This window comes from Uloborus diversus, chromosome 5, assembly GCF_026930045.1.
Source record: "Uloborus diversus isolate 005 chromosome 5, Udiv.v.3.1, whole genome shotgun sequence".
In the NCBI taxonomy this organism is placed as follows: domain Eukaryota; kingdom Metazoa; phylum Arthropoda; class Arachnida; order Araneae; family Uloboridae; genus Uloborus; species Uloborus diversus.
Window position 1 is genome coordinate 114,734,095 of NC_072735.1, and position 72,089 is coordinate 114,806,183.

The 72,089-nt window shown below is 34.0% G+C and overlaps 3 protein-coding genes across 3 annotated transcripts; 2 read left to right on the forward strand and 1 right to left on the reverse strand.

Annotated features, from left to right (window-relative positions):
* Positions 1-8,727: 8,727 nt before the first annotated feature.
* Positions 8,728-17,787, forward strand: LOC129223091 (basic proline-rich protein-like; the record flags this gene model as incomplete). The annotated part of the gene is made up of 3 exons (XM_054857657.1): positions 8,728-9,893; positions 12,675-12,929; positions 15,850-17,787. Coding segments are annotated over 3 exons (1,629 nt in total), but the record flags the coding sequence as incomplete, so codon positions are not given.
* A 9,565-nt stretch (positions 17,788-27,352) lies between these two features.
* On the forward strand, positions 27,353-36,368 carry LOC129222820 (zinc metalloproteinase nas-4-like). Its single transcript, XM_054857370.1, has 6 exons — positions 27,353-27,482; positions 30,476-30,522; positions 31,183-31,261; positions 33,961-34,078; positions 35,146-35,327; positions 36,055-36,368. The coding sequence occupies exons 1-6, from the start codon at positions 27,398-27,400 to the stop codon at positions 36,297-36,299; spliced, it is 756 nt and encodes a 251-aa protein (XP_054713345.1). The 5' UTR covers positions 27,353-27,397; the 3' UTR covers positions 36,300-36,368.
* A 1,258-nt stretch (positions 36,369-37,626) lies between these two features.
* LOC129222821 (zinc metalloproteinase nas-14-like) lies at positions 37,627-54,985 on the reverse strand. Its single transcript, XM_054857372.1, has 6 exons — positions 54,863-54,985; positions 47,075-47,130; positions 46,293-46,368; positions 44,473-44,590; positions 41,208-41,386; positions 37,627-37,878 (listed from the first exon to the last, which is right to left on the reverse strand). The coding sequence occupies exons 1-6, from the start codon at positions 54,954-54,956 to the stop codon at positions 37,661-37,663; spliced, it is 741 nt and encodes a 246-aa protein (XP_054713347.1). The 5' UTR covers positions 54,957-54,985; the 3' UTR covers positions 37,627-37,660.
* Between the last annotated feature and the right edge of the window lie 17,104 nt (positions 54,986-72,089).

The following is a 72,089-nucleotide window of genomic DNA, read 5'->3' on the forward strand; positions in this document are numbered from 1 at the left end:
GTGGAATACGCACATAAAACGTTTATTTTTCCCCTCATTCAGATGGAATCGCCTTAACTGGATGTTTGCCAATTCCATACAATCCGTGGTCAAACAGTATCCATGAAGCATCAAATTTCTAAAATGTTTCCTTGTATTTACAAAACAATGATTTGTACTTGTTGCAGGCGTGATCATATGGTCGACTGCTAATCGAGAAACACTGTTATAAATATGAATAAAGATAGTGACAACAACATATTAAAAAATATGATTTTTTTTTATATGACTTCGCTCATTCTTAGATGAGTAACCTTGGACATTTATTTAGTTTGATTTTTCATATTTTACCACAAGTAAGTTTTTTTGTTTTATGAAATTTCCACTGCTCCAAAAAAACCCAGTTAAACAATGACTCTCGTAACGAATAAATACCTTTGTGCTGAAAATTCAAAAAATCAGTAATCCAACGTCAGAAAGCACAAATATTGCAAAATATTGCAGACACGTGTTTCGGTGTTACAAGGAACACCTTTTTCAATGCAAAGAAATGTGAGCTTCTGGATGAAAAGTCATCCGAGAAAAGCCTCTTTTCTCGGATGACTTTTCATCCAGAAGCTCACATTTCTTTGCATTGAAAAAGGTGTTCCTTGTAACACCGAAACACGTGTCTGCAATATTTTGCAATATTTGTGCTTTCTGACGTTGGATTACTGATTTTTTGAATGACTCTCGTGTAAAATAAATTTAAAAAAGAAAAGAGTCTGATGTTTAATTTTTGAAAGTTTAACTGAACAGTCAACTATTTATTTTTCTATTAATTCCAACTTTTTTCAAAAAGTTTTTAAATTTGCGCAGCGAGCGCATGAAAAGAATTATTCGTTGAAATCCTCAAACTCTGTGCATGTGAAGAAGTAAAGAGAAAAAATCATGCGCATCCATTTATGTAAATGATTTAGATATTTAGGTATACTTTACTTAGGTGACGTAAATAGATACTTAGATTTAAGCTTGATATTTATGAAAGGCCTTGCCCTCTTTGCAATAATATTCTAAAGTTTCGTGAGACGATCATCGCATTCCAAAAAAGAAAACTATTTGCCTTGATGATACCTAAGATAAAACCAGTTAGATCCAGGTGCGCTGTGTAGGTAGATTCCCTCACATGATCTTTTTTCATTTTTTTCACCTTGACTTATAACCTACCGCTTTATTTTAAAGGCAACTTAACCCTTTGTGGAAGTAACTGTAAAAAATGCGATCATCCACAGAATAGAAATAACGGTACTTGTTTTTCTTAATGATGCTGAGTAGATAAATCATTCGTTTACATTGAACAAGAAAGTCCGCCTTTTGCAAGGATTCTTCGAGCAATCAGAAAAAAATACACGAAATCAAAATCAGATGAAATAATTACAGGATTGTATCATTAATGTACTTATCAGAAACTTAAATGGATTTTGTGTAAACAATTTTAAAAAAAGTTTACCCCTAATACCGTCGCACTGTACGCGGGGCCTGCTCCGGATTTCCTTCGCGCTTGGCAGTGAGAGCGTTACCGTTCACTCTACATAGATTTAAACAAGAAGTTTCTTCCAGTACTAAACGAGACTACTTTCCCGTATACTAATATCGACTTTCTAGTATCTAATCAATACTCTCAAAAATAGCTAAAATCGCAAATTATTTCAAACATATTTTTAAAATATTTTAAGCTGATGTCTTGAAATAAAAATATGCTTTGCTCATCTAAAGAATTAGATGCGTAAAAAGTAAATAAGCGAACAAATAAAGTAGCAGCACATTTTCAACAATGCAGCTAATGCTTTTCTTTCCTTTAAAAAAAATCTTTAACCACTTTCAAAAAGAGAATTAAAATTAATAATCTCATGAAAGTAAATACATCATGCCAAAAAAAAAAGTCGTTTGTTTTTTTCCCCTGTTGCCAAAAAAATAAATTTAAAAATAAATTAATGTTCTTTCAAAAAAAGGGGGGGGGGGAGAAACACAATAAAATGTGAATTTAAGGAAACAATTTTCATTGTCGATAAAAAAAAATGCCTGCGCATATCCTCATATAAATGATAGCCGATGATAAAGTAACCCGCGTGTTTCAACAATGAAACTCGCGCCACGGCATGATAATTTGATTATACGTTTTGGTAATGTTTAACATGCATAGAAAAGCTTTATTGTGACAAGTCTCAGCTTGTTTTACTGGTAAGACTGTCATTTTAGGAAAACGAAGGAACCAAAACAATTCGCAACTCCAATAAACTATAGGGAGCGCTGCAGCCACTGTCTAATGGCGGATGAAAAAGGTCTATTAAGCAAAATTATTCGTTCACCGAAAGTTTCTTTCAATAAATCAATTGTGACACGCGCTGTGTGGCGTGTTGCACCGTCCTGTTGTCTATTCATGATGAAATGGCAAATCAAACTAAACACAAAACAAGTGACAACTATCAAAATGGCTCACAGATCAAACAGTGTTCCCGACTTAAAGTTCTATACCTCTAAAAAAACACCCTTTATAACGAATAAGGTCATTCGTTTGTTCTATCTCTTCCTCGTTAGTTTCCATCCATGAAGCCCATATTGCTGCCTTTACTTCGCATCAGGAAACTAGAACAGAAATTCATTGCTAGTAAACTTTCTTCATTCCGTTTTGTGACAGACGCTGTTGATAAACTTCAGTAACAATCATTCGCAGACAAGCATCATAAATTCAGAGATTATATATATTTTTTTATAGGTGATGAATCGTTAAGATCAATAATTAGGATCAATACAGCAAGACTAAAACAAGATATAAGCGTCTTTCAAATCAAAAGAATATTTTCTGAGGTAATTTATACGGACTTATTCGTAACACGTCAACTGCCGCTTAAATTCTTATACGCTGGACTATTTTTTGTGGAGCTGTGTGAAGTCTTAGGTCTGCACCGATAAGCCACAGACGATTGACGCCTTGGACAAGAACATTCGCCACATATCACTAACATACGGCCCCCATTGCTACAAAAAGTGATAGAAAATTGGACTTCCCGATTAGACGTTCTCCAAGCCAACCGAAGTAGCCATATACCAGAAATCACATTTAAATGAAAATGGCAAAGAATCATCTTTCGAATAAAGCCAAATTCATGGCGATTTATATCATTTAAAGTTGTTTTATTTGAACCTAAAGTTCTGTACCTCTAAAAAAACACCCTTTAGAAAATCACTTACTGAACATACTAGTATCATGGCAGTTACTGTTTAAAATGTTGCCGTTATAACTTACTTTAATGGGTGTTTCTGTTCAAAACGTTGCCATTATAACTTGCTATAATGGCAGTTACTGTTCAAAATATTGCCTACTAACCTGATATCAGGTGTCTCTTCAGCTCTTAGTGAAAGCTCTAGAAGCAATCAAGATGGTTTTGAAAAGTAAGCAAGACAAAAGTGGTCATATTCAAAAGCCTTGATAATATTTCATACTTTTCCCGTTAAAGATGCTCGGGTGAATTTTTTAATGTAGAATTTTACTTAGAAGCTGTTCACAAATAATGTCATGCTTTGAGAGGGGGAAGGGGGTTCGCGAGATTGCAATGAGAGGAAGGGAGGGGGTAACAAGAAATGTGTCATCACGCTTTTTTTTTTTTGTGGAATAGCTTAATAAACAAGTTCTGACTAGAACTATACGAGCCTACTTTCCCGTATACCCATACTACTTTCTAGTGCCTGATCAATACTCTCAAAAATAGCTAAAATCGCAAATTGTTTCAAACATATTTTTTAAATATTTTAAGTTAATTTCTAGGAATAAAATATTCCTCACTCATCTAAAAAATTAGTTGCGTAAAAAATAAAATTAAAAAAAAATGAAAAAAAATAAATAAAATAAAACGAACAAATAAAATAGCAGCACTTTTTTTACAAAGCAGCTAGTACACTTTTTTCCATTAAAAAAAATCCTTAACAGTTTTCAAAACGAAAAAATAATAATTAAAATTAATAAGCTCATTAAAATAAATACATCATATTAAAAAAAAATCGTTTCTTTTCCCCTGTTGCCAAAAATAATTTTTTAAATGAGTTAATGCACTTACCAAAATAAATGAAAGCAAAAAAATGTCAACTTAAAGAAATACTTTCACTGTCAAAAAAAAAAAAAAAAAAAAATCGTCTGCCCATATCTTTATGTAGAAACATAAATCACTTCGAGTTTATTCCCCGAAAACTAAATACCTAAATTAAAACTTTAGCGTGAAAATAAAAAAAATCATATCAACAATAATTATTTCGCAGTTAAAACCGAAGCTGCAGAGTCGGAGTCGGAGTCAATCTCATTTTGATATTAAGGAGTCGGAGTCGAATCTCCGAGAATCGGAGTCAGTCACTTGTCCTCCGTGTATAATTTTTTGCCAAAGCTACAAAGTCAGAGTCGAAGTCGGGGAGTCGGAGTTCAATTAATTGTCGGGAACATGAGTCGGAGTCGGAGTCAGAGGCACCAAAATTATTGGAGTCGGGAGTAGGTCGTCAAGAGCTATTTCCAACAAAGTTTGTTTGAAGTAAATCCGCCTTTAAGTTCGGAATCTATATTGACTTTCAGTTTCCCCGTAGGCGCTAATGTTAAGAGATTTGAACTGTTCAAAATTGAGCGAAAACTTGTTCAAATAAAAAAGATATTTTCGATACATGTTTTTCATCAAAAGCTTTTCCCTACAAAGTTTATTTGGAGCCACTTCGTCTCTATGTTCAAGATTTATTTTTGCCTTGAATTTCCCCGTAGGCGCTAATGTTAAGTTTTTTTGAACTGTTCAAAATTGAACGAAAAATCGTTCAAATCAAAAAATGAAATATGGGAATGAGATGTACTCGCCGAGATCTTTCGAACAAAAAAAAGTTTGTTCGAATCGGACTATTCATTCAAAAGTTATTAGGGGGGGGGGACAGACAGACAGACCGACAGACCGACGGACCGACAGACCGACAGACATTTTTCCCCATCTCAATACCTTACTTTCCAATTTTTAATTTTTCGATACTTATTTAATTATTTTATTTCTTTTTGACTTTTTTTTGTTTTTCGCGATATTTTTAAGATGCATTAAGCCTTTTTTCATGCTTTTTTCTTCTTTTTCTGACTTTTACTGGGAAAGTAGGCTAAATATTGCGTGACGTGGGACAAAGGGAACGAGGGAGTGTGGTGAGGTATGTCACTTTTACAAGGGGAGGGGAGGGAGTGGGGAGGGGGGTTAAGAAAGATAAAAAAAAGTGTGACATCATTAATGGATAGCCCCTTATCTGTAATAAATATCAAGTGCATTTGTTTTGTAAAATAAAACTCAACGATTTTTAAAATAAAATTTCAAAATTGCAGCTTGTTGTGCCACCTTTGGAGCTTACTATTACAAAAGTGGCCCACATGCTAAAATCACTTTTAGAATGTGAATTAAAATATCGCAAACAGTGTTTTTTTCCTTGCAGAATAATACAATATTCAATTTTAACAAGAAGTTCTGTCTAGAACTAGACGAGCCTACTTTCCCGTATACCCATACCCAATATTCTCAAAAATAGCTAAAATCGCAAATTTTTTCAAACATATTTTTAAAATACTTTAAGCTGATTTCTACGAATAAAATATATTCCTCACTCATCTAAAAAAATTAAATGCTTAACAAAAAAAAAAAAGCAGCAACTTTTAAACAAAGCAGCTAATACACTTTTTTACATTAAAAAAAAATCTTCAACAGCTTTCAAAACGAAAAAATAATATTTAAAATTAATAAGCTCATTAAAATAAATACATCATATCAAAAAAAAAAAAAAAATCGTTTCTTTTTCCCCTGTTGCCAAAAACAATTTTTTAAATGAATTAATGTACTTACCAAAATAAATAAAAACAATAAAATTTCAACTTAAAGAAATAATTTTCATTGTCAAAAAAAAAAAAAAAAAAAAAAAAAAAATCGTCTGCGCATATCTTTATGTAGAAACATAAATGACTTCGAGTTTATTCGCCGAAAACTGAATACCTAAATTAAAACTTTAGCGTAAAAATAAAAACAAGTCAAATCAACAATAATTATTTCACAGTCAAAACCATAGCTGTGGAATCGGAGTCAATCTCATTTTAGGGTAAAGGAGTCGGAGTCGAATATCTAAGAATCGGAGTCAGTCATTTGTCCTCCGTGTATAAATTTTTGCCAAAGCTACGACGTCAGAGTCTAGTCGGGGAGTCGGAGTCCGATTAATTGTCGGGCATAGGAGTCGGAGTCGGAGTCAAGTGCCCCTAAATTCTCGGAGTCGAAGTCTGGAGTTTGGCGTCAAGAGCTATTTCCAACAAAAATTGTTTGAAAAAAATCCGCCTTCAAGTACGGAATCTACATTGACTTTCAGTTTCCCCGTAGGCGCTAATGTAAAAGGATTTGAACTGTTCAAAATTGAACGGAAAATTGTTCAAATCAAAAAGATATTTTATATACAAGTTTTTCATCAAAAGCTTTTTCCTACAAAGTTTGTTTGAAGCAAATTCGCCTCACAGATCGGAATTGCCTTGAATTTCCCCGTAGACGCTAATGTTAATTTTTTTTGAACTGTTCAAAATTGAACAAAAAATAGTTCAAATCAAAAAGTGAAATATGGGAATGAGGTGTCCTCGCCGAGATTTTTCGAACAAAAAAAAGTTTGTTCGAATCGGACTATTCATTCAAAAGTTATGAGGGAGGGACAGACAGACCGATCCTACAATATCATGGCTTTACTTTAAAAAACAAATTTCAAGAAAATAATAGCATAACACTGTATTATGGTAAAAAACTGTAAAATACAGTAGAGCTCCGAAAATTACCCTAGGTACTACAACATTTTACAGATTTTTTCCCGAGGTTTTCTTTGGAAACATACATATGGTCACCATTTGAATGATGTAAAATTATTAAACTGTAAAGTTTATAAGAATTGAAGTGAATGTGATAAAGAAGGAAAATAAAATCTTTCGATCTGAATCTATAATAGCTAAAAAATTGAAGAATTTACGCACATGTATACAAATGCACATGAATAAAAAAAAAAAATCTTACTTGGAAATTATAACTACTTTCCCTCAAAAGAAAAATTAATGCAAGCAATGGTGACTAATGAAAAGGATCTCTTCAAGTTCAACTATACCTGCACTGCACACACGTTTTTGAATACAGTACGGTCATTTTGTGGTAAAAAATAAAATGAACTATATTTTTTAGAGTGATCTACCTAAAGAACACTGACCACGTTTGACTTATCTACTACCTTATTTCCGTGTCAGGTGCTAAAACTGGTGACGCGGCTTTACTAAAACGTCCATGTCCCTTTATTCTTTCTAACATTAAATTTATGCGCGTGATTTTATTCTTCAAATACAGGCAGATAGCATAAATGAGAATTGTTCTTTGGGGCAGTTATACAGCCATTTCTGAAATTTATTCGGCAGCGTCTCTACTTTTTTCAAACTCCCTCTTTTAGAGTATGGTCTAAAGGCTGTACCAAAGAGAGAATCCACAAGGGGGCTCTTCGCACGGTGGTGTTTAAGTTTTCTTTTTTAAGTGAAGTACATAACTGATATTTAACATTCTTGTCACATTCCAGCAATCTTAAATATCACTTTAGCTCCTTCTGATTTGAAGCTGGGACACGTAAAAGTCTACTTGTTGCTCCGAAGCAAAATATTTTTGAAATCTATATAAATCATTTAAGTACTAACAGTTGATGCTTGTTTTTTTTTCAATTAACTGCAGAATCAATAAAAAATGATTAATTGTTGGTAATTATTAAAATTGTTTTTAAAAATATAAAATGTGTGACAAAAAAAATACTAAGTGTTGGACATAATTTGTACTATTTTCGCGAGAATGACTCCTTTAAGTCTTACATTTACCCATTTCTGCTTTGCAATTCAAATTGAACTCGAAATGCCTTCACAAGAGCCTCGTGTTGTGCTTAAATAATTTTAAGATTAAAACTGCATTAATGGGTTAGTATAAATTAGATAGCATATGCTTGTTGCAATGTTATTAATTTTGTTTATCTTGTCTTTTTTCTGGACTCGTTTAGAAATGGGCTGCGGTGTTCCTGCTGATCTCTTGTGTGGCGCTGGTCACTGGGGCCGAGGTCGACAGAGAGAAGCGCGCAGTCAAGGGCGGTAGGAAGACGCCCGCCGGAACTACGAATGAAGGACATTTTCATACAGGCGAATGGTGGAAGGTCTGGTGGCAAAGATACATAGGTGAGGTAACAGACCCAACAGTTCGCCCATTAATATTTCCTACAGATGAATATGGCAATCGGGTGCCTTGTCCGTGTCTTTTACCGGGGGGTAGCACAACGCCAAGTCCCCCACAGACACGACCCCCACCACCCCCACCAACGCGACCACCAGTGCGGCCGCCACCTCCCCCACCCCCTCCGCCTCCCACGAGGCCACCAGTAAGGCCCCCGCCTCCACCACCCCCTCCGCCTCCCACGAGGCCTCCTGTTAGGCCCCCACCTCCGCCACCACCAACGAGACCTCCAGTAAGGCCTCCACCCCCACCTCCACCTCCTCCTCCAACTAGGCCTCCTGTTCGGCCACCACCACCTCCACCACCCACAAGACCACCTGTCAGACCCCCTCCACCGCCCCCACCTCCTCCCCCAACACAACCTCCAGTTAGACCACCTCCTACAAGACCACCTGTTAGACCTAGGCCCCCTCCTCCTCCTCCGACGCGACCACCAGTGAGGCCACCCCCACCACCTCCTCCGACGAGGCCGCCCCCTCCTCCACCACCACCTCCTACTAGACCACCCCCAACTAGGCCTCCAGTCAGGCCGCCACCAACAAGACCCCCAGTTAGACCACCACCACCTCCGCCCCCTCCACCGCCAACAAGGCCACCGCCAACAAAAGCACCTCCTACTAGGCCTCCTGTGAGACCACCACCACCACCAACCAGACCACCTCCACCTCCTCCTCCACCACCTACAAGGCCACCACCAACAAGACCGCCGGTTAGACCACCACCACCTCCCCCACCAACCAGGCCACCACCTCCACCACCAACACGGCCACCTGCAACACGGCCACCTGCAACACGACCACCAGTTAGACCACCTCCTCCACCCCCACCTCCACCACCCACTAGACCTCCACCTCCTCCTCCAACAAGGCCTCCAACTAGGCCTCCAGTTAGACCGCGGCCTCCACCTCCACCACCGACTCGTCCTCCAGTTAGACCGCCTCCACCACCTCCACCGCCGCCAACAAGACCACCAGTCAGACCACCACCACCACCGCCGCCAACAAGACCACCTGTCAGACCACCACCACCACCGCCAACAAGACCACCTGTCAGGCCTCCGCCACCACCACCGCCAACGAGACCACCCGTTCGACCACCACCGCCACCTCCACCAACTAGACCACCAGTTAGACCGCCACCACCTCCTCCACCTCCACCTCCAACAAGACCACCTGTAAGACCTCCACCACCTCCTCCACCTCCACCTCCAACAAGACCACCTGTAAGACCTCCACCACCTCCTCCTCCAACAAGACCACCAGTTAGACCACCACCACCTCCACCACCTACAAGACCTCCAGTTCGACCACCTCCACCTCCACCACCGCCTCCCCCAACGAGACCACCAACAAGACCACCTCCAACAAGACAACCACCAACAAGACCACCAGTCAGACCACCCCCGCCACCACCACCAACTAGACCGCCGGTCAGACCACCACCAACAAGACCTCCAGTTAGGCCACCACCAGTAGAGGAAGATTGTGTATCTGAAGGACCTCCTCAGAAGGTTCCCAGGCCTGATCGACCTCAACCAGACGGATCTATGCCACCATGTGCATTAAGTGGAAAGAACTTCTGCATACTCACAGACGACTATCCTGAGTGAGTACTCGATTTGTTACTTTCAATTCCCATTGCATCCTTGAGTGTGATGTTAGTTTTGCCTCGTTTTTACTCTTTCTCCTCCATACAAAATAAAAGGGCTGTCCGAAAAGTAAATATAACGATTTGAAAGAATGCCCCCTTTTTTTTCAAAACAAAGTTTTGTTTTGCATGAAAAAGCATTTCATAAACTATTTTAATACACATATACAATTGTTCAGTTATTTTTCTTAGCCTTAAAGCAGGAATTAGTAAACGGAGGGAGCGAGTCCGATCATTGGCTTAGCAAAAGCTGAGGTAAAGACGCCAAGTCATGAGACTCAACAACGACGAATGGTTGACATGTTTTGCGTGAAACTAGCGAAAGAAATCTGATTTTTTTCAATGCTTTGCTTTAAATCTATCACGTGACTTGGGATCTTAGTTTCATGACAGAAAGTCTTCTCTTTCTCGATTTTATCTCTTCTGAATAGTCTTTGCGTGAGACCATTTTTTCTGTGCCAGAGCTCGTATTATTTCAAAAGGATTTTCTTTGCATACTGTGTAGTCAACGAAATTATCATCGATGTGTTTGTCTTTTTAAAAAAATCTCTAAATACAAGAGCCGTAAGTGATAATAACAGCAATATTGAGGACTCATCTATGTTTTCATGCTGAATTAATTTTATCAAAGGAGGAAAAATAAAATCAAAGAAAACATACTAAAATGAATTTTTTCTTTAATAATTTAAAATTTAACGGAAAAATGCATGCGAAAAATCTCCATGTCCCGTAAGTTAGAATTCATGCAGCTGAGGAAAAACAAAAATTAATTTTAGTTTCAAAGGGACCATTTGTTGCATTTATCAACGTGACTTGAGAAATAGACATACAGTATGATCAGTAGAGTGGTTTAAAAAAACTTTTTTTTTCCACTAGAGTTCAGGACACCCCCTATTTTTACTTTCTTCTATATCTAATATATAGAAGAAAGTATTGGATTCGTGCAAATTTTCGAATTTCGAATTTTGACGGATTCGAACGTTTTGAGGTGTTCTGAGTCCATTTCGACTATTTTTGGAAAATGTCTGTCTGTCTGTGTGTGTGTGTATGTATGTATGTGTGTGTGTGTCACGTCTGTGTGTGACCAGTTTTTTGTGGCCGCTCTACAGCAAAAACTACCGCACGAAATCGAACGAAATTTGGTACACATATGTGCCCCTATGTGAACTTGTGCCCATTGGTTTTTGGCGCGAATTCCTCCAAGGGGGGTGGAGCAATGGGACGTTTTTTGAGTTACGCGTGCTTGCTATTCCTCAGGAAGTAACTGGCGGAATCAAACAAAATTTAGACCATAGGTTGCCATTAACAGGAACAGGTGCTGATTCAATTTTGGTGGCAATAACTCAAACGGGGGTTGAGCTATAGAACGTTTTTTGTCGTCAATTGTGACTGCTGTATCTCAAGAAATAGTGAACGGAATGAAAGAAAAATTTATCGGCAAGTAGACCTTAGTGGGTATAAGAGCTGATTTTATTTTGGTGTCAAAAGCTGAAAAGGGGGTGGCGCAATCGAATGTTCTTTTTTTTCATTGTGAGTGCCATTTCTCAAGAAGTAATGCTACGTTCTGGATGAAATTTGGAATAAATGTGAATCTATTTGTAAATAGGCGTTGTTTCAATTTTGGCGCCAATCGCTCCATGGGGGTCTGATTTTTTTTTGTGTTAATAAAAATAGTTTTATAAATGCAATAATAAGAAAGATAAATTACAATACTCTCGTCTGCTTATTTCACGTGATTTTAATTTTCGGGAGATAATCGGAAATGTTATCGCAATGATTTAAAATTAATAACCGTTGCCATTTTATGTTTGTTAACAAATAAAACATCTAATTAATTCAAGCAAGGCTTTTAAAATAACTTTCAAATCGTTCTTTGCTTTGCTTTTGCGGGAATTCAGGAATTCGGACGGTCGTCAAGTTTTTTTTTTTTTTTTGCTGGGAATATTGCATTCTTTTCAAGCATAGGGATCGATCAGAATTCAAAAGAAAGATATAGAAGAAAGTTTCGTGATGGCCACAACATACTAGTTTAGACTTACTATAGTATTATGCTGTAAAAGTTTTAGCTTCTTACTCAAATTTTAGAAAGGTGCTCAATGGCCCCTTAATTTAACATCATTAGCCGTAGCATAAAAATGCCACAAATTTAGAAACATTTAATTTCCCCAGCTTTTTTTTTGTAAATAATTATTTTATTGCAATATATATGCATATTACTAGTGTATACGATAATGTGTAGCATTGTGTTTTCAATTCAATGTATTTTGTAAACCCCCATCCCCATACTAATGAAGTTTGGGGCAGGGGGTTGAGCACTCTCTTTCAATTGAAATAAGAAGCTAATATTCTTCCAGTATAGTACTATCCACAAGTCTAAAAATATTGAGGTTGTCCTGTTATCTAGGAGAAACTTTTTTTTTTTACATGTGTTTTTGAACCACCCTAATGATCAGTGGTATTTGTATTCCGTACATCTTTTGCTATTTCTTCTCGAGAAATGAGCGATTAATTTTTTAAACGGCTCCGTCCAATTTTTTTCGTCTGGACACAGTAAAGATTTCACCTTTTTATAGCAGTTTAAAAGCTGCATACAAGCTATAAATCTGCGCACCGATTAAAATGATTTTTTAAAAATAGATAGTACAGGCTCTTAATAGCAAAATCTTCATTTTTCTTGCCTCAGTACTTACGAAAAAATGCTTGCCTCGTTTGTTTTACATGTTTGAAATTTCTTCTCAGGGACTTCGTAAACCGAGTGGTGGACAAAAGTATGACCAAAGTTCGCATCATGTACGAAGAACTGCAAACCGTTGGTGATCCAGAACTGTTCAAACATCAATTTGGTGACAGTCCCGCGGCTCGAGGAAGCTTCGCTTGCGAGACAGAGGCCAACATCATGCGACCCGGCTGGGCACAAGAAAGCATCTCCGGCGATTGGATGGTCATCATCAACACAGACCTGTTCCCACAGAAAGTCAGGACAGAGAGCTGCTCGTGAGTATTTGTTTGATTATTATGAAGCTGCGTATTGGTTTAATAAAAATTTCAGAAACTAGTTGCATTTCCCAAGAACTAAGATCTATTCGTTCATGTGGCACCTCTATTGCGAAAGAAATTCGACTACCAGTTTCGCCAGAAGAGGAATGCACCTACGCTCTATCCGTTACGAAACCGTACTAGGAATTTAATTTCGCCGAGAGTATTGTATTCGACGCCAAATGAATGCTCAAGGGATCCTTTACATGCCGCAAAAACGACATAGACTTTTACAATTTTCTGCAAATTGAAAATCTACAGACTGGATCCCAGCTTTAACCTGCGTCTTTGAGTATACAAAACAAACGCCTAACCAATACGCTACTCTGCCGGCACGCAACGTTAACCTTAGTATTAATCTTAGATCAGACTCCACTAGAGATAGCTCAGGATTGCTCCTCTGCCACCAACATGAAACATGTTTGCATTTTATAGTTACATGACAATCCGTTACTCCGCTGAAGATGAATGGAGTCACTCTTGCTATTACTATTTAAGAAGCTAAACAGCTTCACATATATCAGAGGACTTTGAACGATGCCTCTTGCCTCTGGACGTAGTAAAATAGCAACATTACTAAGAAAAGGAAACGACCCTCAGTCACCAGCAAGAATAGTGCCCACGACCTCCTTAACTGTGCTAAGACAGCTGTCAGAGCAAACATTTTCAGCTATTCGGACACGGAGGTCCCTAAGAGGGGTTAAAATGCTTCTTATCGTTTTTTTGACCAGGATTTTACACAATTGAAATTAACTAGCATAATTAAAACATATTATAATCAATGATCGCCAAGAAGTTATCGCGCCAAAGGGAATACATGTGACAATGAAGAAAGTGAACTATCTTCACGGGGCTGTTATGCATTAAAGAGAGCATATGGTCGTTTTCCAACCCCTAAGATGAAACAGGTTTTTGTGTGGTTGTCACATGATAATACATAGCGTTATTGAATTTAAATACAGTTAAAAAACCTTTTTACTCGTTTCTAGGAGAAGTCTTATGTATAATTTAATTTATCATAATAAATCCGATAATAACCAATAATCGTCAAGGAAGTGTCATGCCCCAGGAATGCGATGACTTGTCACGTGACAAGGAAGAACATAACTGATGGTTTTCTCACGGGGCTTTTTTCTAGAATACTTTCTCCGAAGTATTAAAGTTTCAATGGCAACGTTTATAATAGACGCGGTATGCTTTATTTTTTATTTTATTTTATTAAATGAAGAATGTTCCATATGAATATGATAAAATTCCGTATGAGAAATGAAAGAATATTACACATATATTCACTATATGATAAATTTCCACTGATTTTGAACCTGGACGCTAACTACAATTTAATAGTATTGAACTACAAACAATTGCTTCATAATTTTGTGACTGAAAAAAATTACTTCCGGCCAAAATTAAAGACGCCTTTAAGGAATATAACTGGTTAGCAGGAATATAACTGGTTAGAAATAGCATCGTTCTTGTCCACAACTTTTGTACTACGTTGAGTGACAGTTAGTGATAGAGCTAATACTCAATGAAAAATCTACAGTAACACACCATCAAAGACAGTAGCCCCACATACAACGATGAATGTGCAGACAATGTGTTATCTTTGACATAAATTAAAATAAATCGTGATTTATCTGGCGGGGTAACTCCTTTCCGTGAATTAACAATACTCTTATGACCTCTTTGGGGGTGTAAATTATGTTAACGTGGAATTAGCTCAAACGCGTGCAACAGTTGTTACTAGAAGATGTGTAAGAAACAATTGTGCAGCCATCTGCAATCGGGGGCGGGTATAGACTACTAGAGCAAGAGCCCATGAGTGCCAGACCTAAGTCGTAGTACAAAGACCCAAAATTTTTCTGCGTAAGGACATTACAGCTTTATGAAGTGAATTGTCATGTTTAGCGCGATTCCTTCCTCTATTGTAGGCCATTTTGGAACCCACTTTTTTTTTTTTTTTTTTTTTTGAGGTGAGGTTCTAGAGCATCATGATTTGTGCCTTGGAAACTGAAACTGCATAGGTTAGTTTCAAAGGCATATCTGCACCTCTCTAAAACGTCCTCCAAATCGGAGATAGTTGGATGGAGACCACCAGGTGACGTGGCATGATATGAATCTATGATGTTTAGTTTTAGCGGCAATTTTACGCACCTTTGCTACCTTTTTCCTGACAAAGCGTGCGTGACTTAGCTTAAATAATAGCGAACCTTTCTAAACTGCTGTGATGTCCTCACGTAGAAAAATTTTGGTTCTTTATACTATGACGTAGGTGTAGCACTCATGGGCTCTTAGACTATACCATTTTAAGAGGGAGATCATGCTGAAGAATGATCCTCTTCCTTAGACGAACCTACGGATTTGGTTAGGAAAAATTTCTGAAATTGCTTTGGAGTCAAAAAAAAAAAAAAAAAAAAAGGACTAAATCAGCCAGGATTAAGGCATCTAATAGGGCATAAACGTGATAAATTAATTTCATAAGCAATAAAAAGAAGCAATATCTCAAATATTTGCTTTCAAAAAAAAAAAAAAAAATAATAATAATGAATTGAAAAGACTATTGAAATTGCTATATTTTATTCTAAAAGTGCTTGAACACAATGGGGACGGATACTATTTTTTACGGTTTAGAAGGGTCCTGACCCCCATGATCCCCTCCTTGTATCCGTCTCTGTCTGCATTATGACCAGTTGTTGGTTAAGTTACAAATTGCTGACTGATACTTTGAATAAAAATTAGGCTAGGAGAGATTTTCGTTTTTCTTCAAAAAGTGATTTGTAATTGCCCAAACATCCATGGGCTTGTTTTTCCGATAATTGTTTTGTTAAGTTTGGAACGTAACGTACAAGTAACGAATGCCATTTTGCTTTTACAGGCGTCCAAATGAAGCTTGCTCTTTCATATCACCTTTCTACGATTCAACGTGCCAACAGCGATACAGTTTGCATCGGTTGCTAGCTGTTTATCCTCATGACCCCAACCGCAGTCCTGTGGTGGCTCTCTTCAAATTCCCTGCTGGATGTGCTTGCAGGGTCGATCCCATAAGGAAGAACGACATAGAACAAAGGAAAATTAAGAAATGAATCTGATCGTTGGTTGATTCCGAGCTATGGAAAACTCCTAGTGGAATTATCAGAAATCAGTTAGATCATTTAAATAAATCGGAGATCTCTATGTAACGGACAAACCAGTATTCGAAATATTCGTATGTCACTTATACAGAGACTCCGTTGACAGTGTTTTTTTGTGTTCCATTAGTGATTTGTGGGTTTTTTTGTGTAGTTTTGTTCATAATTGGAGGAGACTTTAATGTCTAATATTTGTGATTTTCTTTTGGAACTTTGATAATGATTGTTGATAATGTTGATGAAGTTGCCAAATCCGGGCCAGAAGATCAAGTCATAAATGTTTGTATCACTTAATATGACATGTTAGCATCAAATGTTTTTGCCAATAATTTCTACAAAAGAAAAAAAAATGTTTGTGTCTGTTATATGTATTTTCAGGTAAATCTTGTTGTGAAGCTTTCTTCCTCGGAATAATTATAAGATATAGTAGTAGAATCTTTAATAATACCTTTTGGACAAATATGTTTTTGTACCACAAAATAAATTTTTTGCAAAAAACATTTTACTTAAAATATTTTTCGAAACTTTAATCTTTTATCGACTGTCTTCTTAAAAATCATTTGAAGCACTTTTTATGCATAACATAAAAAGTTCGCTTTTTATTGATCCAAAATATTTGAATAAATATTTAACTAAAAAAAGCTTATATTTAGGAAGCACTACATCATGTACATAAATGTGATATTCAGTATTTCTACATTGTTCAAATATATCTTTATTTTTTGAAATGCGTTTTGTACAGCGGAATTGAGAGTTATTAATAGCATATAAAATATTCTTGTACTGCGAAATGTTTTACAAAAAGATCAGCATTTTAATATTTTTACATTTTCCTAGAAAGTGTATTTTACTAGATAAAGTAATGTATTTTATAATGTGTTTATTAAAGATAAAATTTGATATTTAAATGTTCCAAAAAATCATGTGATACATTATCTTAATATATGAAATCTTCATAATGTAGGTCATTGCATTGTGTAAAGATAACTTTTCCAAACGATCTTTTTAAATTGCTGTTGTAATGCGTCTTAATAGAGCAGAAACTAGGCAATCTTAGTAATTATACAGACAAAAAAAGAACATAGCCTATTGTCTAAGTTTGATCAATTGCTGTTCATTAAATCACCTGAATTCTTTCTTGAATCATTCATAAACGCTTTTAACGAATAAGGCGTGGTTGGAAAAATTTCGCACATATCATTAATTACTTGTTATTGAGTGTTTTGACTCGTTCAACTTTAAATGTTTCATTGTAAAAGCGTGTATTACTTTTAATTTTACCGAAATTAGCTTCAAAAGCTCTATAAGAAAAATAGAACATTGTGATTTTCACTTTGATTACTTTTTTTTGCCGTGTGTTCTTAGGTTTGCATACAGCGAGTATCCACACAACTATCCACCACGACACACAAATTAGAACCTAAATACAATAAGTTACAACATAATTTTAACAAGTAAACTTTTTTATGGTTTGATCCTTCATATCGCAGCTAATTGGGGGTATTTTATAATTTATTGTAAAAAATAAAACGCGAAAATGTCCTAATCATACATGCCTTATAATGATTTCTCAAATCGCAGTTAAAGTATAGTTATTTTATATAAAGCCTGTTCCGAGTGTTTTAACTACTGTAAAAGAATCATATTTTAAAATTCTTCTAAAGAATTATTCTTGATAAAAGTTATTGACGTTTTTATATTCGTATTTTTTCATTCAATGTGTTTTTTAACAAAAAAAAAAAAAAATTGTTGATGTTGTATTTGTGGTTTAATAAAAAGTTCTGTTGTTACAGTTAGTCCATTTATTTTTTTTAATTCAATCTTCAAAAAAGGCTTTTAGTTTTATTTTATGCATTTGTTTTTTTGTATAAAGAGCAAAATAAAATTCTTTACCCGAAACCGGTTACTACAGAGAGAAATTAAATTTATTCAACCAATAAATGTTAAGGGGAAAAAATCGAAGTACGGGATTACGGAAGAAGAAAACCATTCATAGATTTTAATTCATCGTTAATTGCCGATTAGAAAGAGGAGTTCAAGTTTTTGGATTTCCTAAGAAAAGCTATTTTTATAAATCGGAAGAATTAGAAATTTAAGCACAGTATTGGATCTCCGTGTGTTGAAATTGCCAGTTTCACTAGAACCAATGAATAGAGGATTCGATTGATAGTGTGACTCAATTTTATTCATGCATCAAATAGGTAGGAGAAACTAGGGAGATTTGACTCATTGTTTACAAATACCCCTTTTGTATTTTTTTTTCTGACCGTTAGAAAACTTTCAAACCGACCTTATGTGCTTCCTTATAATGTCTGGTATGTTTTACAGAATCATTTTGATCTAAATAATGTATTAACATTTTTACTGGTAAATTTTCAAGAATGAACAAACTATGTCCTTCCCACTTGAGGGAGGTTTAGCCCATCATAAGGGATATTTGACCGACATAGATTAAAAGTTGAAAAAATGATGCTGAAATTATTTCATGTCTTTTCATTAAACTGCACAAGGTACCGGCAATAATTACATCTAAGGCTATGCCTCGAATAGTTAAATGAATTTAGTTTAATCAGAAAAGATTATTATTGCTACACATGTCACAGTCAAATTTCATTTGCAAAGCCTTTCATTCTATGCCTCCACGGCTTATTGGATGAGGGAGCTTAATAATACAAAGGAACAGAGTGGGTACAGTGTAAATTCAATTACATTTTTTATTATTAAAAATCACAGAAATGAATTTCTTTCAACTGGTACAATATTTGTCACTATAACAGGTATTATAAAAGTGGATCTAGAAAAACTACAAATTCACACACACAAACGAAAAAAAAAAAAATCGAAATGCAATTTCGTCTCACTGTTCTGGTCAAACAGTGTGATGATATTTTTTGAATTAAAAAACCGTTTGATTTTGGTATGAATTATTACCTTTGGCAAGGTAAATTTCATGTCGTCTTGACAAACAGTAGTGACATCTACCACTTATTTGTTAGGGACTGAGTTAGAATGATTTAGATAATTCTGAATGAATAAATTGGTTTTAAGTGTCATCTTGTAATGTAGCATTTGATAAGCATGCTGTCACTGTGGTCTTCGCATATCAATAGAACAACAGCTTCTTTCATATTTGTTTCAGAAATCTCCAAAATAGCTTATCTAACTTCCTTATTTCTAGCCATGTTGAGATTTTGAAGTGTGAATGAATATTGTTACATTTAGCATAGTGCAATGAAACAATAAAAAAAATAATTTAAATAGAACAAGTACGAAATGGAAATGTTTATGAGATATTATATAGCTACGAGAAAGTCATAATCCCATTCAAGCATCCTTATTTTGTTGATGCACGGTTTTCAAATTTATTTTATTATTATTTGTATTAGCAGTCTAGTTGTAATTAAATTTAGTTCAAGGTATAATTTCTCCACTTTTGATGTAAAAGTGCCTTAGGAGGAGTGAGCAACAAATTAATGGTTTCTCACTGTTCCATCATTACAAAACATAAACTCAATAGCTGCCATTCTGAGACAAAGAAACTTGACACCATCATTCCATTGCTGAACTCAATGTTAGTTATCAGGCTAATGTAAGACTAATAACACCAGTCTGTTAAGTTTATTTAACAGTTTAGAAATAGTGCAACAAACAGTGGAGATATTTTACTTCGATGGGTTCAAACTATGATGATGATTACATCTGAATGAATCTACATGGAAGAAGGGAAAATAGCAATGAGACTTTTACGCATGCGCTTTATAATGATACTATGGCCGTATTGATTTATTGCATTATCTTCGTTGAAAATGAAGAGAAACAAAAATAGCTTCTACGAAAACAGCAAAAATAAAATGATAAGTTTTCACTTCGTCCAGAAATGTTAAAGCAAAACAGTAAACTCAAAATTGTGTTGCAAAAAATCAATCAATAAATTAATTTTTGTAGTGAGAGTAAAGATCAAATATAGTTTTGGTTAAAAAAATTATTGCCGTGAACAAATTCTCATTTTTACAAAACTGCATCAAAATAATAAAGAGGCAAAAGCACACATTTGTAACGAACAAACTACAACTCCTGTAAACTAATACTTGTAAATGCGTTCATTTCCGCCTATAAAACGGATGTTTGCCTTTCCATATCATCTGTGGTCAGACGGCTGTTAGTTTTCTTGCATGATAGTTGAAAGTGACATTTTTACAACAACATTGTTGACAGTATGTCAACCTGACTTTTAAAATTTTTTACGAGGTTGGAAATATCAAAACAGAAAATGAATTGCTGCTGTTTCACTGTTTTCTCCGTCTCACTGTCACCATTCCTTGCCTACAGTTTTCAGTTCATTCTTGTAGAATAACTTATTTCCCCTAAGGGTTCTGTGAAATATTAATAAAAATAGAAACTTTGAGCAAGAAGTATCTCATATACATGAAATTTAAGAAATTAAATATAACTTGGTGAAAAAAATGTCCCCTCCTACTTGTTTTTTAATAAAATAGCATTCTTTCAAAACCTTCTTTGAAAGTAATTTTCTTTATGCATAACTTCAGTAATTTAGACACGATTGATTATATGGTATGATTATTTATTCCTGGGAAATGTTTTCGCTTTACAAATAATTATGTCATGTTAAATTAAATTGCAAACGAACGGACTGATATTTGTTTACACTTCTACTATGAAAATATCGCCAAATGTCCTCAAGCTTGGTGACGTGTGGCTTTTTCTCGCCAAATTTAAAATCAAATATAAGTTGCAAAAAATGATGCCAACTTGGTGATATTTCTTTTCTTCAATTTCTCACTAAGCTTCCAATTTAAAATGCAAAGTAGTTAAGTAAATGTAGGTAAGTAATTGTAAAGTCTCAGAACGTGACATTTTTCATAAAAGTTGATGGAAAGAACGCCAACTTAAGCAAGATTACTTTATCATTAAAAAATAAATTAAAAAAAACACACACCTATTTTCACCATGTGTAACATAGTACATAGGTAAAATAACTCGACGAAGCATATTGCACTTTTCTTTGCATAATAACAATGTCTAGAGCATGTGTGAACAAATGCACAAAAGTAGGCTAATGCAAGTTTAGAGCTTCACCTCTAAACGACATGGAACGAGCTATTCTGGGACATCTATTGCTATCTGTTATAGCTGCACATGACCTAGGCGGATAAGAAAACTAGTCCAAATAAAGACTGTTGAGGCTTTGAGTGAAAAAAAAATTGCGACTTAAAAAGAACAAGCAGTTTAGATATCATAATAAACAACAGAGAATGTATTTAACCCAGTCCAATGAATCTACAAACTTAAAATAGTCAAGATTATTTTCAGTTTGTAGATTTACCACAGAAATACCAAGTTACCAATAAATACTGTTTCTGCGGATTGTTAGGTGTTGGTAAAATATAAAGAAGAAAAAAATCAATCAAAAAGTTTACTTTCGCGAATTATTGATCAGGCAAATGTATCTTCAGTAAAATGCAAATAATATCAAACATGGAAAACTAAGCCATCTTTCCTGATAATATAGATGAAATCAAAAAGCCTAATTTCATTAAAATTCTTGATAAGGCTATTTTTGGCTGCATAAAGACGGTTATAAATATTGGAGACTAGGCTCAGTTGATACAGGGTTGAGTTGATACAAGTGCTTTAATTCTCGAGTGCATATGTAGCCACAACAAAGGGTCTTATGAGATAGAAACAGACTAAAGCTTTGACCTACGCACGCTGGAGAAACTGTCTTTTTTTTTGTTTGTTTGTTTCAGCAGAAATCGTTTTTTGTGCACCAAATTAAATTTGTGTGTTTTGCTTACAACTGTCCTACAGGGTTTTTACGTAATTACATCATACAAAGCAAGATCCTGTTGTACTCCTTGACTAAGAAGCAAGATTTTACCTAAGAGAAAATGCTTATATTCGCAGCTGTTTCCCCCCGTTTTTGAGTTAACGTAATAGCGTTGTTTATGTCTAGATGATACATATGATCAAGTTCATACGCATTTACACTTTAACTTTCAAATTGTAAGGTCTTTTTCTTTCCTAAGAAGCTGGAAAAAAGAATCTAATATTTAGGTAAGCCACACTCTTGAGTAGGCTAGATACTATGTTTTGCTTTAGCAACATTCTGAAAATCGTTAATTTGTCAATGGTTAGATGCAAACGTTTTTGAGTTCTTTAAAATAAGAAGTATACTTAAATTGTTAAAAAAGTAGTATTTTATTCTACTGTTCCGTAAAAGTAAAAGAGTGAGAGAAGTCTTGATGTATTCTAAAAACATTGCTGAAAAAAGTCAGCCAAACAATTAAGTAATTAAAAAAAAATCTAACAATAGATCTTACGAAAAAAGTTGAAGCACATATAAATCCTGAAACAAAGGGAGGAATTGCTTTGCACAAACTTGCACACGAAATGGATTTTGCACAAAGAGTGTTTCTTACTTTGTTATTTAAAGCTATTTCGGAACAGAACTCAACGTTTGTGTCTATACGGAAACTCATATATAACTCCTGAAATCATCTCTATTTTTGTTTCAAACCAGGAGCTGAGCAACTGCTGATATCGAATTCTCATATATATGGGAAGGTGGTGCACATTGGGACTCTGCTAATTTTCAAGAATCTGTTTTTAACAGCTACGCTTTTTGTTATCTCTAATAGAAACCTTCACCACTAAATAGTGACAAAGTAACAACCAGCATCTAAAGAATCAAATTGAGGATTCGGCAAAAGAAAGAAAATGGCATGACTCAAAAGTAAATATTTTCTTTATTTTTTACTTTACTTTCTGCCTTTCTTTTTGTAAAAGTGAGCAACTGAATTTTATTTTGTTATAAAAGAGAAGTATTTTAAATATTTTGATTGTGAGAAAATAATGATAGTGAATCTAGAATGACCACCATTTTGGTTTTATTTAAATCATGTGGTGATTGTACCTAGGGACAGCCAAACATATTGTACCTTAGGACATGTCCAAAGGTACAACATATGCAAGGTTCTTAATTTAGATATGTTTAGGAACATGAAAAATGTTCCAATCTGATATAGTCTTTTAAACACATTTAAATGTTTGATAATATCATATTTTTAGTTCATTATGTTAATGCAACAATATATTCCTATTTATTTTAACTTACATATTTTGAATTCAGCAACAATGGACTTGTTGAATGTTATGATATTAAATATGAGTGTTTTACTGAATCATGAAGAGTGTTTCATGGTACAACAGAATATGTGCCAAGGTACAATATGATTTTGTACCTTGGGACTGTTTGGAAGTCTTACTTTCAATGACTAGCAATATTTTATTTTCAAACTGGCTGAATTAAAAAAATATATATATTGCAGAGAAATATATAGATGTATTTCTTGTGGCTTTTAGAATTTAAATTTGATTTAAATAATTGACGTTAAAACTTAAAATATGGAAAGTGTCCCAAGTTCCGACACTCTCTCCTATTTATTTTGAATGGGAACTTGAAGGACTTTTTGTCCGCGATGGATTGAACGTGCACTAGTGACCGTCAGTGTACACGGGGGATCTTCAACCGGCAGGCTTCAACCCGCGACTTTCAAGTTACGAGTTAAACTCCTTGTCGATGAGGTCACCGAGGCCAGTATTAAGTTAAAACTCCAAATAGTGAAGACAAAAAAGTATTAGTCTTCCGGTATCAAGTAAGCAATCACCTAAAATGCAATTCTAGAAAAAATTTTAACAGTGTAGGAGGCAGAAAAAGGAAATCTTGACTGAACTTAAAATATTACAACAGATAATATCACATTAAAAACATATCTTTAAAAGCAACCAGTTGTGAGCTCAACCCTTTCTCTACCTAACTTTCTCTTCCGCTATTATTTTAGGCTAAATATAAAATAATAATATTCATGCAAAGAGATAACTGCGAAGAAAATAGCGCGAAGGAGATCGGTTCAGACAGCTGCGTAGGAGGTCAACAGCGAACGATGTCAGATGGAGTGAATCCTCAAGAGGAAGGTCTTGTAGATTCACTTGTAGAAACAAAAGAGGTCGACAACTGATTAAGAGGTGACGGCACAGTCGGTTATTCTTGCACCTCCAACAATGGCAAAAGTGTTTTCTTTCTTTTTTTGTCCGCCATTTTGTCTAGCTGGTTATAAATATAAAGCTTATGGAAGCTTAATTCTATGGGTTAATGTCACGCATATCTTCGGAAAAGGTGTAGGTCGATTCGTATTGTGGTTTCTATTTTAAAAGGGTAATGAACATTCTGAGGCTCTGTGTCTGTGCACTGGATATATGCTAGCAATTTGAAGATATTAAATGATTGTATCACCCATAAGAGTTATTGCAAATATGGTTACTTCCGTGTTTGGGAGACAGAGGATTGTTTTGGGAAATAGGGGAAACCCGGGTAAAGTGAATACCTTAAGCTTTTCTTGATTATTGTCGTTTAGTTATAACTTTAGAAAATGAAATAAATGTTGATAATCAGTCTTCGTTTAATGCACTTGCGTAATGCAATAGCAATTGTCCTTAATATTAATTACACTATTAGATATAAGGCCAGTTTTCAACAATGGCATGAATATCCACTTTGCTCAACACCCCGGGTAAAGTGAATTTGTTACTGGGGCAAAGCGAACAACAACATTATTTGTCATGAAACTAAACATTGAAAATAAAATAACCATCGAAAATTAAAGGAACGTATTCAGAAAACATTTTTTTTTTTTGCTACAATGCTAATTATTGTAGTTATTGCAAACAAAGAAATTAAACTTAAAAATAAAATCAACGTAGAAAAAAAAAGAACACATTTAAAAACATTTTTTTTTTCTGCAGTGCTAATTGTTGTTGTATTACAAACAAAGAAACTGAACTTAAGAATAAAATAAGCATCGAAAATTAAAGGCTTATATTAAAAAGCATTTTTCTACAATACTAATTATTACAGTAATTATTGTAACAAGCAAAGAATTTTTTTTGAAAAAGTCAACATCAAAAATTTAGGAGCATATTAAAAAAAAAAAAAAACATTTTTCTGCTACAATACTAATCACTGCAGTTATTACAAACAAAATCATTACCATTTTCTAACGCTGAACACTATGACACCACTCAGTACAAACCTGACATTGTATCCTGTTTTCTATTGGCTGATCAGCTTCTTCAATGAACATTTTATCACAGAAAATGCACCTTACATCATCAAATTTCTTTACTTCCTTTTTCTTATCATTCTCTTATGCAGTCCTATGTTTTGCAGTAGAGATTTTTGATTAGTCTTTTTGGTACTTGGTCTTTTAATAGTCTTCTGAGAAGGTTTAATCGAAACATCAGCTAGTTACTTCATGAAAGTCTTTTTTGATTTTTCAAATTTTTGTCTTTGATTGTCCTTTACTGGAGTACTTGCCTGGAGTGTAGATCTCTGTAGTTTTTATTTACGTGTTGTTATTGGTTTTACAGAATGAGGAATAGGTAGTAAAACGGAAGGACTGTAGTAGTTCGTAGAACTTTCAGGTTTGAGTGAAGCGGCGGGAACATCATTGCCTTGGAATTATTCTCTTGTTTCAGATCCCATGGGAGTATAAGGACGTTCTTCAATGGTAGTATTGTCTTGAGATCTTAATATTGAAGGACTTTCAGGTTCGAATGAAGTGACGTGTCATGACCGGGCAAAGTGAATATGGTATTCACTTTGCCCAATCCGCTTTGCCCTTCAGGTACATTTTTCAGGTTACTAAAAACTACTAAAAATTCAGAGCATCTAAACTCGTCTGCTACGGATAGTTGAAAGCTACATAATCGTACATCAAATCCTAGTCATTACTGAGAACATGTCACAAATAGTATTAAAGTTATAAAGGAAATACTAATCTCTGTAAACTAATATTTTTTTCTCCAAAACATACTTTGTTCGCTCACTGGCGTTGTATTAGGTAAACTTGTCCCGATGTGTTTGCCGCACACGGAGCGGCAACAGGCGACCGTGGCTATGACAACGCGGCTGCCGGCCAACTAATTATTTGGGAGTTATAGGCAAAATTCGCTTTGCCCAGGGTATCCACTTTAGCCGGGTTTCCCCTACGGAGCCATTTTTTTAGCAGTTTAAAATTAAAGTTAAATTTAAAGATATTAAGAAGATATTAAGAATAGATTTGCAAGATTTTCAAAATAAATAAATAAATAAATAAATAAAAATTAGTTCGAACATTTATCTTAGATTTTTTTAACGGAAAATATGCAAATATGCATTTAACTTTGCTCTTAGATACATTTTTAACACCTGAACCAGCGTCCTTCAAACGCAAAAAATTTAAAATGCGCCTCAAAAATGTAACTGAGGGACTGTCCATAAATTTTCTCGCACTCTTTTTCAACTTTTTGTTTCCTTCTCTTTTGTCACAAAGTGTCACATTTCACCTTATGCCCTTTCCCATTTGTAACGTTATTTTTCATGAACATTCTTATAAAAAAATGCGTGATGTCACACTTCTTGTCACTCTCTCCCTCCTCCTTAACACAAACTGTCACAATTTCATGAACCTCCTCCTTCCTGAAAACGTGACATCATTTGGGAACAGTTTCCAAGCTATTTTCATGCTTTGTATCTTAACTTAAAAAATGGCATCTTAGAAAGGGTGATCAAAAAGCAATTTAAATTTAAAAATATTATAGATGAATGCTTTGTGATGTTTAAAACATTTAAAACATCAAACATTTTGAAAGTTAAAAATTAAAATAGTGCACATATCCCCCCCCCCCTATAAAATTAGTGTTTTTTTTTTCACTGAATTGATAATTGATCATTAATGGTCTTTACTGTTTTCTTATATTTTACTCCTCAAGAAGGAATTTCACTACTCTAAAAATATTCAAGGAGAATTTTTACGCCTTGAAAATAATTCTAGAATATTTTTGCTGGTGAGAATGCATCATTTTATTTATTATTAGTATTATTTAATGCATCCCTGTGAATATAAAAATCGGGATTATTAAAGAAGGTATAGAAAACGCTATATTTACTTCTAAACAAATAAATATTTGCTGCTGTACTTGTATATCGTTTTCCAGAATCGAGAGATAATTTCTTAGAAACCTTTCCAGACGTGAGCAGTACGTAAAATTTTAAAAGATAATTATTATCGATACTCCTATCAAGCATTGATTCGTAATTTAATATTGTTTTATTTAATCATATCTCTCGTAGCTGAGCATAACTGATTAAAGTAAAGAAACAACTGCAGAAATAATTCAGACAGAGACCAGTAGAAAAATAAAATAAAATGCACCCAAAATCATAAACTTTAAAAAATGGTATTTAAGTTATATTTTTTTATACTTACTTGTGCATTAATTGGATCAAGTATAGATTTTATCCAGGCATCATATGAAGGAAGTAAGTAACTCTTAACTGTATTCTCCTATTGCTATTAAAATAGTCAAATTTAAATACTTTCTAGCAAAATACAATATTGGTTTTATCAATGGAAGTGCGAATTAAAAAATTTCATTACTATTAAACTATTCTCATAATTTAATATTTTTAACAGTTGAAGTTTTGTAACTAAGAATAAATTTTATAAAAAATTTCACCATTATATTTTTCTAAATATAAATAAGATTTTTTTTTCTTTTTAAGTATAAACTTTCCCTTTCAGAACACATGATCTGCCATCTCAATTTGGTTTCACATTATAACTCTTATTACTGATCAATTCGAAACTTGTTTTTATACTGATTTTTTTTTAAAACTGAATCTGTATCATATTTGTATTAATATCTAGAGTCAGTTTGGAATTCAGGCTTCAAAAGTTGTGCTTTCCAGTACGAAATACCTATATTCCAAGTAAACTAATTTTTAGTGAAAAATTATTTGAAAATTTATTTCCTTTATTCAAACTGAATTAACTTATAAGAAGAATTAACTTGATATTTGTCTACATAATCTTCAAATTGAAAAGTAGATTAAGTTTGCGTTTCTGTTGACTTAAGAATCAAAAACATTTTTATCTATTCAGAATGCTGAAGTATACTTAAACGAAGAACAATAACATGGTAAAATTGGTTTATAGCCGATTTGTGATTCCCCCCCCCCAATCCTTTCCCCCCATACATTAGTTTTATTTATTTGTGTATCTAAAGTTGATGCTTAGTTTCGTTTTTCGCTGTACTTTAATGCCGATAATCTTTAAATCTAAACAACTTAATCTAAAAGCTTTCGGTCATTTTATTTGCATCCGCACAAAATATTTTTATTTATTTTCTGGTGTTTCTTTTTTTTTTCTTTTTGTTACACTCAATTATCTCCCATTCAAAACTTTAAAAAATATATATTGTAACTATTTAATTTCAAACACTTTAGTCAGCATCTCTTTCTTGCAAGAGCAGGAATTATTTTCTAAAAAGCCTAAAATACTTGTATTTATAACCTAGGGTAAACTCTTCTTTTAATCAAAAATTATACTTAATTTCATTTTCGCAATGAAACAAAATATCTTTAACATAGGACAAATTTCGTTTAATCTAGCCTTCAGCGTCACTTTTTATTTATGCCCATAATAAACAAACAACACTTTTAATTCTGTCTAGTGGTCAGAGGAGTCTGGCTGCGATGGGGAGGTCTCGGGTTCTAATTCCGGCTCGTACATGGATGTACTTTCTCTACCTTGTTCTTTCTTTGTGTGAATGTGTTGCTATGCTATGGATGGTTGCCTACCCTACAAAAGGGTTCTTAGGACAAGTGTGTACTGTGGAAGTTGGATTTCACGCCAAATTACGGTACAGTTGTAAAAGTGAAGCAGCGTATCCCATATTGCCAGTTCAGCTGGCACAAGTCAACAACGGCACTTTTAATTTATACCCTTAATAAACAAGATGTAGAAACATACAATTATTATGTTTATACAAATAATATAATGACTTAAAACTTTTAAAATAAATATTTATTTATTCAAAAATCCATCCTGCCACATGATTACTTCTTAGTATCGTTAAGACATCTTTTTGATCAATGCTACAAGTAAATACTAGAGAACTAAATAAATTACAATAGTTCTCTCTCAATGAAAGTTCTTTTTTTTTTTTCTTTTTTTCCCCACCAGACCAGAAATGATAAGAACCTTTTGTCTTATATTCTAGTGAAAATAATACACTTTCATTTTTTGCATCCGGATTTCACTGATAAGACTTCTCAATTTTTAAGATCAGAGCTCCCGCTGAGTGCTCCATTGAAGGCAGCCAAAAATTGATGGTGAGCTCTCACTGAGCGCGGATTTGTCTATTTCTATGTAACGTTATAGGAAAATCAACCTATTATGCTAGAATTAGGCCGACGCATCAGCTTAAGTTTAGCCATTTCGGATCGGATTTTTCATTGTTGCACTGCTAGGGTTACTACAGCAAAGTTTCGGATTTTGCCAAATTTGCCGAAAATAATAATTTAGCTGATAAACAATTCACTTGCCGCTAATAATTGCTCACAGTGAACCATCACCAAACGCGATAACTTGCCAGAAAAGACAAGCACTCAAAGACAAGCGCTCCGATCCAAAATGGCTAATCTTAAGCTGATGCGTCGGCTCGTATATATTGGGGCCTTAGCAAGAATCAAAACGAAACTCATTTTTGTCGCTATCATAGTTGGTCTGAGGTTAACCATTTCCTTTAAACTTCCCTTTGCATGTTCAATCCCCCTTATCTTTTCCTCTTTTCTTTATCAATTGCAGTATGGCTAGATTCGGGATAAATCCCGTTTGTTAGACGAATATAGCGACATTATCAAGGAAATAAATTCATAAAATTTATAAATTTCACTAATTTTAATGCTATAGAATTAAAAGGGGTTGAATTCCGCTGTTTTAAAGAAAAAATATTACGAGATTTACTTTCGATTTTGTTGCTTTTAATGGAAAACGTATCTATCGTTGTTTCATTTTTCAGAGGTGGAAAAAAAAGTAAGGCATATCTTTTTAACTTTTTTTTTCTTTGTGTAAGTTTTATTATATTTTTACAAATGAATTTTAAACTGTAACAGTACCATTTTCTAATAAAACTAACAAAAACAAAGAAAAGTATAAAAGGAAAGAAAAAGAAAAATTCTTCTTTATGACCTTTAAAATATCTTGAATGGAATTTATCATTGACTCTTCGTTGTCAACTTTTGGCATAACTTTCTAACTTTTTTGTGTGTTATTTTCACTAGGATTTTACAAACTAATTTTAAGCTCATAACATTGTCATTTTCTGGTGGAAAAAAAACAGTAAAGGAAAGAAAAAGGAAAAACCTCCTTTCTCATCTGTAAAACATCTTGAATTTTCTTTAAGAAATCATTGAGTCTTCGTTGTCAATTTCATTGCTCATAAAAGTATTCCATTTTACTATAATTTCAGATCTCATTGATGGAGATATAATGCTATTACCAGATGAGGATCCATGGGTAAGAGGAAAATACATATTCATAACACATATTTAAATGAAATTTACGGTTCAATTCTTACCAGATCCATTCGTGCCTTTTTTTTGTATAATAAATATGCTTTGCTATTCTTAATAGTGTTTTTGCTTTAAAGATTTACTATTTCAATAGCAGAAAATTAATATTGTAATAAGTACTACTTCGAAATGAGCTTATGTCTTCATACGTTAAGAGAATAATTCCAGAATAATATTTATTGCCAATTAAAAAATATATATACTACTGTCTGATCTCGGAAGCCGCGACTAACACCGATGAACGGTTCTATTTTAGAAAGGGGTGAGAGTTTCATAAAGACCAGAAATGAACCATGGTAGCATTTCTGCTTTACTGATAAAGGAAAGAGAAAAAAAAATAGCCTCAACTCAAACCAACACCTCTAATAAAGGAATCCAATTTAAAACAAAACAAAACAAAAAAAAAATACCCTTACATTTGTTATCTCTCTTCTCAATATCTCCCCTATTTTGATAAAATCAGAAACGACCTGACATATGCGCAAATTTGAGGAAGGTTGCGATTTAAAATATCAAAGAGTATTGCTATGAAGTTCAAATGTAATCATAAATAAATTGTGAGAATTTTCTTTAAAAAATTTAACAAACGAAATTTTTTTTCCAGGATCGAAAATTGTCCATTTTTAAGGAGAAACGTTGGCCAAATGCTGTAGTACCGTACGATTTTAATCAAAGTGTTTACTGTAAGTATTCCGCAAAAAAAAAAAACTTTTACGGTAAGAAGAGCCTGATTTGTGACTTCGAAAAGGTATTATGTGAACCGAAAGCCTTATTTGTGTCTTTAAAAATTTTATGAATCTCAAAATCCAAAATGCGTATTCACCAGGGTTCGAAAATATCATGACATTTTTGAAAACATCAAAAATATCCCATATTTTGATATGTATCGGATATTTTCAATCAGGCGCAAACTAATTTTTAAATAGTAACTGTATCCTCAAATCACTGCTGATATTTTTCTTACATTAATGTGTTAGTAGACATAAAATTAATATTTTTTTCATTATTTATATATAAATATAGCTACATTTTGAGTAAAAATATATGTAGGGGAATGTGAGGCAAAGTGAAATGGTTAAGATGACTGAGTTTTTTTCAAAATGAACAAATCGGAAATTTGTTTTGAAAATTACATACAGTACATAAAGAAAGAACATTCTATTTTATAATAAAACTTGCGTTGAAACAGTTTTTTTTTAATTTTTGGCTGTAAATTTAAGTCTTCAAAAAAAGTGTAAATTTTTCACTTTTTTTTTCATGGGGCAAAATGAAAAATAAAATATTTTTTCTAATGAAATATTTTCTATTCGATTATTAAAAATATTTTTGATCAAAATAATCAGTAAAGAAAAGGTTGAATGAATAAATGAAAAGATAAGGAATTAATAAACGAATAATTAAATGAATAAATCAGCTAGTATATGAAGAAAAATCAATGAGCGAGTAAAAGAATGAATGAATGAATAAATAAGTGAATAACTAAATGAATGAATGTAAATGAATTAAATAACAAATGAAAACGTAAGTGATTTATGCATATTTAATGAATGAGTGAGTAAATGAAACAAACTATTTCGCTTTGCCCCATCCACTTTGCCCTTATGTACTTGACTAACTGTGCAATTTATTTAAAATACAAATAAGCTTAATATTAACCAAATTAATTTTGCATTTTATTAGGAGGTCTCAATTAATATTTAAAATATTAATAAGAAGGACCTTATCATTTCATAGTTACAAAAAATATTTTTGACTTGCAACAAAATACTGCAATATATTACCAAATATATTGCTTTATTACCAAATGTTTTAATCTTTGGCGGTATTTTTTTCCTGACTGGAATGGACTGCACATGGTATTACATAGTTAAAATAATAATAGATAGGTGGAGCTGAAAGCAGAGTAAATATTTCAACATTTCACTTTGCCCCCTTATTTCACTTTGCCCCATGTTCCCCTACCTAAAATGGTATTTACATATGAATGTAATTCAAACATTTGTGAAATGAGATCATTTAATGTTACAAAAATAAAATATAGCATAAAGTGATTGATACAGGTCATTATATTGAATACTGGCTATCATATCAATGAGCTCTGTAAAACTACACATATGTATGTGCCCTGTAAAAATCGGAGAAAAACATCACATAATCACACAAATATATAATATTATGTAAAATTAAATTAAGAAAAAGTTATTTACAAAATATCATATATTAGTGTAATTGTTCATTGTAGTACATAATATTTCAGAATTATTATTTTATTTGAAATTTATATTTATTATAATTGAGGAACTTAAGCATTGTTAGCTTTTTATTAGCTACTTTTACAAAATTATATAAATCAGAAATAAAAATACTTATTGATACATAATAAATTTTTCCTTTTTTATGACCAACTTTTAATTTTTAACAAGGCATTTTTAATCTATATTAAAATTGTTACCTTACTAATAATTTTATGAATATAAATTTTTTAAAAATATATTGTACTAATCAAGTACCAATATTTAGTATAGTACTTTTTTGGTTATTATTAATACTGAACGAATAATATTCACATGATTAATATGTGTAATTTTTATGTTGCTTATATCTCAGTTCGAAAAATATACATCAAAAATATCAAAATATCATGATATTTTCAAAATAAATATATGATATATATCGTGATATATATCATAAAATATATCTGCGAACCCTGGCATTCACGTTTAGAAAAAACAAAAACCCCAGACAGTACTATCACGAAGAATAAAGATGATAATTTGGTTTTAATCAACTATTAGTCGCTTAATAGCACCGATTTTGATTTTTTTTCAATCAGAGTAAGTCTTAGGTTTTAATAATTAATTTTATTATTTAACATGAAGAGCTAAAAATATGCTGAAAAAGTAGATTATGAGTGAGAATTTTTTTTTATCTTACTTTGTTTCAATTTCCTTTTTTTCGCAGTGTTACGGTTCTCCGAAAATAGTAAGAATTTTATTCAAGTAATGCAATACAATGGCTTGTTTACATTTATATAGAATCAAAGAGCAAAATACGATTCTTCCAATATTTTATTAAAAATCATTTGAAACAACGTAAAAAAATAATTCGGACATGAGGCTCACCATTTCCAAATATTCGGACGTTTAGGGATAAAACGGTGGTCATATTAGGATTCAGGGGGTCATTTTAAATACGAATCATGAAGAATTATGTCAGAAGCATTTTGAACATTTTTTTTTTGCCGCAAAGTGTAATCAGAATAATCAAAAATGAAATAAGGTGCTTTTTTTAAGTTCAATTTCTCTTTTTTCTTTTTCCTGATTGAATAAAGGAAGAACTATTGTTTTTAAACACCTAAAGTATTATAATTAATCTTTTGTAGCGCTGCTGGATTTGTACATTATTAGACAAGGCCTGGATGAAATTGAGAAATCATCTTGTCTTAAATTTGTGCGAAGAACAAACGAGCAGGATTATATATACTTGACGCCCTTAGGAGGGTAAGTGTAAAATAACTGAAACCACATTAATCGCTATTTTTTATTTTATCAATAAATTGCATTAATAAAGGGGAGCACACTGTTTTAACGAAATTTCGTGAATGATTATACCGAAAACTCAAGTGAAATAAAACATCTATAACATAAAGCTGGGCTGAAAGCGAAAGAAGAAAACTTTATTTGCAAACTAACGTTCCTGACGTCAAAAAACGATAAAAGAATTGAGGTGCAAGCAGGAGATTCTATTTTTGCTGTCTCAGTGGTGAAATTCACGACAGGTGAAATTCAACTAGCCGGCTTTTATTTAGAAAAGAAGTGACTGGAAAATGTCACAACAATGTGAGTTACCGGAATGCATGGCTCAGCATATTATCGAGATTGGAATCTGGGAAAACATAAAGTAGTGTTGGAGACGCTGTTGGAGGGGTAAGAGTTGCTAATGGAAGGCTGGATTCGATTCGAAGAAGCTGGAACTGTGAGACGTTGACTAGGCTAAGGTCGTCCACGTGCTATCAACTAAATGATGACCAATAGCACATCGAGAACTGCCAATGCTATCCAGTTGGGAAGACAGTTTCGTTTGGCAACAAGACGAAAGATGTCCCACTAAACAGTCCAAAATATACCTCATCAGCGTGGTCTGTATGCACGTAGGTTAATGATCTGTGTTTTGTTGACAGTAAGACATCGTGAGGACCAAAGAAGGTGCGCTGCTGAACATTATGCTTGGACGTAAAGTGAATGGAGTTAAGTGCTTTTTACAGCAAGTTTCAATTCAGAGAGTGAATTTTTTGTCATTTACATGTTGCCACATTGTTTCCTGAAGCATCATTTCATGTTCTTTTCACCGTTCAGAAGAATTCAAGTTCCCCATACAAGTGTTTTTTGCTTTTGTTTTTCTGTGTTGCATTTTGTTACACATGTAGTCTCCATTTTATGCCTATCCAAAATAATCGAGCAACGATTTCTTCACTGTTTTGCATGCTCCCCTAATAATTTTGAGTAGTGTATATGTTTGATTACGAGTTCTTCTAAGATCTCATGAAATATCTGTATTTAAAGCGCAGCTGCTGGTCGTACATCGGTCGTAATGGGATGCAGCAAACGTTGTCATTGGTTGTCCCTGACTGTATTGTCAAAGGAACAGTGATCCACGAATTCATGCATGCCTTGGGATTCTGGCACGAGCATTCCAGGATCGACCGGGACGATTACATAGATGTGCTGTGGCAGAATGTGATGAACGATGGTAAGAGAAGTCAATATATTTGGTACCTTTAGCTAAATGACTCGTCCAGGTAAAAAATTAAAAATAGATAGAGTGTTGCTGTTACGAAATTATTAGACTTGCATAATAATGGTGCTACATACCTCAAAAAAGGGGAGAGGGGGTAAAAAATCACGTTTTTACGCAATACTACTTTTAACTGATTTCTTTCTTTACTCTGTGATTCATTCTCAAATGTGTAATACGATACCAATAAGCTCAAAACATTTATAGTGTTTTTAGAAGTTCGTTTTCAAAGTTCAAACTAGTACGTATAGCCAAAAGTTGAAAAAACTTTCTTCTAAACTCTTTTAAATTATATTGTTATGAAACCACGCACCACTTGTGTCAACTAAACCTTTTGCAAGATTGGGACAAGAAAGAGCATTAAATTTAGATTTTAAATTAGTAATTATTACGGTTTCATTTTAATTTTTGACATTTGCCACCACTGTCGCCAGTGAGTGAAATAATGTAAAGATGCATTTTTAGTAAAAATTATGGAAATTACACATCATACAACTTATTTCGGAAGTTAGTATAGCTCCAAATCTTCTAAAAAGGAACAAAAAACTAGTTCTATAAACGAATGTTTAAGTTTTTAAAATTATAGTAGTTCAATGGCTTTTTATATCCACGCTTTCTCTTTATTTAACAAACATTCAATTTCATTCAGATTTATTCACAAATGTTTTTTTTTTCCTTCCAGATAAGAAAATGAATTTTGCCAAGCATATCCCTGGTGAAATGAATTTCTTGAATTATCCTTATGATTATCGTTCTATAATGCATTATAATGCATATGCATTCTCCAAACTTCCTGGATTACCAACTATGAAACCAAAGAAGTCTAATGTAAAACTCAAGGATTTGGGCCGAGCGAAATACGTCGGAACCTTAACTGACATAGACAAGCTCAAGCTCAACGAGTTCTATGATTGTTCGAAAAATTAAACGAAAAAAATGTAATCCGACTCTATTTTTCAACTGTAATTTTCAATTTCATTTTTCATCGTACCTGAGTAAAATGAGTAAGCATTTTTTTCCCGTTTTCTATGCATTTTTTTTAACTGAAATAAGAGCCAATCAGTAAACACAAGGGTGTGTTATTAAAAGTAGATTAAATAAATGACGTGCTTAGAAATACGACAAAAGAGATTTAATTAGTCATGATCTATCTGAAATCATTATTAGAAAGTAGTCGTTCGTAATTTGTCGGCTAAAGTAGTGAAATGTGTGGCAAAGTGAAATAGTTAAGATAACTTACCTTTTCCGAAATGAACAAATTAAAAATTTGTTTTGAAAATTACAGTACCTACAAAAAGAATAAGCAACGTATTTTGTAATAAATTTTGCATTGAAATATTTTTTCTCGTTTTAGATTTTAGCAGTAAATTTGTACCTTCCAAAAAAAAAAAGTGGAAAAATTTTCACCTTGCCCACTGGGGTCTGGTGATTTTTTTTCCTAGCGCACTTTTTTTCTATTTGATTATTAAAAATACTTGCCGGCAAATGAATCAATCAATAAAAGAATGCATAAATGAGTAAATAACGAAACAATAAACGAATAAATGAAAAATTAATTAATTAATACATTAGAAGAAATAGGTAAGTGAATAAAATAGTAAATTAGAAAGAAAATAAATGAATGAATAAATTAATAAGTGAATTATTAAATGAAGAAATCAAAATTAAACATGCCTGATGTTAACTAAATAAGTACTGCCATGGACATCAACTGGTTTCAATAATTAATTTACAAAAACTTAATAATTTTACGATAACAAAAACCATTTTTGACAAAAGAGAAATGTTACATTTTGAAAATGGCTGCAATATACGTTTAAGTGCATATTTTAAATATTGATAGATAGGTGACTCTTCAAACTGTGGAAGTATTTACCAATCAACTTTGCTCCGCTATTTTACTGTGACCAACATTTCCCTACTAAATGTAAATTTTCGTAAAAATTGTACATTTTATCTACACGATAGGTTACTTACTATGGTACTTACACATAAAAGGGATTGCTGTCTGATAACTTTAATGTTTTAAAGACTAATATTTGCTGCTGAAAGAAATATTATTCTTTAAAACATCTTGAAGCAGTTCGTTCAAGCTCATTTTCTTACCTTGTAAAAAGCTGAAAGTCTATCAAAAGAGGATTTATAGACGATGTTTTTGAGAAGAGTATTTCTTTGTTGCTATGTTCTGTTTATATGAAAAAATTTACTTTAAAAAAGCTGTTCAGAACACAGTAAAGTAATGAATCAATGATGATTTATTTTACTTTTTTGAGCACTCGTAGAATTTCTTAATTTTTTGAAGATCTAAGTCGGTAAAAAACGCCTTGCTTTTGTCCGTAGCCCAGCTTGTTCAAAGGTACTCTGTGGTTGACCGGTTCTATAGTTGGCTTTGACCGATCTTTGGCAAACATATGTGCGCTGTAATGCATTATAGATTTGTAATCGTAATCCAAACTCAAATCATCCAATTGCCACGGAGGAAGCTTTTCAAAATTTTGTTCCATACCTGCAAAAGGACAACTTTGAGTTGGTTCACTTTGAGATTACTAGAAAAAAAATTTGAAAACTTTCAAGATTTTAAAAAAGATTTTGATAGTCTACATACTTTTAATAAAAACACACACATAGTCGGTACTATATAGAATGAACTTCTCTATTTAGATTTTCTTTCAGTGTACTGATTTGTGATCCTGATTGGAACAATTTTTTTGGTTCTAATGATATTGTTTTTTGGAGCTTCACTGTTTCTGGCATTTTATCGCTATTCTTAGATTATTTAATTTGAACGGCTTTCATTCCGAAGAAGAGGAAACTAGGGAGGTTAGATCTATGGGGTTTTTTTACCGATGAAAAGAATATTTAGGGAAAATTGTAGTCATATTATTGGTTGATCAATCAGACAACAGTATTTTTTGCAGGGCAAAGTTGTTTTTATTTGACAAATAACTGAAATACTAATAATCTTTGAATCCAATGATTTGTTACTTAATAAAATAACTGAAATATTGTTTAGGTCTGAACTGATCAAGTTTTGAATTCGGCTTCTGCTTTTCAGATGATATGGAATAAGATTTACTTAAAAAAAGACCACTTCACTAAAAGAGTGAATATTTTATACACTCACTTCAAGTATCACTTATCCAAAGAAAAATCCCCGTTAAATCCACGTTTTTGATTTCAATATCTATGAGTCTTCTTGCATTCATGACCGGGGTCATGTCCCCCTAAGTGTTGGGCCAAGTCTCGCTAGATCTAGGGACATTTGATCCACATGCAGATTCATTCGTTCTAACTACTATATTTCATTTCGTTCTAACTATTATACAAAAAAAAAAAAAAAGGAAAATAAAAAACCAAATATTGGCTTGAGTCTCCCTAGTTTCCTCTAGATAGTTTTTATGCTTTGATATAGAGGATCTTTGTAACCTCAAAATGTAATATCAATGCCTGCAAATAGCTAAATACGTGCAGTATTACAGTTATTAAGAGCTTTAATAACGTTACTTTTAATAAGTACACAGAGATTTAACGCATGTGCAAGACTATATCACGCATTGAAAATCGAAAAAGCCCCTCAAACTTGAGCCAAACGTATTTTCAAGCTCAATATTTTAAATAAAGTTTATCATTTTCAAAAAGGGGCAAAATTCAAACAGAATTTTAAAAATATTACAATTGAATTTTTTATGATTCTTTTGAACACAAAATGTCAAGTATTCCAAATGTAAAAAGTTGAAATAGTATCCATGTCGTCTTTTCCTATTATCTTCCATTTCATCATTAGAAATCTGAAAATGATAACTAGTGTGATCTTCAGTTTTCGTTTATTTCACAGTTGCAAAACGAATTTCACTAGTTCAAAACAATATCAAGGGATGTTTTGGCACCTTCTAAACAATCCTATCAATATCATTGATGATATATCATCGACCAAAAGCGCTCATATGGGTAGGAAAGTGGGAGCTCAAGCACCCCCCCCCCCCTTAGAATTTACTTGCTTTTAGTACTTTTTCTTTGCAAAAATGTAAAAACATTTCTTCTTCAGCCGTTAATGAATAAGTTGTTAACAATGTCAAATTTTAACTCTAATTTGCACTGAAATCAGTTTCCATGGAGAAAATATCCTGCTTAACCATGGGGAAAATATCTGAGCTCCCCCCCCTTACAACTTTGCATATGGGCGGCCTTGTCATCTAACACAGTCAAACCTATATTTGTGCGATCTTTTTTTGTGCGAGCTTTTTTTTTTTTTTTTGTGTGTGTGTGTGTGTGTGTGTGCAGTATATGAGAATTTCAATCAGATTGGGACTCAATTGACGAAATCCATCCACTATAATATTAAAATCTGTTCGCGTCCGTCTGTCTGTCTTTCTGAAGTTCGATCTTCTCGAGAACTACTGCGAATCGAGAGTCAAACGAGATAACGATCAATTCAAAATTTTCCAAAGAAAACAATAGGACCAATCTCATAATTGTACGACTTTAATTAGCGGAGATATTAATTAAAACGTTAATTAACATGACATTATTCAGGAATTTTTATTTCTTTCCTGTTGCAATTTTGCATATGGGTGAGCAAGTAAAATTCTAATAATTCATTTAAAGGAGATTTTCTTGGCTGCTGTCCAAATCTTAAAACAACGTTTCCATCTAGAATTTCATTTTAAATTAATTTAAAATTGGTTGCTCTATTCGGACATAGCCTTTATTTTATCGTCTGTCCTTTTTTTATTTTTTACATTCAACGTTCTTAATTCTTTTCAGCGTATGAAAGTTGTTTCTTAAGCTATGTTTATTGATTGTAGCGTAAGTTTATCATTCACCGGCCTCATATTTTGGTACATTTAGGATGTGTGACTAATTATGTTTATTTTGTTAGACTTTTTCCCGTCACATGGGTAAGTTTTCGAATTGTAATAACTCTCTGTTTCCTTCCTGTTTCTATTTTTGAAATACATTTTGTATCGTTAAAAGAACATGTTAAATTAAGATAGTTTTCATTTCTTTAAGTGAAACAGAGTTGAACAAAAAAAGATCGTTTTTAAGTATTTTAACTAAAGCTAATTTGGAATCTGATGACTTGGTATTAAATTAATGCTGATAGGTATTTATTTAGTCTTGGTGCTTTAGTTTCACATTATCAACCAAAAAGTGTGTGTCATTTTATGTAAAAAGCTGATTGTAATTGTACATAAATATTTCAGATATAGTCTATCAGATGTGATTCATTTTAACGTGAGCACAGATTATAGTTGATAATGCATATATTTTCATCTTTTGTGCTAATTGAAAATACTCATTACTTGTATCATTGATTACTATGATTAACGTTAAAGAGATTTTTGCCAAAAATATGCTCTACTGGTGTATTGCAAACCGTGCATTACGCGTATTTATTTACTCTTTAGCGCTTTAGAAACTGATGTCAGAGTAATACAAAAACATCAGTTGGACATTTCTTTCATTTTTTAAGTAGTCCGTGCAACGCCGGGCACGCAGCTAGTTATTTATAAAACGAGTACGAGGTAGTATCTTCAAGTGACAACAGGGGTATCCCGATGGAAATCAGTGTGACCTCCGACAAATTTCCTTTTTCGGGAAATTTTGTCTAACGATGCGGCAAAATTATCATCACTTGGTTTACTTTGATTATGTTTAAAGAAACAACTCCTATTTATTTCATAAGTTTTTATGTTATTTTCTACGTGAGATTTTTTTTCATGCGGTCCCAATCCACCACATAAAAACACGTTTAAGTGTAGTTAACAATTGAAAGAATCGTTTAAAATTTTCAAATCTTTCATGGATAGAACTGATTACGTTTGAAAAATTTACCTTCTACGATATTCTCCCAAATCAAGTTTATATAGTCGTCTCTATCATGTCTTGATTGCTCGTGCAAGAAACCTAGTGTATGCATCATTTCGTGCATCACAACTCCTTTTTTCATGCACAAGGGTGCTTCTAAAGACAAAGATTGCACTCCACCTACTCTTCCTAACTCAGACCAGCATCTAAAACGAAATAAACGATGATTAAGTTTTAATGCATGCGAAGAAATGTCTGAAAGTATACATAACTTTCTAAATTCCCTTTGGAAAACTTAATACATTTTTTGCGTTTAGTAAGCAAATTCATTTTTAATTATTTAAGAAACTAGATCAACTGTATTCAAAATGTTTATCTGCGACTACATTTTTCTAACTCTTTAACTGTAATCAGGGCTTTTCTCACAAGGCGTAACCAAATACAAGACTCGTTAAAAGTTAAACGAAGCAATGAAAACGGAAAACAGCCAATAATGCAAAAAAAAAAAAAAAAAAAAAAAAAAATGAAAATTATTTTTTTTGACATCTTGAAATCAAAAAATTTTTTTTCCAATGACGTATGTGTCTGTGTGAAGTCACGTATATGTGTAGTTGCGTATGTGTGTAGTCGTGTGTGTGCGTGTAGGGCATAGACGCCACCGACCAGGAGTGGTCCCGCATACGTAAATCCGTGGACAGTGGAGTTCGAAGAGTTAATTTTTTTTGCTTAAGTTAATCCTTAAATGAAAGCAAACGATACGTAACCATGGCCACTGAAATTTACAACGATCTAAACTTATTTTAGTTGTGGTAATAATCTGAATAATAAAAGCAATATCAACTTTGGTCAAGTGAGGATAATAATCACTTCATGATTTCTCAAAAAAAAAAAAAAAAAAAGCTACTTTGGTTGAAAATATTAACATAGAAGTAAAGCGCGGCGTGAGGGGAGGAAGATAATCTGTTTTGTAAAATAAATAAATAAATAAATAAAAAATAAATTAAAAAAAAAAACGCTCGGCAGGTGAGCTTTTGTTTTTAAACTACTCTGAAATACAAAATTAAATTGGAAAATAAATCCAAAAATAGATGTTCATTATCTTGATCTTTACTCCTTTTATCCACTATAATATTAAAATCTGTTCGCGTCTGTCTGTCTGTCTGTCTGAAGATCTATCTTCTCGAGAACCGCTGCGAATCAAGAGTCAAATGAGATACCGATCAATTCGAAATTTTCCAAAGAAAACAATAGGACCAATCTCGTAATTGTGCGACTTTAATTAGCGGAGATATTAATTAAAACGTTAATTAACATAACGTTATTCAGGAATTTTTATTTCTTTCCTGTTGCCATTTTGACTATGGCTGAGCAAGTAAAATTCTAATAATTCTTTTAAAAGAGATTTTTTGGCTGCTGTCCAAATCTTAAAACAACGTTTCCATCTAGAATTTTTATTTTAAATTAGTTTAAAATTGGTTGCACTATTCGGACATAGCCTTTATTTTATCGTCTGTCTTTTTTTTAATTTTTACATTCAACGTTCTTAACTTTTTTCAGCATAGGAAAGTTGTTTCTTTAGCTATCTTTATTGATTGTAGTGTAAGTTTATCATTCGCCGGCTTCATATTTTGGTACATTTAGGAGATGTGACTAATTATGTTTATTTTGTTGGACCTTTTCCCGTCACATGGGTGAGTTTTCGACTTGTAATAACTCTCTTTTTCCTTCCTGTTTCTATTTTTGAAATACAGTTTGTATCGTTAAAAGAACATGTTAAATTAAGATTGGATTTCTTTAAGTGAAACAGAGTTGAACAAAAATATTGTTTTTAAGGATTTTAACTAAAGCTTAATTCGAATCTGATGACTTGGTATTAAATTAATGCTCATTGGTATTTATAAAGTCTTGGTGCTTTAGTTTCACGTAAGCAACCAAAAAGTATGTGTCATTTTATGTAAAAAGCTGATCTTAATTGTACATACAAATGTTTCAGGTATAGTCTATCAGATTGCATTCAGTTTAAAGTGAGCACAGATTATAATTGATAATGCATATATTTTCATCTTTTGTGCTAATTGAAAATACTCATAACTTGCATTATTGATAACTATGATTAACTTTAAAGAGATTTTTGCCAAAAATATGCTCTACTGGTGTTTTGCAAACCTTGCATTACGCGTATTTATTTACTCCTTAGCGCTTTAAAAACTGATGTCAGAGTAATACAAAAACATCAATTGGACATCTCTTTCATTTTTTAAGGAGCCCGTGCAACGCCGGGCACGCAGCTAGTACTAATAATAAAGCTGAATGTCCTCTGTCCTGATCTCTGTCTGTCAGGATCTCTGTGACGCGAATAGCGCCTAGACCGTTCGGCCGATGTTCATGAAATTTGGCACAAAGTTAGTTTGTACCATGAGGGTGTGCACCTCGAAGCGATTTTTCGAAAATTCGATGTGGTTCTTTTTCTATTCCAATTTTAAGGACAAAATTGTCATAAGATGGACGAGTAAATTACCAAATTATCATAACGTGAACCGTAACATGGGCACAAGCCAATTGGCGGGAAAATTCACCATACATTATTTGTAAATATACAGGCGAACCAAAACACCTTTTAATTTTCTATTACGGGCAAAGCCGTGCGGGTACCACTAGTTCTAGAATAAGACTGGCTAATGCATCATTAATCATGTCAAAAAATTAAATTTAGGCTTTTGTGCTTCATTTAATCACGCGTAATCAATAGGTATATCAATCAATTAACAGTATATGTTGATAGAATAAGGTTAAATAGGTGTTTATTGTTGATTTTATTTCTTACTCCCTGATCTTACTATTCCAAGTATAATAAGCGACATGAAACCACTTGCAATAAATCAAAATATTATTTCGAAAACAATCAGATGTACGACATACAGTAATCAATTTCATTTTCAAGCGTATAGTCTCTTAACGGTCATAGATTTCTCAGCAGAAGTCTGATAAACTTAAACTCTCAAAAACTGAACAATCTCCAGAAGTTAAAGTAAAATAAAGCTCTTTCAAAACTAAGCAAACTTAATTGCTCATACACAGCACAATTTTTCAGAGATGCTCTTTCTAGTGTATTTCTTCTCTTTTAATTAGCAGAGTCATGTTTGTCGTGAGCTGTTAGTTGTAATAAATATAAAAAGACAATACTTACTGTTCAAAAGTAAACAAAAATATTTTTTTGACTGATTCTTAAGTATATCAATAAGAGATACCGCAACATACTAGGATTAGCTTAAAAATTTTATCTGAAACTTACCCCATATCATTTTCTATTTCAACATAAATGTCTTCGTCCGTTCTTTCAACCCATGATACACAAGTCTGTGCTTCAAATTCTGATATTGCAGATCGAATCATATTTATATCTTCGTCAGCTAATGAATGGAAAGTTATGTTTTGAGATAATAGCATTTAAATGCTTACCACCTCAATGGTAAACATTTTTGAAGACAATAATTCAGTTAACTTTTTTCCTTATCCAATTGAACAAATATGTACACGAAAGGACATTTTTCAAAACCCCAGAGTGCCTGATGAGACTCTATAGGTCATGAAGGTTCTATTGGTTCTGAGTGAACTCTATAGGTCAGTGGTGTGAAACCTTTTTTGCCCGAAAACCGCGTCTCATATTCAAATGATTCTCGCGGGCCTGAGCACATAAAAACATTCGAAATAAAATTGATATTTTCAAAATAACCTTCAAAAGAAAAGAACATTACAAACGAGGAGTTTTTTCTGCAGTGTACCGAAAGCCTGATCATGCCATCCAAAGACTGCTGTTTCTGCCTTCTGATGGACTCATTAGTCTGTAATGGACTATAACCTAGCAGGAGACAAGTAACATCTCATTGAAGCTGAGAGTGACAACAAAATGGTAGTTAAAACAAATTTGGCATACCAGCGAGAGACCGCAGCAATGATGCGGTTCAACTAGTCAACCGGACTGCCGGTAACAATTTACTGCTTTGTACCCAAGAACTGTTGTTATCATTACTTGATGCTTATTTTATTAATTGCGTCTGTTTTCCAGAAACCTATTTCTGAAGATTTGTCTCCAAAACTCTTCCAAAGTGGCTGATAGTGGTTTTCGATTTGTAACAGTAAACAAATCAACGAGTCACACGGACCAGTTTCGCAGACCACATGTGACTCACGGGTTGTAGGTTGGGCTATTGCTATAGGTTATCAATTTTTTTTATTGATCAATAAATTTTCAAATATATTTTCATGGCACTGTTTTTTCCGCATCTGTTCTTTGTGACAAAATTCATTTATTATGTATTTTGTTTTTTCCATCCAATAAGTTTTCACTACTTCCCATATCGGCATTTGGAAAATAGATTTGCCCACAGTGTGTGTGGGGGGGGGGGGGTTAGTTTTGTTAAACTGCGTCATTGAACGTTTTATGATGCATTATTTTTAGAGACATTTTTCTCTGCTCATGAGGTTCTTGGTTTGCCTTTTGAGGGGTGAGGGGATTCGAGGGTCGGATTTGCCTTTTCTTTTAGGAAGATTTGCACCACTGCTTAAAACAACAGCAGTTAAGGAAAATCTGTAGTATTCTCCGTTGCAGAGTACCTCAAAAGTTGAACAGAAAGAGGCGTTTTACTCTTAACCATGCTTGTTTACAAGGGAGGCGTAAAAGGGGGGGGGGGGGGCTTCCAAGAGAATGTTTGGGCATCTTGATTTGGATTATTTACTTTGTATTTAAAAAATGGAATGAATGAGAAAACCTACATTATTACTGCTCAAATTAATAATTAAAATAAAAAGAAAGATAAAAATGTTTCGGGAACCTTTTGTTCCAAGCGAAAAAACTTAGAGCCTATGTACAACGCCAAACAAAAAGGGAAAATGAAGCAAAGTTTTGAGCTTTTGTGCACTCCGCAGCACGAACAATGAATTTGCTTTTGCAATAGAAAAGAAATTACTTGTAAACATGTGTAAGCAATTTTTTTTTTTTTTTTTTTTTTTTTGAAATTTGGGATGTAACAACATTGGTTTACTCATTTACCGTTTCTATACACAAAAGTAAAAGTTTTATTTCCTAAAGTGAAATGTGCAAGAAATACTCACTATATGTTTCATCCAGTTGATAGATCACAACTCCGTTTGGCCATCGTCCTTCCCTATTAGGCATCGCATTTCTGTCCTAAAACAGGAATTGTTTCGATCAAATTTTGCTCTTTTCATGCATTCTAAATTATTATGATGAAGATTCTAAGTTAAATATCTGCCCTCCTTCTAAAAATCTGTCTTAATATGAAGGAATACCCGATATGATGGTTAGACAACCAGTTAACTTGACATAAACATTATGGTGTGAAGAATTAATTGAAGGCAAATATTTGTCATATATATGTTTTTTTTTTTTTTTTCTCGCCCAGACTGTTTGTGCTATTATTTGAAGAAAATTTTTCGAGGATGCAGCTATTTGAGGCCGGCATAAAAGGCAATGTGTAAAACTAGTTCAAATCGTGTGTAGCTTAATTTTGTTTAGAAATTAAGATATAAATCTTGCATTCAGCACCAGGACATAAATTGTATTTGACAAGACCGTTCCAAAAATAATATAATTAAGATGTACAATGCTATTATTTTCTCATATTTCCTTTTGCTGGATCAAAACTTTTTGATATAAGCACAGTTTAGATTTGTGGGAAAAAATGAGTGACTATTTCACTGTAATGTTAAATTCCATGAAAACTACAGTACAAAGGAAATAGATCAATTCTTCTCGTTTGATTAACTTTTGGTAATTTTTCTTTCAAACATAATAATTTACAAATCTCACAAAAACTAAAATATGCACACAGTTTTATGTATTTTATTAATAGCTTTATCTGATAGTTACTTACAAGTTGTATGGAGCCATTCCTAAGAAATATATCACCTTCAAAAAGATCCAAATACTCTGCAGAAGAAAAAAACACAGCATTCATTTACCATCTGTTCGGCTTTCCCTATTTGATTTTTTTCTGGCAAGTATTTTCAAATTATTCAAGTATACTGAAATACAACAGTCATATTTTAATTTTTTGGCGAAAAGTTCATGCTAAAAAGAGTCCCACCTGCAGTCAGTAGAACTCAAAGCGCATGCGTAGTAAAGATCAGCATCGTCGCAGAGCTGATAAACTCTTATTAGCGAAACGAAAACCGGCCTTTGTGGCCGAGCAGTAAAAACTCTTGCTTTGCGACCTCTCTGAGACTCGCGTTGTGGGTTTAGATACCTCTCAGGTGTTCTTAATGTTATTTTCTCTCTCAGGGCAACAAAACTGCCTTGTTTGTATATTAAAATAAATAAATAATTGTTGCATCTTGATGATTGAAAGCAAAAGCTGTAAAGAAGACCAAAAACAAGGGGTTTCTAGCAAGATTTTTTTTTTTTTTTTTTTTGGAAATAATGTTATAACAAAAAAAAGTACTGTAATCTACCAATTAATTTTTGAACTTTCAACTTAAAACGTCTAGAAAAGAATTATTACTTGATCATTTAATACTTCTGGATAGTTTAAACTCTCGAATAGTTACCTTGAAGTATAAGTCTAGTTACAATTAAAAATCAGTACCCGTTCAAGAAAGTCAGATGAATACTTAATTGTTTCTTATATGTAACTTTTCAAGCAATTTTTCTGTAAGCATACAGAAAATTCTGATGTTACCTTGCGCAGAAATTAGTGAGACGTTGGACTATAGTTACATTACCATAGTGTAACCTTCCACAAAACGATGTATAAAGTTTATAGCAAGACGTATTTAAAATTCCAGTCCTAAGTATGCTTTCATTGAAAGGTTTCTCAAAATCATGCTATATAGCAACACCTACCAGAGCTACTACTACTACTATTGCCTCAAAATAGAGGAGAGATTCTCTTACTACTTACAATGGGACTGGATATCTACAAATTTTTAATTTTTGCATTTAAATCACTTTGCTTCTCAATGCCTCGATTGGTCTCTTATTTTTCTAGAAATCCGTAAGAATGTAAATTTTTTAAAGTGTCCTAATACTTTTGGTGATATAGTGTAAATATATTTAAAATAAAGACGCACGATTCAGGTATTAGTTACCTACTAAACTTCTTCCCTATGCAGAGTTTCCTTCATATCCTTTCAAAATGGCATACGGCAACAGAATTGCCTCTCGCATATGTCTTCATTTTTTCTATGTCAATCATCGTACGTAATTACGACTATCATGAATGCCACAATCAGCAGTAACGGGTAATAAAGGTTAAATGCAAGAAGGAATTGTGACGTAAAGAAGTAGTAATTATGTCGTCAACAATCTGGGTATCTGGATTCAGGCATTGTACCTGTAACAAAACGTGGTTTCAATGTGTCAAAATCAAATAAAACTGATATTCGTAATGACTAAGCGACTGTTTGTCTGCTTCGAATTTGAAGATCCTTTCAACCTAGTTGTTTAGTTAGTTCTAATGAAGTAGGCGGAAATTCTGGGTGACGTTTCCTGTATATGCTTCCTATTTACGGTTAAGAGATCCAAATTTTCGTATTAAAAATTTTGAAAACAAAGTAATTAATGGAAAAGTCCTAAAACAGTGCCGTGTCCAACCCTTTTATGTTAATTAAGAATAAAACATTAAAATAAATCAGTTCGTGAAGCAACAATTCACGTATATTGCTTAAAGAGAAGCACTGTTATTGAGCCAAATTGAACCAAATAATTGAAAAAAATGCACTGAGGACTCATGTGTTATCTTAGATAATTCAAACCTTTGCAGTGTCGTGTTGGTACCCCCACCCCTCCGTGAGGGTGGGGGCACCAACTGCCGAATAGGCCGTGGCCTAAGGCCACGGCCTATTCAGTATTCGGCCTGCAAGAGGAAAAAAAGGGGGGCCCACGGTCCACCTTCCATGTGCGAAAACCAAACCTTGGCACGGCATGGAGCGCGAAGGGAAAAATCTCTGAAAAAGAAAGGAAAACGTCCTGACCATAAGGGATCCTGAAAAAGACAGTCAAGAGAAGTTTTTGTGTAGGATCTGGATTTGAGGGGGGGGGGGAGTCAGAAGGGGCCTAAAAATTTATAAGCTTTCTTTTTATTCAATTTTATTAATTTTTTCCACAATTAAACTTGTTTTGAAAAGCTTATATTGGTTTTGGGGCCCCCTGGGTCTATAATATCATTCAAGATCGTCTAAAATTGAGTTTTTGGAGCAAAAGTAAACAAATTAAAGGGGGAGAGTCCTGAAATCTTCTCTTCTTATCAGTATTAAATATGGTCCACGTTTGCTTTTCTAAGACTTTTATTTAGAAAAATTTGCGGGGGAGTGACTGGAACCCTCCGTCGTCCCAATATCATCGAAAATCGCATGAAATTTGGGGCTTTAAAATTTTGATTTAAAAAAATCCCGGGAGAGTCCTGATGGAACCTTATCTTTCTTGTCAGGTCATCAAAGGCAGTTCAATTTTGAAAAATTTCTGGGGGAGAGCCTCCGAATCGCCCGTTTCTTTAAAATTATCGACGATCATCTAAAATTGCGTTTTGAGAGCTTCAATATCAAAAAAAATCCTGAAGTCTTATCTTTCACCCCCTTCCCTTTAAATAACATCCTAAAAACGCATTTGTGCACCGCTTTCGATGCTGTTAGGGCAAGAAAGGAGTGGGTTTGGAACTTTCCCCGAAATTTTTCGAAATCGAAGATCCAAAAAGGTAATTTAAATGGCGAATAATCGCATTTTAAATACTTCAATTTCAAAAAGTTACAAAGAAGGTCCCCAAAACTTTCATTTTTTTTAATATTGCTTTTTTGGAACTTCAATTTCGAAAACTCTGGGGCAGAGTCCCCAAAATATAATATCTTCTTCTAACGTCGTCAAAAGTGGTCTACAACAGCATTCTTAGAAGTTCCATAAATAAAAATTCCTTAAGCAGTGCTCCCGACACCGTTTCATTAAATTGACAAAGATTTGTCCGAACTTGCGTTTTTATAACTTTAATGTGATGACATTTTAGAAGAGTCCCTAACTCCTTCCCCAAAAGTGGCACACAATCACGTGTGTAAAAACTTTCGTAAAATTTACAGGTGAGACCCCCAAACCTTTTCCATCCTCCTAACATCACTGAAGAACGTTTAAAATTGCTTTTCTTTTCTTTTCTTTTTTTTTTTGGAAATTGAAAAACTCCTATAGGTAGACTTCCGAATTTTATCCTTTCAACTAATGTAGTCAAAAGGAGGCTTATTAAATTTTTAGAAGTTGAATTTTGAAAAATTTGAGGGAATAACACCCGAGCGCTGTCGTTTTAACATCATCGAAGATCTTCTAAAGTTGCGTTTTTCAACTTCAATAATAATTGCAGGAAGAGAGTCACTGACGCCTTTCCATTATATTACAAAAAAAAAAAGACTTACAACGCTCTTAAAACTTCAAATTCGAAAAAAGTAAGGCGAAGAGCCCTGAATCTTCATTATTCCAAATATATTCTATAATTCCGTTTGCTAAACTAAAATTTTAGAACCCCCCCCCCCCCCGCCCCGATCCCATATTTTTGTACAAGTATCATATTTACAATTCAATTCATATTCTCTTACAGTCGAGTCCCGACTTACGCGAGGATGCGTTCCAAGACTCCTCGCGTAAGTCGAAATTTCACATTCTGGAAAAATTCAGGTATATATTTTTTTAGAAGCATACCAAATTCTTTTAAACACTTATAAATACCCCTCAAACTGCTTTAAAGCATTCCTCAACTGTAAATTACAGTTTCTTACTTAAAGAATCATATTTTTACTGTATTTGAAAAATGAAAAAAAGTGTTTTTTTCAACATGAATTACTTTAAGGTGCACAAAATTAATGATCAAGGACTAAAATAAAACAACACGGTTCGCACAGTGTGTAGTAATAATAAAATGCTGCACTACAACAGCACTGTACAGTGGATTAGTAATAATATTTATGAGTAAAAAATGAAGATGATGATTTTTGCTCCATGATCAGATTACTATCTAATACATTTTTAAATACGGTTGCTTTGCCTTTTCTTTAAAACGTTTCCATATATGACAACAGTCAATCTTCTTATTACCTTTAAACCACAATAGAAGAGTAATTTCCATTTTCATAATATTTACTTTACTTACTTAAACATTATTCTGCAGTCTTCAATACAGAAACTAAGTTCAGAACTTTTGCGGATATCTTTTTGTTTCGACTTTTTAATTGTATGTATGGTAGATTCACTCATATTTGTGTCGTGCTATCGTTGACGTTGTGTAGTTGTTCAAACATATCGATAATCTTAACCCTTTTTTTGTCAAAAAAACTTCGTTTTTCCTCCCATCTTCCCAAACTTTAGATGAAACAGCGCATTATGATGCCATTAAATTTCATCAACTTTAAAATTTAGAACGAAAAAAAGATGAATGAAAGATACTGAGTAGTTACTTGATGCACTAACAGCGCGATGTGTAAACTAGTTTGGTGTAAGAATTTTTGCTGTCAGTGATGCTAAACGTACGTAATAATATTCATGAAGTCAATATTTAGTAGCAATAACGAAGCCGGTACTTAATTCAAAATTAATTCATGTTGTGGACGAGGAATTCGCGTTAGCTATAAATTCGAAAAATTCGCGTTATAGCTATTTCGCGTAAGTCGAATCGCGTTGTAGCGGGAGTCGACTGTATTTAGTTTCAATGAAACCCATTCTAATGCTCCGCGACTCCTTCCCCAAAAAAAGTCATATTACAGGCGAGCAATTTACGTCATCAAAAAAATAAATAAATATATTATTCATGAAAAACTCGTGTTGTAGCCGTTTCGCGTAAGTCGATCGCGTTGTAGCGGGATCCGACTGTATTCCTTTTCTCCTCATAGTGGCGAACTCTCCAGATTTCTACCTCTAATGATCCCTTTGTAAACTAAAACTCAATATTCCCCCATCCTTCTCTCTCTATATATATATATGTATATGTGTGTGTGTGTTTATGTGTTTGAAAATAATTTGCGGGGCCGACAAACTTGAAAAATTGTACTACAAATATAGATCAATACGATTTTTAGTAGGGGGCCCAAAGCCAGATTTTGCGGGTGGGTCGAAAATTTGAAGTTACGTTACTGTTTAGTATAGACCAAAAGTGGATTATTTAGAAAATATATCTCTATAGAAAGGTAAGAATTTGAAGATCCTATTTATTATGAGGCGTTATCTGAGGCGAGATAATTTGGAGCTACGATTAGGCTTAACTAAGTGTTGCATTAAGATGATTCTTTTTTTTTTTAAATCTGAAATGGCGTTTGTCAAAGATTTGTGCCCTATATTTCGTAACAAATTAACTACGTATGTAAACTCTTAAACGTATGTATGTTCTCACTCTTTAAACCTTCGTACATAGTTTTAAATCTAAAAAACCGATTTCTTTTACAATTTCTCTCCCTAAATGTAGTTTAAAATGGAAAGAACGCCAAAAATGGTTGGTTATTGGCGTTGACATTATTTGTTTAATTAAATGATCGGCAAAACAAATATTTTTTTGTGCATTTGTACCAACATCGTGTTTAAAAAAATAGTTGATAACTGTTAACATTATTTATTTAATTAAATGAAAGGTGAATAATTCTATTTTTGTGCAATTGTACCTTTAAATATAACCAAGGTACACGTATTTCACTGTATCCCTATTTAAAAACAGTATTTATACTCATCGTTGTTTGAATGTACTTTAATTTCTGAACTAGCTCCACTTTAGTTCACCATGGAAGAAAGTGGGACAATCAAAGCATTATCTTTTAAATTTGTCACTGAGAGAAAACAATCAAACAAAGTTAAATGGCTCTGCTTCATGCCTTATCTATTTACACACAATCCATATAAAGTGCATCAAAAGTTTCATTACAACCACTTTCTTCCACCTAACCGTACTTAATTTTTTTTGTAAATTCCTTTAAAAAAAAAAAGGTTGAGGAACTTCTGATTTCTGACACGGTTAACTGAAAGTATTTTTAAAATTTAAGATGCTATTATGACAAGTATATTAAAGTAAAAATGAACTTGCATTTCAAATAGATTCAAATAAATTTCTTTTGTAAAGGAATAACTACTATCATAATTAACTGTGATAATATTTTTATCATTCAAAATATTTTAACAAAATAAAACGAGCTGATGTGTGCCTCACATGACTTCCTTTTACTCCAATTTAATGTCATTTTCCCATTATTGGTAATTTTAATGTGATTCAATAGTTTACTCTCTAAATATCACCAACAGTGGCCAAATTGAAACCAGATTTTTAAAAAAATCGCCAAATTTGTCACCAAGTTGGCAACAAAACTTGGCGACCAAAAGACTGGGGATATATCGCCAAGTGTCCGCCAAATTGTACCACTTGAGTTTACATCGAAATTAACAGTGATTTCCACTCAAAAAAGGGCAAAAGACCCCCTCAGAAACACCCGAATGCAACCAATAGTGCACAACTAGACCCCACTAGGAGTCTACGTACCAAATTTCAACTTTTTAGGACATACCGTTCTTGAGTTATGCGACATACGTACGCACATCCGCACATACATACGTACATACAGACATCATGAGAAAACTCGTTGTAACTAACTCGGGAATCGCCAAAATGGAAATTTCTCGTGTCTATACATTCATTCGGAGGTGAGCAAAATGGAAATTAAGGTCGATTTTTGAGTGAAATTTTTTTGCGAATACAATACTACTTCCTTTTTTGTAAAAGGAAGTAAAAAAACAACACTTCACTTAGATTCATATACATTGCTTTTATCAAACATTATGCGATCAACTGAATAATTAGTTTTGATAACATATTAAGTATATTTAAAAATACTATTGTATCAAATATATCAGAATATTGTTACTTACACTTCACGTTGAATCAAGTTAACTCCTAGTAACAGTACTTATGTTATCATTACTATACTTTGTTATAGTATTTTTATAATTAAGTGTTTTTTGCAACTTATATAAGAGGCACATTGAATATTTCAATATCCATTCAATTCGTAGATCCAAGTAGATACATTTGTTTAGCTGCTGTTGTTATTTTTCTTCCGAAATTGAGGCAGTGAGAAGCAAAGGGATGTAAGTGGCAAAATTAAAAGTTTGGAGATAACCAGTACAAATGATAGATTGACCTCTCTCCACTGTCTTTGGGTAAGAGTTAGTACTAGTAGTCCTGATAGGTTCTGTTATACAGCATGATTAAGAAAAACATTTCAATGAAAACCTACCTAGGACCTTGTCTTTAAACATGTTTCACTCAAAAATTGAAAATGTCCACTTACATCCCTTTGCTTCTCACTTCCTCAACTGATTTTAATTTTGCATGAAAATTAAAAGTTTTATCACCCATTTCCTACTTTACATGAATATTTCTAAAACAAATCTTAATTTACATGACAAAAGCTAACCATCACAGTGTATACTTCTTTCCGTTTCTTTCGTCAAATGTTAAAGACTTGCTTTTGGTAAACGTATTTAAAAACAGGTTGTATTTGTGTTTTAAGTGTAAATTCCATCAATCATGTTTACGTCAGTTCTCATTTTAACAGCATCCCTATTTCGCATCCACACTAAAAGATGGCCCTTTTGACAAGAGAGCCTTTGATGGCTTTGATTGTTTAGATTTAAATCTAAAAATAAAACTACTTACTATTTTCAATGGGATTGAAATCACTATGCAAATGGGCTTGTCTTAAAAAACAAAGCAGGAAAATGAAACTTGTGCCAAGCAGATGACGAATCATTCTGAACCGTGCCCGGACTGAGTGCTTCTTAACCCGTTAAATGTAAGAAAATTCTCTTTATCTGGGGAAGCCAGATAATTACTTAGATGGGAAAGGACATGTGTGTATTTGTGTATGAATGTGTAAGTGTGTGCATTTATCTTTCGTCAGTGAGACCTGCTGGTGTTATAGGACACTTCTCTAATCATATACGTTAACTGAGAAGTAACTTTTTTTTTTCTTTTTCCTGAAGTGAAACTTTTTATGCGACGGTTTTGAAATTCTTTTTGTGTGACTGAAACGACAAAGTTGTGTCTTAGTTGTTGCCAAAAAAAAAAAAAAAGAAAAAAAGAAAAGAAAAGAAAAGAGAAGAAATATTACAGTAATTATAAAGTTAAAATATTTCTGCTTTTTATTTGCTGCCGAAAACAATGAAAAATAATTGTAATAATAAAGTTAGTTTCGTTAATGAGTTAGACAAATTAATTTCAAGGCTTAACAAGCGAGCAGATATTTGTAAATTTTGGGCATTTTAATCTTTTCAAATAATTCAGGTTTTCAAAGATTTTTTTCTGTAATTCAAGTCAAGTCATCAGTTTGAAAGTGTGTTCATTTATGTTCAGGATTGAAATTAGTTTATTAAATTTTATTAACAAAGCTAATTCTATAATGACTAGTATTTTTGGCAACAATTAAAGTGCGGATTTCAAGTTTTGTTTAGTTATCTCGTTGTTGAGCAATCACGGTTGCTTATTGCTTTCATTTGACTGTTTTTGGCGTGCTATCATTTTATTTTTTCACCGCACCCTCCACACCATCACCGTCGACCGGCTCCTCAGGATGCTGCTCCTATAGCGAAAACCGTCTCCAGGTTGCGCCCATATCCTACACACACGCGCATACATACATAACTACACACACGCATACACACACACATAAACACATACACACATACACACACCAACTCACACGCATACGTACAGACACATACACATACACACACACACACATACACACAACTACCCACACATTCATGCCTGCACACAGACATAAACACATATGCCTACACACACATACACATACCCCATACACACAAACACACAGTTTACACACACACACACACACTCGTGATTGCGAAAAACATAATTTGAATTCAAGATGACAAAATTCAAATAAATTTTTTTTAATCTATTTTCTTCATTAAAATATACAGTTTTGTTGTGAATATGTCGAAGTCAGACCAGTGGCGGATCCAGAGGCCTGTTTTGGGGGGGGGGCGATTTTATCCATGGGCTATTGGTCTATAAAAAATTGGGGGGGGGGGGGGGTCAGAGACGTCACGGGAGGGGGGATGTGGGCAGCGCCCTTATTTATTTATTTATTATTTTATTTTAAATTTTATAAAATTGGGCTATGGTATTTTTGTTGTTGGTTAAATGATCGTCTCAAAAAAAAAAAAAAACCTAGGGACACGACCTGAAATCTCGAGACAAATATCAACAGTAGACTTCCTTCTTTCGATTCAAAGCTCCAATTTAATCTTCATCAAAAAACGTGACAAACATTTAAAGTATCCTTATTAAGTCAATTCTTCTTTCTTTAAACACGTGAATCGATCAGCACCAGCATTTTCCAGTCGATCTATAACTTTGAAGATAGAAAAACGGAGGGGCAGTGCCCCTTTGTTTTTGAAAAGGAGGGGCAGTTGCCCCCACGAGCCGCCTATGATTCCATCCCATCCGTTCTCACATGCGCTCAAAAGTATCGGACGCACAAAAGCTATTTCGTTGCGAAGATCATTCATGAGCTTTTAAATTGAGTCTTACAAGTAAAGGAAATACATTCCCTTATATCGCCATTTTTTATATATTTTCTCTCATCCTATTATGGAATGAAAAAAAATACCATTCTAATGTAACGTGGGATTTTCATCAGAGATCGATATGACATGGATTTATGAGGCATTTCTATGAATCTCCTCGGTAATACATTTTTGAATGAAAATAATGTCTAATGATTGCAGAAAAAATGAAAACAAGCAACTACCAAAGTTCACTATAACTACTAATAGCGGCAGTAAAAAACGCGAAACAAAAGTTTAAATAAAGATATATCGAAATAAATCTTGTAACAAAAATTGCTTTTATGATAGAACCAGAAGCATATAAAGCGGTTAATTTTCGTTATACAAAACATAATTTTCCACTATTTAACCAGTATTAAAATAAATTTAGGATCAAAATAAAACGCTTTAAGTGTAGTTTACTTTTGCTTGAATAAGATTTTACTAGGAAATGCGAAATACAAGAGACAGAAAAGATCTTTTAACAATTAAAAAAAAATTGATCTATTAAAAAACCATATTCTGTTACAGCATTGTTAAATTACACTTAATCAGTGGCGTAGCAAACTTGGATGTCAACCAGAGTGGTAATCTGGGCTATCACCCCTCACCCCTCCCCATCAACCGAAGGCGAAAAAAAACCTTATTCAATGTTCGATGAAAGAAACGAAGTTCATACAATATTCATAAACAAAACGAAATTGTGTCCCCCACCCCCCGAGAGGGATATCATCCGAAATAAACGCTTCCCTCGTATTGATACCAATGCATTTGAGAGATTATAAAACATATGCGAATTTCTGTTGGTATTTACATTTTTCCGGAACTCTTACATGCGTTTTGGGTGTCTCCGACCCCCCCCCCCCCCGCCCCACTCCATATGAGTACCAGCCGCCTCAAATGCCCTTCTAGTGAGACCAATATGTTTGATAGAAAAAAAAAATTTTTTTTTCATGTTGGAAATAAAATTCAGAATTGAAACATCGAAATTTCTCATATTCATTTTAGTGTCACACTCTAGGGGGTGTCACCCGGCTTAGCCCCACCCTGCAAAATAATTTTTAATATAAATTGAAATGTTGGGGAATTTTTTTTAGGATTGAAGCATTTAAATTTTTCAAAAAAAGTTGAAGATCAATATCAGGTGCCACCTGGGGCAAACCCATCCGCGCCACCGTAGCAATGCTACTGACTTCATCAACTCACATTTATGTATAAAATAATTAAATTTATCAAATAGATAAAGGAGAAAAAAAACCCGTATTTTCATATCAATCAACTAAAAAACCGCAAATTAAGGGAATATGTAATACCCCCCCCCCTGGAGCAAAAATAAAACGTATGTATGGCACCAGTTATAAATATGCAGGAATGATTACACCTTCGAACGATATAAAACAAACGCTGAGAAGGAAATACGCTTTCAATTTTTAACATTTATCATTTAAATTTTGAGCATAAATGAAAAATATTTAATGTATAAATTTTGAATTTGAAAAAAATTAGATTATTCTTCAGAAAGTGTTCAAACAAAAACGATTTATTTTGGTATGCAACCTAATAGTAAAAAAAAAGAAAAAAACCCCACGAAGTCTGTTGGGGGGGGGGGGGGGGGGGGGGCGATCGCCCCAATCGCCCCAATCCCCTGTGGATCCGCCACTGAGTCAGACGCAGAAAGAACAAGAGCGTGGCTTGAGAGAAAACGTAAGGATGAAGTGACAGTTCAAAGTGTAAAAAAAAAGAAAGATTCACTTCTCTCGTATGTCTTTGAAACTTTTTTTTTTTTAAATTTATTTATTTTCACTATAATGGCGTGATTTAATTTTTTCCTATAATTCGTGAAACAGTTAAAATCTATCCACAAATTATCTAAAAATATTGCATGTTATACAGCAGCTTTAAACAATTAAAAGTTCAAGGCATCAAGCAGTACAATGTTGAAATTCGAAAGCTTTTTTGTTTCGCAAATTTGTCTGAAAATTGGACGAGAATTCAAGGAAGCGTGTTGTTGTTACGAAATTAATAATTTTCCCTTCTCCATGCCCTGTCGATACTAAAGGAGTCAACTCACTCATGATGTTAGACAATTTAGGACATGAGAACTATAATATACATATAATCAGTAGCTGATTTTAGGGGGGGGGGCAGGAGACCCGCGCCCTCCCAAAAGAATGAATTTAACTATTTTATTCATTATTTTTTAATTGACTTCCTTATAGCATTTTTTATATTGGTAATTAAAAAGAACACAAAACACACATTCTTCAAAAAATGTGCAGGCGTGCCTGAAAGAGTTAATTTGATGCAGGAAGCTATTTACTAAATAATAGATTTAATTTTCAACTTATGAATAGTGCAAAATGAGAGAAATCATATCGTAGTTTTTTGGAAAAACTATGATCTTAATGGAAACGGCATGTGATATCACTATGTTATCTCAACTGTGTCGTGGCTTCAAGAACAAATCAGCAACTGCTTTGAAATTCACAGAAATAGTCCTGAATTCTTCAATAAAACTAATACGTTTAATAGCTATGATTTTCTTCATTAAATAATATTTTATAGTCAAAGTATAAAATAATTTATAAAAAAACTCAAATGAGATGTGGGTATATTGGTTTATTGAATAGCCTTGCTTTCGTGTTGTAATTATTATGACAATGTTCCTAATTAAAACTGCTTACTGTATTGCATCTCGGTGACATTATATTGGGTTTAGTATTTAATTGGCTTGAAACGTTAAAGATGTTTTACGTCTGCTTTCAAAGTATATTAGTGCATAATATTTATGTACTTAGAAGTAGATCATTAGTCTAAAGAGATCATGAAAAAAAAAAACATTTAAAAATAAAGTATAATGAAAACTTTGTTATTAAACATCGAATGTGGCGGGAAGGGGGAGGGGGTGCGGGGTGCTATTCAATTTCCCGGGCCCACTCCAAAAGATTTTTCTGCATCCGCCCGTGCATATAATATGACTAGATTATGGTGCCGTGAGAAAATTCGAACTCTTCAAAGTGTGCCGCGAATGGGAAAAGTTTCGGAACCCATGCACTAGCTCATTTCATTGCATTAAGATAGAGGCTTTTGTAGCCCCGAAATGCGGATCCGCAAATTCTTAACTTATTCTCAACCATATGTTGCTGTTGCTTGTCGTCCTGTTTTAAAAACTCAAGGGATTGTTTCTAATAAAATATTAAATAGTCATAATGAGAATTGTCCATAAAAATTTACGTACTTGCAAACTTTTACGCCAAAAAAAAAAAAAAAAACGAAAGCAACAGTTGTCAACGTTTATTTCTCACTTTACACAACAGATGTCACTACATACGCTTTAGAAAGTGCTTAAGTAAAATTATTTTCCTTCTCCGAGCGCGCAGGCTTGGTTGAGTGGTCGTGCCGACTGTCAGGAGGACCTAGGCTTGCACTGTTTGAATTTAAATAGGCTTTAAGCGCCGATAAGGAAGTCCTGAGCAGAACACACCGACCATTGACGCTGTCCTGTGTTTTTGCAAAAGAAAACAATAATATTTACGCATTACAAGCCAATGTTTTCTCTTCAATTCCAGAATCATCAATGATTGCGTTATTCTTGAATGCAAAAAGGGTTGCGTGCGGGTTCGAATCCCAATACCGATATGGTTGGTTGGGTTATTTAGTTTTAATGGCGCAAGAGCCTTTCAGGGCTATACTGCGCCAAACGATTTTTTATTTTAAAAAATTTATATCACTATAAAGTCAGGAGATGGTCAAAGTAAACGTATTTTGCGGTAAAGAGCATAAATCTTCGGCAGTTTAAAACAAAGAGTTGCAAAAACATGTAAACATTAAACAACATTTGAACAAAATATGAATTCAGAAAAAAAGGTAGAATCAATATGTTGACAATAAAGCTTGAGTAACACAATAACGATATAATACATGTTGATAGTTGCATCTGGGAAGTACCATTAGAATAAGCCTATTAATATCTCTTCTTCCTTTCATCTCAAAAAATTAACTTCAATGTCTGTTTATCCAAAAAAACTGCATCAAATAAAACTCAGCTCAGCTCATTCTTCATCTATATGCAAAATATCATACATAAGCGAAAAATGTTTTTTCTTACGCAGATTAAACATTAACAAATTGAATTTTATGCAGAAAATTTGCATTTCATGCTGCAAAACCATTATTTTTTGCAATATATTTTTTTTAACTTTCATAAAATTTTTGAAATTTAAAATAGTTAGTAGTGTAAGATGCAATAATATCTATTGCATAGTATTGAAAAGATTTTTTTCCTGTGTCCATCAAAATATAATTATTTAGAGCAAGAGTGGTGAAACTGATGTTGAAATGTGTGGTGCTTTTATTCCTCAAATACTCAAAATTTTACAAATGAGACAATATCCTAGAAATAATGGGTTCAGAAAATTCCTTGTTTTAGAAAGGGAAAAAAAAGATAAAAAAACCAATCCTTAATAAAACCTTTTTATTCCGTTATTTCATTATTATAATTATTGTAATTATTATTATTACTATTGTAATTATTATTATTATTGTAACTATTATTATTGTAATAATAATAATAATAATAATAACAACAACTATAATAATAATAATAATAATAATAATAATAATAATAATAATAATAATAATAATAATAATAATAATTATTATTATTATTATTATTATTATTAGAAATATAATAATAATAATAATAATAATAATAATAATAATAATAATAATAATAATAATAATAATAATAATAATAATAATAATAATAATAATTATTATTATTATTATTATTATTATTATTATTAGAAATATAATAATAATAATAATAATAATAATAATAATAATAATAATAATAATAATAATTATTATTATTATTATTATTATTAGAAATATAATAATAATAATAATAATAATAATAATAATAATAATAATTATTATTATTATTATTATTATTATTAGAAATATAATAATAATAATAATAATAATAATAATAATAATAATAATAATAATAATAATAATAATAATAATAATAATAATAATAATAATAATAATTATTATTATTATTATTATTATTATTATTATCATTATTATTATTATCATTATTATTATTATTATTATTATTATTATTATTATTATTATTATTATTATTGTTATTATTATTATTATTATTATTATTATTATTATACTGCCTGGTCCGTTATTTATAAGGAGATCAGAAAGGGTTTAGACTCGAAACTCCCAGCTTATTTTATGTACGGGTATATGCTTTGTTGTTTTCATTTCAATATTCATGGAACACGTAAACATTCTTGCTCCTTCCCTCGAAAAATTTGAAATGATGGAGCCTGATTACTGTGCTTTTCAATGCTATAAATTTTATTCTATTAATACTGCGAGAACTTTTTAATCGCTGCACTCTTATGGCAACAGATGTCACTACTAACTAGCTTCATTTGTTTTCAGCCTACCTTTCAACAAAAAAGAGCTCTGTAAGAGAAGTCGAAAATATCAATTTGCTTACAGTTAAAAACTGAAAATAAGACTTTGAAATGAGGAACAGTCAGGGCCGTCGCTAGGTACATTCATTTGGGGGGGTGTTGAAACTGATTTTGCCGACTGACTCCTAAGAATTCGTTTCATATTGCAGTCTGAAATATGAAATATGCAATTGTAGACAAGCTTCGGTGCTTCAGTGATACTAAAGGGATGCATTAATTTCGATTCAAGTCAAGATAGACTGCTATCCTCCGGAAAATTTCCGAAATTGGCATACTAAAATCATGATTTTAGGCTTGTTTTATATAAGAAACAAGAGGATCGTGGATTCATTCTCATCTTTTTCGCTGGAGTCAAAATGGGGCTTTTTTTTCTTTTCTAGAAAAGGTGGTTTTCGGGAGTTTTTCCATAGAAATTTCTAAAAACAAAGATTTTATGCCATCTTTATTGACGCGAAGGAAAGGGATAGGCGATAGGGGGTTCGGGGGCCCTCCCCCGAAGGTTTTTCGAAATTAAAGTTTTGAAAACACAGTTTTAAGGGAGAGGGTAGGCAGTGACGGATCTACATTTTTTTCCGAGGCGGGGCAAATATCGAAACTGCCGCCCCTATCCATCTTTCTAGTTTTAAAATTGAGTTTCAACGAAAAAAACAAATTGTGTGAATTTGCCGCCTCCTAGAAGTCTCCGCCCTTAGCAACCCCCGTCTCCTCCTCCCCTTAAATCCAGCACTAAGGGTAGGCATTTACAGATGTCCAGTGAACAGTGGCAGATTAGCTAGAGAAAACGGCAATGAGGAATTAAAAGGAATTTTGGAGGAGACGTTCTGAGGAAATTCGAAAAAAAGAAAAAGAAAACGTATTTTATCCATATAAAATTTAACACATAAGAACATTTTCTACTCAAAAGTTTTATAATATAATGGTGAATTAATTATGTTGTATATAATTTTTTGGGGGGAGGGGGGACCCTCATGGTAATCATTCGTTTTGGTATCTTTGAGTACTTTGATTCTGATTGAACATTTCCATGGCGCACAAATAGGGATTTTAAGTATACAAATCAGAATTGCTTTGTATGGGAGAAATAGTTTGCAAAATAAGTTATATCATCCTAGTGATGTTAGGCTAGAAAAGTGGTGTTCAGAGGTTTCTACCCCTGAAGATTATAAAAATGAAACTTTAGACAGTCTTTGACTATGTTAGGGGAAGAGCAGGCTCAGGAAATTTTTCGAAACTGAAGACTTAAACAGGTGATAGTAAGTCATGTTTCGTTCCGCTGGGGCTCAGGGGCACTCCCTAGGCGATTTTGTGAAATTAAAGTTCCAGAAAAGCAATCATAGACCACCATTGGTGATATTAAGGAAAGGAGAGGGGAATGACATATTTCTAGTGTTGTGGGGAAAAGAGTGGATTTCATAGACTCTCCCCGTAAATTTTCTGCAAATGATGTTCGAAAAATGTATTTTTACGCGATCTCTGCGATGATGTTCGGGGACTGCCCCACGGAAAAATGTTAAGAACGTAAGTCTTGGAAAAAAAAAAATTTCTCTTGACAACTTTGATGGATTTGGGTAGCGGCGTAGCCAGGGGAGGGGCCCAGCGCCCAGGGAGAGGGGGCCAAGGGCATAACCCTTCTTGGACATCAAAGAGAGCCTAAAACCTTGTTTTTCGGCTTTTAATTTTGGAAGATTTTCGGGGACGATCCGTCCGATTCCCAAGCACTTCCGTAACGTTTTCAAAAATGCGGTTTTCGGGTTTTAAGTTTTAAACAATTTTAGGTAAGTCCTTCCACTCCTCCTCCTCATCCAACTTAGCAAAACATAGCCTTTACAATATTCTTTGCAGAGTCAGTTCCCAAACACCACATTCAGAAATACTGAAGGAGAAAACATGTCAGCATTTCTGTGCTCTAGTTAAGCATATGACTCATGCATAAATTTTGAGGTTATCACTTTTTTAAAATACCCAGACTTAAAAAATAGGAGTGTATTGGAGTTTTAAACAACTATTAATTAATAATAAGCAGATATAAATGATTAGCATAATCTATAATGAAACCAATTTAGCAATTCAATGAAAAATAATTAATGTGATAATCTCCTTGAGGTAAGAACCTAAGAACCTGGGCCTCTTCCGAAACAGAATCTTTGCTACACCACAGGATTTAAGAAAGGAGGATGGGAGTGTTTCCCCAAGCGTTTTTTGAATTGTAGTTCTAAACATATAGCTTTAAACGTTAAACGACTATTGGTCATGTTAGGAGAAGGTGATACAAAGTGATTTCGCTCGAAATTTTTTTGAAAATTGAGGTCTTAAAAGTGCCATTGTAGGCCATTTGTGGTAAACGAGGTTCAGGAGCTCTCTCTCTCGACAACTTTCTGAAATTGAATGCCAAAAAAAAAAAAAAAAAGGAAGTTTCAGACGATCTTCGTTGATGCCATAGGGCCCTCCTGCAGTAAGTTTTTAAAAACGCAACTTAGATTACATTTCATTACCATAAGATAAAAGAAAATGGTTATATTCTGCCATTCCTCCGTCCCTCTCTCCTAAGCTACTTCCCTAAATCATTTTATTTATTAAAAGAAAAAAAATGCAGGAGATCCTCCTCCAGATTTTCTTTTTAAAAAACATTTTAGCTGTTTTAGTTTTTTACAACGAAATTTTCAATTTTCACTCTAATGTTTTTAATTGTTTAAAGTACAAAATTATGCAATCTTAAAACAATCTGTTAACATTTTGAACTTTACAGACTAAGATAATTTAAAGTTTTTATATTTTAAATTGAGATAGGGTTAAACGTTTAACATTTTGAATACAGGTGATATTTTTTAGTGATACCTAATAAGATAACTTTTTTTACTTTATTTAAATATCAGGAATCCTGAATCTCTTGATAACTTTCATTGTACATAAATTTTTTATAACTCATTTTTTAAACACTCATTAGAGTTACTGGTGTGACTTTTCTATACAAGAGTTTGAATCTTTTCCTCTATTTGAAACATATTTTCTTTATTTTTGTACGGGTGTGTCCTACGAAGCTATCATGTTTATTTTTTAATTGAAACTTGTTATGTAATTCTATAACGCTCTGGCTATTCATTTTCTCTATTGGTTAAAAAAATATTTGAAACTTATTTCAGCTGTCTTTGGTTTGGTAAATGGTAATTTTAATGATGTTCATGTTTGAATGTTCCTAAATAATATTTTAAGATTGCATTTTCTTCTGAAATTTTACAGCAAAAAAAAAAACATTCATTTGTCCCCACCCCCCTCCTTTTCTTTTTTGAAACTTTTCACACCAATTTTTTCATCCCAGCAACTTACTTAGAACTCTTATTTTTCAATATTTAACGGAAGATATATATATACTTATATAAATGGGGAAAGGTTAAAATAATGCTTTGAAAATATTAGTTAAAATAATCATACCTTTTCTGCTGCATTTCAATAAGCGTTTTTTTTCCCCTCAAGTTCAAGTAAAATGCTTTTCAGATTTTTTCTTACTTGCCACAATGACAATTATTGTTCATCCACGTGCGAATGAAGTTCAAAACTTTAACTAGTCTTTTTTTTTTTTTGGAATTCATAATGAATAAAATAACTATGCAAGATAGTCACTCAAGTCTTCTGCCAAACTCGGGAGTCGGACAAACTCAATGCACTTGTATCTCTTCAGGGCTCCAACGCCAATAACCTTCTCTTTCCTTCTTCAAGCAGAAAGTTCACACAGCAGGGGTCGGACAGACCGTCCTAAGCCCCTAAGCACACAACAACAGTTGATCCAACTCTTCTCTAATTTTCCCTCGAGCTCCTAGTTCCAGATTCCAGAGAAAGGTTTTTAACAGAAAAGACCCCTGAAGGTCTGACGTTTCTAATGTCACCCCTACATGCGATTACGCCACGCCGTCTCCACGACGGCATTTCTAAGTGTTACAATTGACGGACAAATGTCTTGCTTTAGTTACACAATAAACTTGTGTGGTCGACAAATAGGCATAAACCCTGCGAGTAGAATACTATTTTGGTTTTCACCTGTCAGCCTGGAAAAAGGGGAAATGGTGCTGAATGTGTATTCAGAAGTTCGTTTCAAAATCAAGCACTTAAAATACATACCAATGGGACTTTATGTTGTAATAAAACCTTTCTCTCTATTTTAATTAATTTTTTTTTCATAATTATTTCGGCACCCTATGTATTTCTCCACTTTGCTGTGAATTTTTTATTGACGATTCAATTTTATAAATGTGTCCACTGTGCACTGTCCAAAGCTATCATGTTTATTAATGTAGTTATGTTTTTAAACTGAGACTTTCCGTGGGTTTCTATAGTTTCTATTTTGAAAAAAAAATATTTGAATCTTACATCTCGGCTGCTCACAGATAATCTTCATGTGTGATACAGCTTCCCAGATATTTCTAAATAATATTTTAAGATTGAATTATCTTTTAAAAATTTACAGTATAAACACTTATTAGAACTCATGATTTGCACTGTAAGTTTGTTAAAATGAGAAAATGTAAAAAAAATTTGAAAAAAAAAAAAAAATAGAACCGACTTCAAAATTTCTCTAAAAAGTGAAAAATAATTTTATTCTTTAAACACTATCGATAATACTTTTAAACATAATTTTTGAAGTTGGCGCAAAAACGATAGATAAAATCATTCACAGCCATAACTCAACTACAAGTATAAATTTAACCAGGTCCAGTTTCTTCACTACCACATGCATTGCGCATTGATGACAGCATATTTGAGTAACGATATAAATGTTTCGTTCCTAACTTTGGATGATTTTTTGATAAAAATATGAACGAAGCATGGTTACAATGGATTTTACTTTTTGTTTTGCGCCAACTTCAAAAATTATGTTTAAAAGTATTGTTACAAATCTTGTAAATAGTAATTATTGTAGGAACGTAACCTGTAAATAGTTTCCCGTAATGAATATACAACCCCTTAACATATGGCTAAAGTATACAACCCCTATTCTTTTTATTTTCATTGATAAAGTTTGATAACGGTCTACGCATTTCTCGAAGCTGAAAGAATGTTGTAGAAAATTCTTGGATGTTTATAAAAGCCGTTAGCGATGGATAAACGGAGAGTTTCGATTCAGATTTCGAACTGAGTGTGTGTATTAGCTCTGTTTCTAGCGAGGCATTTCGCTGTGTTGTTTTCGTATTTGGAAGTAAATACGTGTGTAAACGTTGAGTTTACGGTGTTGCGTGATAATTGCTTAATTGCTGATGAATAATTTTGCAGTTGTTGACGATCTTTCCTGTACATAGTGTAAATAAATTTCCTGTGCTTTTATCAAGAACTGTGTCTTCATTTCAAGAAAGTGGAAGTCGCACCGAATCCGTTACAATTGGCGCCCAACGTGGGGCTTCTTCTGGACTTTCTTGGAGTAAGTGTGAATTTGGACATTTTTTTTCATAAAGACTGTTTGAATTTATAGACTTTGTTTTTATGGTGATTACTCGCGCAATGGATGACCAATTAAAACAACTTCTGGAAGCAATTAATGCTGTGAAAAGTGACTTGACCGAAAGTTTGGCTGCTAATCAAGAACAATTAAAAAATGATATGGCAGCTAATCAAGAACAATTAAAAAATGATATGGCAGCTAATCAAGAACAATTAAAAAATGATATGGCGGCTAATCAAAACCAATTGAAAAGTGATTTAACGGTGCTGAAAAATGACCTAGTTTCTAACCAAGAGGAAATTAAAAACGATCTTACTTCGGTAAAGACTGTGATGGAAAATAAATTTAATGAGATAGAGCATCGAGTTGATGCTATTGAAGGAAAGTTTGAGGCAGTTGAAGGCCGATTCATCGCAGTGGAAAATAAAATGGAAGAGAAATTTGAAGAAAAATTAAGTTCCGTTGAAGGCCGATGCAATGCTGTAGAAAATAAACTGGAAGAAGAAGATAGAAAATTTCATCAACTTAAAGAAGACATCTTTAAAGACCTGGAAAGGAGATTGGCGACCGCGGAAAGCAGCTCTGTACAGTTTGGCGCTCCCACATCGGTTGCTCGACCGTCCATTAAACTTGCCACATTTGATGGGAAAACTTCGTGGCAGGTTTACAAAACTCAGTTCATGATAGTGGCGGAAGCGAACGGATGGGACTCTGCTACCAAGGCCTGCCATCTTGCAGCATCCCTGAGAGGTGACGCAGCGGACATTCTTCAGACCCTTCCGGACAGCCAGCGCCTGGATTTCGCCGCCCTCACATCTGCGTTGGAGCTTCGCTTCGGTGAGAAGTGCCAGAAAGATTTCAGCCGACTCCAGTTGAAGTCCCGTTTCCAGAAAACCGGGGAAACCCTGCAAGAGCTAGCGGCGGACGTCGAGAGACTGTCTCATCTTGCTTTTTGCGACTGTCCTGCGGATGTTCGAGACAACCTGGCACTCAACTACTACATCGACGGGGTTCGAGATCCGGAAATCCAGAAAGCTCTACGGATGGCGGATGTCAAAGACCTGAGTTCTGCTGTTGTGTATGCGATGAAGTTGGAGGCCGCCCAGCAAGCAACCCGCAAGGATCGCCATTCAATCCGCGGCGTGAAAACTGATGAGCCTGATCCGGTTTCGTCACGCTTTGCTGAACTGGAAAAGCAAATAAAAGAAATTGCAGGAATCCTCAAAAGGACTTCGGCTCCCAAGTACCAAAATGGACAATCACTTAAGTGCTGGAAATGTGGCGGCGAGGGTCACTTACGAAGAAACTGTGAAGCTCGCCAAGAAACCAGAGGGAAGAGCACCTCTCCCTCCCAGGTCCAGGAAAACTAAGCCATGGCAATCTCGCGGGGCGGAGGTCGCCAAATTGGAATGAGCCCCATCTTAAAGTTTTCCAGATTTCATCGACGAGTGGCGGCAGTAATGGACTGTTTGTTTACGCATACGTAAACGGGTTTCCCTGCGAACTGATTATTGACACTGGAGCCAATGTTACAATCATTAGAACAGATGTGGCTCGTCAATTTGGACTCAACATTCTATGGACGCCGCCCTGCGTTACCCTCCAAACTGTGACAGGTGACAAGATCGAGATTGAAGGTAAAGTAAACTTAGAAATTGTGTTTGGAAATGCCACTTACCATCATACGGCATTCGTTGCTGCTATCACAGACCCCTTCATTCTCGGATTGGACTTTTTAAAGAAGTATGACTTCAACCTCGACTTCAAGACAAATGAGCTGCACTCGATGAGAGAAGACATAGTCGTTTTCCCCGCAGAAAGTGATGTAAAATCCGCTCATCAAATAATAGCCCAAACAGATTTATCGATTCCCTCAAGGTCAGAATCATTAATACCTGGCTCCATTGAAGAAAGCAATAGTTTTCGATTTGGACTCATTGAATACCCCAACTTAAGCAATAGCCCAAAAGGAGTGCTGGTAGCATCTACGCTGGTGGACCTTTCTAAAGATGTAATTCCTGTGCGAGTCGTCAACGTGAGTGAAAGGCCAAGGAATATCCGGAAAGGTGAAGTGCTGGCAACTTGTACTCCAGTAAACTGCATCATTAGAAGAATCAATTCCCACGAGAATGTGTCTTCTGAGTCCTTGACATCGAAGTTAATTGGGAGTGCACCCTTATCGAAGGATCAAAGAACTGCTGCGGAACAATTGGTGGACGACTTCAAGCATCTGTTTTCATCTACATCGGAGGATGTTGGCCGTACGAATTTAACGCAGCATAGGATCTACACTGGAGAACACCCCCCTATTAAACAGCATCCAAGACGACTACCGTTCGCCAAGAAGGAAGAGGTTGAGACCCTCCTGAAAGAGATGAAGGAGAACGATGTAATCGAACCTTCATCCAGTCCTTGGGCGTCTCCCATCGTCTTGGTCCGAAAGAAGGATGGCTCCACCAGATTTTGTGTCGATTACCGACGGCTGAATGAAATCACCAAGAAAGACAGTTACCCTCTTCCACGGATAGACGACACCTTGGACACTCTTTCCGGACACAAGTGGTTTTCGACCCTGGACTTGAAGAGTGGCTACTGGCAGGTTGAGATACACCCTGATGACCGAGAGAAGACAGCATTTACAACTGGACAAGGCTTATGGCAGTTTAAAGTGATGCCCTTCGGCCTCTGCAATGCACCAGCTACGTTCGAGCGTCTTATGGAGACAGTGTTAAGAGGACTTTCCTACGAATCCTGTCTGGTCTATTTAGACGATATCATCATCGTGGGACGCAGTTTCGAAGAACATCTGGCAAATCTTAGGAAGGTGCTGCAAAAGCTTAAGGAAGCCAATCTGAAGTTAAGCCCATCCAAATGTAATTTGTTCCGCCGGGAAGTGAACTACCTTGGTCACCTCATCTCTTCTGAGGGTGTACAAACCGATCCGGAAAAGGTATCCGCGGTCAAGAGTTGGAGTCGTCCCGAAAACATCCATCAGCTGCGAAGTTTTCTGGGGCTCTGCACGTACTACAGGAAGTTTGTAAAGGGTTTTTCCAACATTGCACGACCTTTGCATAAGCTGACGGAGAGTAAGCAAAAGTTTGAATGGTCCAAAGAATGCGAAGATGCATTTCTACGACTGAAGGAGGCTTTAACATCAACGCCTATCCTCGCCTATCCTCAGCCTGAAAAATCCTTCATCCTGGACACTGATGCGAGCAACGAGGGCATCGGAGCTGTTTTATCCCAAGAAATTGACGGAAATGAACATGTCATCGCTTACTGGAGCAAATGCTTATCCAAGTCGGAGCGAAATTACTGCGTCACCAGAAAGGAGTTACTGGCCATAGTGAAAGCTGTAGAACACTTCCATCATTACCTCTACGGCCGAAAATTTCTGCTTCGGACAGATCATGCCTCATTAACTTGGCTTTTGAACTTCAAAAATCCGGAAGGCCAGATAGCCAGATGGATACAGCGGCTCCAGGAATATGACATGGAGATCAAGCATCGAAAAGGGTTATCTCACGGTAATGCTGACGCTTTATCAAGGAGACCCTGTCCTGAGAACTGCCACTATTGTTCCCGAATCGAGAAACAGTATGGAACGACTAGCCCTACCGCCTATCAGGTGACAGTGACTCCAACATCATCAGAACCTGATCCATGGAGTGATGACCAAGTTCGAAAAGATCAACTTGAAGACCCCGACATAAAACCAATTTTAGAGTTCATGGAAAGTGACAGTCGACGCCCTAGCTGGCAGGACGTTTCCATCTTCAGTCCTGCAACAAAAAGATACTGGGCTTTATGGAACTCACTCCATTTACGGAACGGCGTGCTACACCGGAAATGGGAATCTGACGACGGCAAAACATCTAGGTGGCAGTTACTACTTCCCCGATCAAGGATTTCAGATGTTCTGAAAGAAATACATAGTAGTGCGACTGGAGGACATTTTGGTGTCTTGAAAACCCTCAATAAAGTTCGGGAGCGCTTCTTCTGGAGCAAGGCGAAGGATGACGTGGAGAAGTGGTGCCATTCTTGTGACGCCTGTGCTGCTCGTAAAGGACCGAAGAAGAGAAGCAGAGGGAAGCTACATCTGTACAACGTTGGAGCTCCTTTCGAACGAATTGGGATCGACATCCTGGGTCCTCTACCAAGAACTCCTGATGGGAACAAATACATTCTTGTTTCCATCGACTATTTCACCAAATGGCCGGAAGCATATCCCATTCCAGATCAAGAGGCTACCACCGTAGCAGAGACTCTAGTCCAACATTGGATCTCGAGATATGGAACACCTTTGCAGATTCATTCCGATCAAGGGAGGAATTTCATCTCTGCTGTGTTTAAGGGCCTATGTCAAATTCTTGGTATTGAGAAAA

What these genes read in the sequence shown, in the direction of transcription:
- LOC129222820 (XM_054857370.1), top strand. Translation starts at nt 27,398, where the DNA reads ATGGTATTTAAGTTATATTTTTTTATACTTACTTGTGCATTAATTGGA. An exon ending in CCAGGCATCATATGAAGGAA is followed by an intron (nt 27,483 to 30,475) that starts GTAAGTAACTCT and finishes CTATAATTTCAG; the next exon opens with ATCTCATTGATGGAGATATA. An exon ending in TACTTGACGCCCTTAGGAGG is followed by an intron (nt 34,079 to 35,145) that starts GTAAGTGTAAAA and finishes TTTAAAGCGCAG; the next exon opens with CTGCTGGTCGTACATCGGTC.
- LOC129222821 (XM_054857372.1), bottom strand. Translation starts at nt 54,956, where the DNA reads ATGATTCGTCATCTGCTTGGCACAAGTTTCATTTTCCTGCTTTGTTTT. An exon ending in TTTCAATCCCATTGAAAATA is followed by an intron (nt 47,131 to 54,862) that starts GTAAGTAGTTTT and finishes TTTCTTCTGCAG; the next exon opens with AGTATTTGGATCTTTTTGAA. An exon ending in GAAATAGAAAATGATATGGG is followed by an intron (nt 41,387 to 44,472) that starts GTAAGTTTCAGA and finishes ATTTCGTTTTAG; the next exon opens with ATGCTGGTCTGAGTTAGGAA.